The 72,089-nt window shown below is 41.6% G+C and overlaps 2 protein-coding genes, 1 long non-coding RNA gene and 1 pseudogene across 4 annotated transcripts; 3 read left to right on the top strand and 1 right to left on the bottom strand.

The window, feature by feature from the left end:
• The first annotated feature begins 24,051 nt into the window (after nt 1-24,051).
• LOC131400332 (macrophage migration inhibitory factor-like) lies at nt 24,052-25,295 on the top strand (annotated as a pseudogene).
• Nucleotides 25,296-25,590: 295 nt separating this feature from the next.
• On the top strand, nt 25,591-44,960 carry LOC131401288 (uncharacterized). Its single transcript, XR_009217629.1, has 3 exons — nt 25,591-26,340; nt 38,050-38,153; nt 43,018-44,960. It is a non-coding gene; the product is annotated as an uncharacterized LOC131401288 (long non-coding RNA).
• Nucleotides 44,961-48,407: 3,447 nt separating this feature from the next.
• On the bottom strand, nt 48,408-51,956 carry ZCCHC18 (zinc finger CCHC-type containing 18). Of its 2 annotated transcripts, XM_058536422.1 has the most exons (3): nt 51,827-51,956; nt 51,146-51,266; nt 48,408-50,724 (listed from the first exon to the last, which is right to left on the bottom strand). In XM_058536422.1, exon 3 carries the CDS (start codon nt 50,598-50,600, stop codon nt 49,392-49,394), a length of 1,209 nt encoding a protein of 402 aa, XP_058392405.1. In that variant the 5' UTR covers nt 50,601-50,724; nt 51,146-51,266; nt 51,827-51,956; the 3' UTR covers nt 48,408-49,391. The 2 variants fall into 2 exon arrangements, with proteins under 2 accessions (XP_058392405.1, XP_058392406.1); XM_058536423.1 differs by having other exon boundaries at nt 48,408-51,266.
• A 199-nt stretch (nt 51,957-52,155) lies between these two features.
• Nucleotides 52,156-61,845, top strand: SLC25A53 (solute carrier family 25 member 53). The gene is made up of 2 exons (XM_058536427.1): nt 52,156-52,292; nt 58,937-61,845. Exon 2 carries the CDS (start codon nt 58,968-58,970, stop codon nt 59,886-59,888), a length of 921 nt encoding a protein of 306 aa, XP_058392410.1. The 5' UTR covers nt 52,156-52,292; nt 58,937-58,967; the 3' UTR covers nt 59,889-61,845.
• Nucleotides 61,846-72,089: the final 10,244 nt, after the last annotated feature.

The following is a 72,089-nucleotide window of genomic DNA, read 5'->3' as shown; positions in this document are numbered from 1 at the left end:
TAGGATATATATGAGGGAGGAAAAAACTGAATGAGATGCTAGATGTTACTGAATTTGCATCTTTGCAAATTTAAATTTTAAAAATCTGGTTGTTCTCAACCTGAACATTACTCTTAAACAATACCTGTACACTTCTACAATATTATGATAGAGGTTTATAATGATGACCCCAATATGTGTCTGAATCATAGCAGGATTATTTATTTAGGATATACTTTTATTATTTGCAAGCTGGCAATCTGGTCTGTTTTTTAACACTTCTAGATTAATCAGAGCATGCTTATCAGGCATCCAACCTTGGCCTCTTTCTTTGTCCATCTTCAATAACAGTTCAGAGTTAGCAGAAATAAAATAACCAACAGCTGATAAATAAATTTAAGATTCATGCTATTATAACAAGAATATCTGTCACAAAATAATTATAATTTAACCAAATTTTTAAGAAATTCCACATAACTCTTTCTAATAATTATAAGAATTTTTCATATTCTGAAGTGAGAAGGAATTACAGTGAAGCATGAACAATGTAACTTCATTTGTAATTTGATAGAATGTTGTCTGTTGGTGTCAGCAAGATAAGAGATGTTAGGACTAGGCCAGGCCTCATTTTCGTCTGAGTTAGGTCACATGTCCAAGTTCAATTTGAGGGGCCCTGTCTAGTTGCATCTTAACTCACCCTTGGCTTCCCCATAGACGGATATGACTGTTCTGCCTACAATGGGGGGCCTACAGAGGGCCTTCTTTACGTAGTTCTCTGATAAACACGAGATAAGAATGAGTCTTAGGGAGGGTTGCATGAAGCAGAGCCTAAGAGGGGGTGGTTCTTGTGCAAGTGATTTATTGAGGGAGTGCTCTCAGGTGCAGGGGTGAGCAAAGCAGGATAGAGGAGGGGGAAAAACTAAGGCAGTTGAAGATCAGCTTTAGCTTGACCCCACAAGAAGCACTGGAGTAGGATTTGCACCACAGAATTGGTCCACGTTGAGGCAAGGTGGCTGGCATTATGTACCCTCACCATCAGTCAGTTGTTGACTGCAGGTTGCAGGGGTATGTGGGGAGTGGGGGTGTTGTAGAGTACTGAAGCTCTTATTCTGCAGAGTGCAATTCTCCAGAGAAGGATGCAGCTGTAGTTAGCAGCTAACACCCACAGTGCTGGGGGCTGGGTCCATCTGCCATGTAGAGGGGGTCTGAACTGGTCACCAGCAGTGTACGTACACTACAGTATAGAAACACCATCATATATGTGTTAGGACCCCGGACTGGCTCTTAAGAAACAAAACTGAGGGGCCGGCCCAGTCGCTTAGTGGTTAAGTTCCCATGCTCTGCTTCGGGGGCCTGGGGTTTGCAGGTTCGGAACCCCAGGTGCAGACCTGCGCACCGCTTATCAAGCCATGCTGTGGCAGGCGTCCCACATATAAAATAGAGGAGGATGGGCATGGATGCTAGCTCAGGGCCAACCTTCCTCAGCAAAAAGAGGAGGATTGGCAACAGACATTAGCCCAGGGCTAATCTTCCTCAACAAAAAAAAAAAAAAAGAAGAAGAAGAAACATAAATGAAACATACTACAAGAGCACTGTAGAACTTGAACACTTAAACTATCTATGACGCCATTTCTAAAAATATGTTATGATAACTAGGGATGCTGGGAACACATCTCCCTTTCTATCACTGGATTTAGGAATATCCTCTCTCCTCACCTACTCTCTTTGCTAAGCAGTAGCAGCTGGTGGTGGCTTCCAAGATCAGGGCAAGATGCCCAGCAGTGAAAGAACTGGGTGGATTAGGAGAATTTAAGGTAGATGAAGTCTCTGGAATGGAGATATGGCGTTTTGGGTAAAAGGAGCTGTAAGGGCAGGGTCTCTTGTTTGTGTCTGAGATCTGACCCCCAATCTCCCCCGCTTTGTTTATTTCTACAGGCCCTAGAGACACCCTTGTCTGCTTGTTTTTCCTCTGTCAACACTTTTGCTTTGCATCAGGATTTCTATCTTTCCTGGCGTCTGGAATTGAACTTCTCGCAGCTTTACCCCACACTGACATTTTCTACTATTTTGACAGCTAGAAATAATGGGGAAAATTAAGTAAAAAGCCTTCTCATGCTCTCTGTCTTTTTATTTTTAAATTTAGCCACTTTAAGTAGAAGACGAAGCCCAGACATGCATGTTATTGTTGGGTGTTGGGAAAAAAAAATAAAAGACAAGAAGTTGATTCTTCTGCAGTTCAAGCTCAGAGGCTTTCCTTGATAACGCAGGGTAATGGGTTCTGAAGCGCCAAGAGGAGTGAAAAAGAAGGTCAAGGAGCTACAAAATGGTACAGGGATGAGGACAAGGCAGTGCTTGATTTACCTTCAACAAACTTGGGGACTTTCCTTCTCTGCCTTCCCCTGGCGCTTTACCATCACCAGTCCTTCTCCTGAAAAAAACCACGTGAACTGCCTGAGGATAAGTTGGGAAGTGGGAGTGGGTGGGTGTGGACAAAGAATAACAAGACCCTGGGTACTGTAGGCTCTGAGGGAAAGTAAGGAATTCCTTTTTTGTTTTAGTCTGGAAAAGGGGAGATTTCCCTGTGTTCTTGGGCTGAGGTAGAAATATCTGATTCTACAGACTGCTAATGTGTAATTACTAGCACTTCGGCTGGAGTCAGAATAGTATATTAAAGAGTCTCTTGGTGCTGTCCTAAAACAAGCAAAATCTTTGATAATATCCAAGCTTTACAGAATGGTGGGGTGGGGTGGGGATCCTGCACCTTTATCTCCGGTGGCCTTAGGCAGTATAGGCAGTAATGGGGTCTGTGTGATGGGGCAGAGTATGTGAGCTGATTATGACAATTGCTGTTTTAGTCATCGCCTTTGCTGCCAGCCTTCAAGGGAAAGACCCTTGTTTTATTGCTTGCTGCCGTTCTGCCTCTGAAGAGAACCTAGCCTTCCTGACATGCATGGATATTGAGGCAACTATTAGAAAAAAAAGAGCACTGGAAAAGAATTTATGGCTGTTTTCTCAGTGATATTTGAGAAGGGCCAAGACATATTGGAGTTTATCTGACTTAAATCTTGGCTCTATTTGTTACTAGCTCTGTGACCATGGGCAAGTTATTGAGTTATCTGCTATCTCACTGACCTGAATTTTCTTAGCTGCTTTAGAAAAACAAAAAGGAGGAGAGAAAAGGATAATACTTTTAACTACTACCAATAATTGTGAAGATTAAACAATAACAACCAAAAACTGGGTTTAAAGCACTTAACATAGTACCAGGTCCATATATGCTCAAATGTTAACCATTACTATCACTTATTATTTATTAGCTAGAAGGTCTTAGCTGAGAAGACATCTCCATCAAAGTCAATAATTATAATTTCTATTTCAATACACTGTTTAACTCCGTGCCAGGCAATGTTCTATGTGCTGCTCACATGTGAACTTTAAAAATTCTCACAACTCTAGAGGTAGGTACCACTATTATACCCATTCTACAGATGAGGAAGGCAAGGAATAGCGTGCTTTAAATCACTTGCCCAAGATTCCACAGCTGGGTAGTGGTAGAATGGAGGAGACTCAAACCGAGAAAGTCAGGTTTACAACGTCTGTGGTCTTAACCATTGAGGTACGCAGTTTGTCAGACAAGAATCAAAAGGAGATGGGGAATGGAGGGTAGAAACGGCACGGGTTCAAGGTGAACAGTCAGAAACTGCAAATTTAGAGTTTGGGTTGGTCCGGAAGCTTAAAGGCATCATTATGAACTGTTCATGTTGTAAATTTACTTAACAAGTTCAGCTCCTACTTAAAAGTGACTGGTAAGCTTACAAGTCAACTTACGAGCAAACTGAGAAAATGTTCAATAGATGACTATGACTAAGAGGACAACACTGGTCCTTCATGTCTTTTACCAGATAATTGACCTAGATCTCCCAACCAAGCAATCTGCGTACAAGAAGGCGTTAATGGGCCAATGAACATGGACGTGAAGGGGTTAACGCCGAGGTTGGGGGGTGCGGAGAGCGGAGGCGAAAAGGATTGTGGGAACTCCGTTGTGCGTCGCCCCGTGGGCGCCTGGGAAATATCCAGTGCGCGTTTCTATTATGAGCGACGGTAAATGAGGGCCACTAGCAGCCTGCGATCTCCGAGGCTGCAAGGCAGGGGCAGTCTGCCGCTGCCGGGAGAGCGGACGAGGCGGAGGTTTGTAGCACTTCTTTTGGGCCGGAGGCGTAGGCAAGTCCTGCCTCCAGCCGCTCAGGGAGAGGGGAACGGAAATGAGGGGGACGGGGTGAGGAGTAGGGGGAACTGATAGACTGACGGACCTGGCGGCGAGAGTTGATTGCGTCAGTGACGGAAGGAGTCGTGTAACTATGTTGTGTGGGTGTTGTCGCAATGTGTGAATCTTTTGGTTAGTTGGGGATGGGGGAGGTGGCGGGCAGGTAGAATCAGGGTGAAAACATGTTGTCGGCTGGGCACCAGCACATATGAATCGTACCTATACGGGATGATTTTATTGGGCCCCTGCTTTCAGATTCTACTTTTGATGGGTTGATTGATTCTCTTTAACAAATTACCAAATACCTGCTCTATGCTGGGCACTGCGCTAGAGGCTCTGGAAGAGGAAAGGAATTAGGCAGCCTTTATCCTCGACCTTTACAGCCTGTCAGTTACTATATGCATTTGGAGACTGGCAATTACAATACAAGGAGATAGAGATAGATACATCAAGTGTTTTGAAAAACCTACTGGGGAGCACCAAGCTCACGGTTTGTGACGGTCTTTGATGTGGTGATTTGACATATATTTTGAAGATAAAATAAGCAGGGCAAAACTATGTGCAGTTTTCTCCCAGGCATGTTCCTTCCCTAAAGCTCACTGCAGCTACCTGGAGAACTGAATAGCACTTAAGAAGCCCAAAATAGTTTATTCCTGGTGAGAGCATTTGTCCATCACAATGGCACTACCAGGACCCCTGCTGGAGACTCAGTCTTACCTGGGAGCAGAGCCTCCCAATGCAAGTGGAGCCTGCAAGCTCTGGGTAGGATTACAGCGCAGGACTGAAGGGCTCTCTAGCCTAAGCATTTGAAGCAGTTCTGTGCCAGTTCTTGAGCTTTCCAGCAAACTCAGTTCACAGCAGGGAATTGTGCATCCAACTGGAATCCCTAAGCAATTCACATTGTGAAATAAAATGGATTTGTTTTTATTGTTCGTTTATATATTTTGAATGGATGAGCAAGGATGAATCTCACTGTGCTAAACGAAACAAGGTTTGCATCAGTTTTTTATTCACTCGTAGATGTCAGAGTTCCTTGTACCATAAATTGTTTTAAAAAAGTAGCTTTTTTTCTTTTCAGATCTCTTGCTGAGTTATATTCAAGTAACTAGTTATTTACAATGGGAACTCACACCTCTACTTGTGTCATCACCAAAACAAACAAACAAACAAGTGTTCCTAATTTCTGGTAGTATATTATGTTTGAAGTTAAAAAGGAAAAGACAGTTGTGACAATCTAAATGACACAGAAAGATTAGTATAAGGAGCCAGAATTGAGAAGGTGTGATGAGTAGTTTTAGTTTTTTCACCCTCAATGAAACCCCTCCCTTCTCAGGAGAAATAATCAGTTTATTCACTCTTGAGTACAGAGGGAACCAGAAATCTTACTGTCCCAGAGCTTAGCTTGAAACTTTCTTTTAGGGATTGGCCTTAACAGTCTCCTGGAGGGTGGCAGTCCACAGTTCTACCTACCCTCCTAAACCTTTCTAGGAGCCTGAAAAAGGCCAGGATACGTTTTCAGAAATATCACTATCCATTCTAGATCCTTGTCAGTGTTGGATCCTAAATCTCTCCCCAGGCCAGTTACAAAACTAAACAAATGAAAGCCTAAAACCAAACGTGCAGACACATGAAACACACAAAAAAGTCCAAACAAACTGGCCTGGGTCTATTATAAGCCTTTGCAGGGGCCAGAAAGATGCTAGGATGACCAGGACCCTGGATGTCTCAGAAATCTAAGGATCTGTTGTATCCACATTCCAAGGGAGTCAGTAGGACACTGAAGGGGAGGAAAAAGTTTTTCTGGACCCTCTTAGGGTCGCTGGCTGGGTCTGAAAGTTAAACTGGCAGAGACAGATTTACAGGAGAGAAGCATACAAATGTATTTAATGTAAGTTTTACGTGACACAGGAGCCTTCATAAGGAAATGAAGACCTACGGAAATAGACCTGAGTATTTTATGCTAGGTTTGATGAAGAGTAGACAGTCATGGAGGAATATGCAACATAAGGAGTATGAGGTAAGTGTAGTAAACTGGGGGAAACTTAGCAAGCCCTGTTTGTTAGGATCCTTCTCAGCGTCTCTTTGTCTTTGGAGATAAAGATATTTCTTTCCTCTGGATATAGATAGGGCACCTCCCTCATGAGGGTTTTATGACCTGTTTCAGGGGAGAAGTGGGGGGGCAGCAGGTCAGAGTGACCGTCTTGGTTCTGCCATTTTCTCAAACTCCTTCAGCTTAAAATATTCACTATGCCAAGGTGCCATATTTGGAGATAGCATGTCCTGAACCCCATAAGCACTCACACACATGACTCTTGAATATTAATCAAATTTTGCACATGCTTGGTGAGCCTCTCACTTATGCTTGTGAACTGATTCCTCCCCTCCGCACCAGCCCTCATCTCTACCTAATCTGCACGTAGTCTTAGAGACAGTGTAATTTTCTATGAAATGTGAGGAGATAAAAGGAAATAAAAGAAACCTATGTGAGTTTGAACTCTGCGTCACTGTGTCCTAAGTGATTCCTAAGTAGGAATGATTTACTTTTGTTGCTTGAACAGTCAATATTTCAAGGACCCTGAGAGTGGACAGATGGATGCTAAAAAGAATTTAGGGCCATGTGTATCAGAGCAACAAACACATGATTATTCCAGAATTCGAATTCAGGCAGGATTGTTTCCAATCCAGATTTCCTGCTTGCTACAGCTGATTCCCTAAACAACTTGAAAGCAGTATGTGTCTCTAACCTGAAGTGGAGTGGGGTTTCAGGTCTGGCACTTAACCACAAGGCTATGGAGATCATTGTTTTATTTATTTATTATTATTATTATTATTTTGGCAGGGAAGGATTTGCCCTGAGCTAACATCTGTTTCCAATCTTCCTCTTTTTCTTTTCTCCCCAAAGCCGCAGTACATGGTTGTATATCCTACTTGTAAGTCCTTCTATTTCTTCTATGTGAGCTGCCGCCACAGCATGGCAACTGACAGATGGGTGGTGTGGTTCCACGACCAGGAAGCAAACCCAGGCCACCGAAGCCGTGAGAGTGCCAAACTTTAACCACTAGACTGTCAGGGCTGGCTCTCATTGTTTTACTTGGAATGTTTTTTCTGAGGATGCGAGTCCTTGCATCAGGTGAGTGAGAACTATAAAGGAGAAGGAAAAAAGAGTAATTGTCATAATCAATGTCACATTGTTTTCTTTACAAAATAAGATTCGAGAAAAATGAAGAGCTCACTAGGAGGAGGAACAGGTAGAAACATATTCTAGAATCTGGTATATGCAACTGATGAGCCACTTGGGGGGGGCCATACCTATTGCTTTTCTCACAGCAGAGGCAGAGGCTTAAGCACCTGTATGCCTGCAGCCAGGTTGCCTGTAGGTCCTGTGACTGTGTTGGGGACAGGGCAGCTATTGCCGCTGTTATCACAAAAATTTTTCTGCACTTGATAAGGTGATGAGAAAACCTGGAGGACCTAATCTCATATAAATATATGTTTTTAACTATAGGGGCATTTTAATAGCTTTTGGAGCTTTAAAGAATTCATATAATTATCTTCCAAAACTGCATTGTAAAATAACCAAATCCAAAGTCTGACTGAAAGCTGGAGTTCAGATCGGAAATGACCTCGCCAGAAATGTGTTCTCTAATTTCAAGGTCCTTAGAGGAGTTGTCAGTGCCCTCTAGCCAGAGACCACCAGGAACGTACCTGTGGGTGAACAAGTCGGATTGATTACTCAGTGCGTCAAGGGAGAATACACACCATGGGGAACTTGTGGGGCATCTCAGAGGGTGTGAGAAAGGATTTATTATAGGATTTGGACTTGTGTTAGGTGATTTTGGGGAGGAGTTACAGAAGTGAGGCTTTGTTCTGGATTGGATTCTATTGAAAGTAACAGAATATACATAGGAGTAATTCTATGGTTGGGTGTCTTAATGAATCTTATCTAGGAGGATAGACTAGAAGGAGACTAGTTAGTCAAGTAGCAGCAGTCACTATTAGCCAGGATAGGAGGATGTTTGGTCAAACATGTTTTGTCTCTTTTCAGACATGATTATGCAATGGTCTTGCTCTTGTCCTGGTCACCGTGGTCACATAGTGGCCACATAGTGGTCTGATGTTGATGGTCTGTGAAATTATGTTCATCAGGAGAACACCAAGGCCTAGCTGTGAGGGCCAGGCCAGCTCCCATATGTCAGTGGCTGCTCTTCTTCTCAGAGTGATCGGTGTCGGGTCCAGCAGCCTGTAGGAGACCAAATTCCCTTTCTGCCAGGAGCCATATATAGCAGAGAAGTGGTTGGTGTGCTGAACAGGAAAGAATGGGGACTGGATGTGGATGAAAGCATCTGGTACCCTCTAATAGAACTTAGGAGCCTCAGTGAAAATAGTAGTCTCCTGACATTGTTTTCTCTTAAAAAAAATCAGACCAGAGTATACTTAAGTAAGAGAAATAGGTGGGAGAATGTAGCAGATTGTATTTTTCAAAGATGGCCACAGCAGTATCTCCCATCCCACACTGTCTTCTGTAATGTGTCCTTGTCACCCTTCCATTGAGAAGTAGGGTTGATGTCCCCTTTCTTTAAATCTGGGCAGACTTTGATTGTACTAACCAATAGAATAGGGAGAAATGAGACTCTGTGACTTCCGAGGCTAGGCAATAAGAGACAGTGCAGCTTCTACCTTATCTGCAGGAACATTGACCTTTAGAGTCCTGAGCTGCTGTGTAAGAAGCCCGACTACCCTGAGGCTGCCGTGCTTTGAGAAAGCCCAGGCCCATGGTGAGGCCACCTATAGGTCCCCTGGTCTGCAGCCCCAGCTGAGGCTCCAGCTAATAGCCAACGTCAACCAGGAGACCTGTGAATAAAGACACCTCTAGATGGTTAAAGCCCCCAGCTGTTGAGTCTTCCCAGCTGTTGAGTTGGCCCCAGACATCATGGAGCAGAAACAAGCCATCCTGTCTGAGTTCCTGAGCCACAGAATCTGAGAGCAAAATAAAATGATTATTTATGCCACTGAGTTTAGGATCAGTTTATCACAGAGAAATAGTAACCCAAACAGAGGTAGAAAGTTTGGTTAACACAAAAGGAATGGAGTAAAAGGAGCAAGGAAGGCACATAGGCGGTAGAGGGAAAACAGGCTAGTGACAAAGCATTTAGCTCTGCTGCTGCTGGACTCTTTGCTCCCAGAGACCCCAGAGTGGACGGAAGTGAACAGAAGAGGGAAGAGTGCAAAGAGAAGTTATGCAGTGTGCTAAATGGAACTTCTGCAGATAATGCCACCTCCTTTTAAAATAAGATCTTGAACTATTTAATTATTTCTTTAACTGAACATCTTGTTGAAAACTAACAGAAGTATGTGGGGTTTTTTTCCTAAGGAAAAAGTAGTAATATTAACATTAACACTGACAAACTAGTCAATGAATAACAAAATTTAATATTACAGTTGCCTATGGTGACAATCCTTTGAGGAAATCCCACTAATCATTTTCAATTATCTTGTGTTATTTATAAAAAATAATTTCTACTTTGCTGTGGTTATATGAAGGCTTGCCTCAATATACCTTATTTGAGGTGTTTACTTTGATAGCGTTAATGTTGAAACTATCTGTGAAGACTGTTAGCTCTTTAATCTTCCTTGGTAACAGTACTTAGTAACCAGAGGGTAAGGGACATCTGATATCCTCTGTCTCATTGTATGAGGTCAGAGGAAAACACAAACAATATTATTCCCAATGACATGCATAGGAGTTTCATTATTTTAATCTGGCAGAATCTGGTTCACTTTTAAAGCCTCCATATGTTCCTGTATTTTACACACATGACTAGCTGTTGCGGGGTAACTCATTCTATCTGTAAAAGTTAGAATAGAAGTCCTAGTACTTCTTTTTTTTTTTTTTTAATAATTCTTAGTTCTTTATTTTTAATGTTTCCCAAAAATCTTTAAGAAGTAGGTAAACCCCCTCCCACCACTACCACTCTACAAATACACCTCACATCCAAAATATATTTAAAAAGCATGAGGAGTGTCTATCCTGGTTTGATCACATACTCAAACACATAGGGACAGAGATTGGATTGGTGGTTACCAGAGGGGAAGGGGGGAGGGAGGAGGGTGAAAGGGATAATTCGGCACATGTGTGTGGTGATGGGTTGTAATTAGTATTTGGGTGGTGAACATGATGTAATCCATGCAGAAATAGAAGTACAGTGATGTACACCTGAAATTTTTACAATGTTATAAACCAATGTTACTGCAATAAACAAAAAATTAAAAAAAAAAAATAAATATTTACCATGTTTGTAAAAAAAAAAAAAAAAAAGTCTGCACTTAACAGCAATTTTAGGATGTTGTGCTGAGTCCTAGTACTTCTATTGGAATTGTGTGACCAGTGAGCAAAGGTACTGGTTATAAATGTTGAGTACAACCAACTGAGCTCATTGTTATGGGCCAGGTACAAAATGTCTCAGTTTGTTGTTTCATTGTAAAATTTCTTTTGACTTTGGTGTTTGACTCTTTCAGTGTGTTCCAACCAGGCTCAGCTACTCTCTGCTCCCCCACAGGAGCCTTGATCATCTCTCTCCTACTGCTGAATCTGCTTATTCCCTGTGTACGTGCTGCCGTGAAAAGTATTCCTGTCCATTCACGTATACCTGAATCTTATGCAACACTTAAGGCCCCAAATCAGCGCCACTTGTTTGGAAACCTTCTAGATCTCCCGTTCTCTTTGTCATCTTTCCCTGTTTCTCTTTTCTGTCACCTTCAATTTTGCATTATAGTTATATGGGTGCATGTCTGGCCTTCCTACTGGTCTGTGAGCCCCTGGAAAACAGAGTCTGTGTTATATTTATTTGGGGGTTCCCCACAGCTCCAAGACAATGTTTTGTTCACTGTCAGGATCTGTAGAGAGGGCACCTGAGCCTGGAGGTGCTAGCGAAGATCACACATCTAATTAGTGGCAGACCTAGGACCAGAACCTAGGTCTCCTAATTTACATCTTGATGTTCTCCACTAGATGAAGGAGGAAAAGGAAAAGAAGGGGAAGAAGGAAAAGCAGAAGGAAGTAGTATGCTTCACGAGGGCAAAACTTTGTATAGTAGTCCCCCCTTATCCACAGGGGATGCGTTCCAAGACCCCCAGTGGATGCCTGAAACCGTGGATAGTACCGAACTCTAAATATACTATGTTTTTTCCTACACATACGTTCCTATGATAAAGTTTAATTTATAAATTAGGCACAGTAAGAGATTAATGACAATAACTAATAATAAAATAGAACAGTTATAATGCTATACTGTAATAAAAGTTATGTGAATGTGGTCTCTCTCTCTCAAAATATCTTATTGTACTGTACTCACCCTTCTTGTGATGATGTGAGAAGATACAAGCCTACATGATGAGATTAAGTGAGGTGAATGACTTAGGCATTGTGATGTACTATTAAGCTGCTGTTGACCTTCTGACAATATCTCAGAAGGAGGGTCATCTGCTTCCCCACTGCGGTTGACCATAGGTAACTGAAACCATGGAAAGTGAAACCGTGAATAAGGGGAAATTACTGTATCTGTTTTGTTCACTGCTGCAACCCCAGTGCCTAGAACAGTGCCTGGCACATAGCAGGCACTCAGTAAATATTTATTGAAATAATAAGTGATGGATGTAAATAGGCATTCGTGTGCAAGGATGATGACAACCACCTTTAGGGGCATGGGTATTGTCTACTTATCACATGTTCTTATCTCGTGCATTGCCTCGCTGCATGAAAGGAGAAACACAAAGCCAGAAAACCCCAGCTTTTTCTGCGCTTGTATTTTTCCACTGTTCTCTTGTACCATGTATCTTTCCCTGGTAGCAATTCTGAGGATTATGAGGCAGCTCCCACTGAACTCATGCATTAGTGTTCTGATAAAAGAAAAATGTGATGTGCTGAGCACAAAATGTCTTCATTTTATATAAAAACCTTCTTGGGAAAGTTAGTATTTCGTTAAAATAAAAAGAAAAGAAAAAACAAAAGCAGAGCTCGTTACTGTGACTGCCTTTTATTGGCATTGCTGTCCGGTATCACAATGGGACACTGTGGCTGGGGTCTGGAGTTGCCCCAGAGGCCCTGCTGTCTTGGTGGACCTGACCCCAGGTAACTGAGGGTATGGATGTGGCTGAAAAACAAGAAATAGGATGGCTAAAACCACATACCCCTTGGCCCCTGTACTCACTGGCCTGTGGTCATCACCCTGGTAACTTCTACCTCAAGCCTCACTAAGGGAATCCCCTGTCCCCCAATCTGAATTCTTCCTCCCTTGGCGGTGGTCTTTTTTTTCTTGCCTTTGCTTATTGGGTTGTGAAGAAGATATCCTTTCCTTAGCTTTCCTCCGATTTTTCTTGTTCCTGACTCCCACCCCCAGGGCCAAAGTGATTTAAACAAATTTATATGGGAAAATTGTCCCCTCTGTTGTCTGTGGTGCCTGAAGATACAGTTTCTAAGATTTAAAATCTGGAGCGGAAGGAATGGGAGTAGGAAACCCACTTTGGCCTCAGTCTAGTCCTAAGCTGCGTGGTTTATAAGAATGCCTCCATCTGAGGAGTTAAAGGGGCTTGCCCAGATTAAGAGCACAGACTCTGGAGCAAGACTGCCTGTGTTGGAATCTGGGCTCAACACCCTATAGGCTTTTTTAGCCAGTCTCTCTCTTTTTTTTTTTTTTTTTTTAATTTTATTTATTTATTTTTTTCCCTCAAAGCCCCAGTAGATAGTTGTATGTCATAGTTGCACATCCTTCTAGTTGCTGTATGTGGGACTCGGCCTCAGCATGGCCGGAGAAGTGGTGTGCTGGTGCACGCCCGGGATCCGAACCCGGGCTGCCAGTAGCGGAGTGTGCACACTTAACCGCTAAGCCACGGGGCCAGCCCAGCCAGTCTCTTGTTTTTCCCAACTGGCATCATGGCCTAGGCAGCTGTGATGATAAACAATTGCCAGTGATTGTGTTTGGCAAATGCCCTGTGGATAGGGCTTTTCCCGCTATCTCACTTTTCCTGCTGAGTCACGTCAAGTAACCAACTACAAGCCATGCAAAGGAGGCTTTTTCACAGGGCTCGCAGACAGATCAAATAGTGACGGTGCTATGGGGATGGGAGTTTCTGAGGAGCTCCGAGCTGTTCTGACCACTTTAGTGACTACCTGGCAGCTGCTTTTCATAGTTTACCACGGGTGTGAGGCTGCTGGTGCTCAGGGCCCCAAAGATTAGTATTCTTAGCAAGAGTCAGTAGTTTTCTTGAGTAAATGCTCCTGGGACTGTTGCAAGCTTTTGGATCATTTCCAAAGTTCTGAAAAAGTTGATTTGAACACTTTTTGCCAGTGTTCTCATTGCTGTTTTGGAGGAGTGGATCTTCGGAGGTTCTTACTGTGCTATTCTGAAAGCCCCTGCTCATGGATTGTTTTTCTATTTAGGGTGCAATCAGATCTCCATATAAAATAACGATTTTGGTGTGTGGGTATTTGAGTTGGAACTTCTTAGCAATGGGCAGGATTTGGATTAACAAAATGCTGAAGGTGGCCGCCTCCTGTGTTTTCAGGACTCTAAAAGATGTCCTGGGCTGAGACTGGGCTCTGTTCATGAGCAGGCCAGTGGGTGCGAACTCTGGGCAGCCAGCAAGATCCTGTTGTTTTTTTCCCCTACTAGGCCGTTTCTTTCTGTGCTCATAGACACCTGAAAACCTGGAGATATGTTTGAGCTAAACTTCTTCTCCAGAGATGGTCCACCAATTCTTCTTTACTGTTCACTGTATTTCTACAGGAAGTTTATGAGACTTGGACCTTTCCTTTAGGAGGAATTTGAGAGAGAACAATATTAAAAAGGGGAAGCAAACATTTGTTGAATGAACCAGTGAGTTGTGGGCTGGAGAGATCATGGAAGGCTTCCTGCAGGAGGCATGGGATATGACCTTTCTGTACCTCTGTTGTTTCATCTGTAACATGTGGATGATAGTATTACCTACCTCATAGCGTTGTTGGAAGAGTTAAATGAGTTAATACATGTATATATAAAGGACTTAGACAAGTTCTTGGGATATATTAAGTGCTCAACAAATGTTAAATATTATAATGATTACTTTTATAGTGATTGGGAAGGTGGCTGTTTTAATTCTCTGTTTACTTGCTTAATTCTCTATTTATTTGCCCAACTAGTTTTGTTCACCATTGTGTCTCCCATGCCTAACTTTGTGTCTGTCCTAGACATGACACATATAAAATAAGTTTGTCAGGTGAATGAATGAATGCTCACGGGTAAACAATTCTAATACAGTGAGAGGTGTTATAACAGAGCTTGTGTACAAGGCGCTTTGCGGGACATAAAGGATATGATGTGATATGCTTACCTGTGAGCCGTTCAGGGAACATTTCGTTGAGAGGGACTGTTCCCTTCCAGAATTTTCACAGTGCAGTCAGAACTATGAGAACAAACTGCGTCTGGGAACTAGGTAAAGTGATGCTAGAGAGCCACCAGGTGGCAGTATTGCAGAGGGATTCAAGCAGCTTAGGAAAAGACCTGCCCTTTGCAGCCAAGAGTTCATGTTTATGTCTGAAGCAATTTTCCTCTCCTCCCCAGAAAAGTTCAAGCCTTGATTTCTTTCTCTTTGTCCCACTGGTCTTGAAGCACTGCTGTTCCTACCCAAGGCTACTTGGGAGGCATCTGGCGCTCTAGCGACTTGGTCTTTACCGGGCAGAGGAGAGAAATGATGCCGAGTATGTTTCCAGTTCTGGGGATGTTGGGCTTCTAATTCCCACACCACTGGCCTACTGTTTCCCCTGCTGGGCCCCCATGGATGGAGTGAAAGGGGTGAGAGGAGAAGCAAAGCTAACATTTTTTGAGACGGCAGGGACTCTATCAGAAATTTTATATGATCATTTCATTGAATTGGCACAAAACCCTGCGAGATTAATTTTGTTGTTTATTTATCTATCACCCTGCTTCAGTAATTAACATAGGCATGGCCAGTCTTGTGTCAGCTATACCCCCCACCCAACACCACTAGATTATTTTCTGGCAAATCCCAGACAATGTTTCATTGCATCATTTTATTTTTAAAAACTTTCTTACATACTTCTAAAAGATAAGGACTTTTTGATTTGATTTGATTTGATTTTGTGAGGAAGATCAGCCCTGAGACAACATCCATGCCAATCCTCCTCTTTTTGCTGAGGAAGACCGGCTCTGAGCTAACATCTATTGCCAGTCCTCCTCCTTTTTCTCCCCAAAGCCCCAGTAGATAGTTGTATGTCATAGTTGCACATCCTTCTAGTTGCTGTATGTGGGACGCCGCCTCAGCATGGCTGGAGAAGCAGTGTGTCGGTGCACGCCCGGGATTCGAACCTGGGCCACCAGTAGCAGAGCACATGCACTTAACCGCTAAGCCACGGGGCCAGCCCCGATAAGGACTTTTTAATACACCACAGTACCATTATAACACTTAAAAAAACAAGCAACAACACGTTAACATTATCCAATATCTAGCCAGTGTTTAAATTTACCTGGTTGTCTCATTTTAAAAATTGCATTTGGTTTATTTAAATCAGGATTCAAACAAGGTCCTTAGATTGCATTCATTTGATATGTAAGCTGTGAACCTTTTTACATAGGGGGAAACTGAGGATCAGAAATCATCTGTTCTGTATTCAAAAACAATTCTCTGTTGAATCAGACTTGGTCCCAGTTGTCGGGGATACAAAGATTAGGAAGACACGAGTCCCTGTCCTCAAGGAACTCGGTCTTGTGCTCCTTTAATGCTCTGTAAATATATCTATCACAGGACTCATCACATGATGTCATTAGGATGATGTTATGTATCTGTCTCCCCAGATGGATGGCAAATTCCTTAAAAGGCAGGGGCCATTTCACAGTCAACATTGTATTCCTAATACCTAACATAGTTCCTGCTACACAGTAGGTATTTAATAACTGTGGGGAAAGGAGTGATTTTGTCTGGCTGGGCAGTGGGAATCAGTGAAGAGTTTCAGGCAGGGCAGTGGCATGATAAGGTTTTCTCTGTAGGTGGATAACTCAGGTTGCCAATTGAAGTGAAGGCATGACAGCCTGGACGCAGAGAGGGGACTATTACCGAGTCCATGCTAGAGAGGATGAGTCCAGACTAGGGCAATAGCAGTGAGTATGGAGAGGAGAAGACAGATTGGAGAGTTACTGACGATGTGAATTTGGCAGGGTTTGGTAATTTCTTAGATGTGAAGAGTGAGAGAGAATGAAGTGTTCCAGGTTTCTGGCTTGGGTGATGGTGGTGCCACTAATAGATTCAGAGTGAAGAAGAGAAGCAAGTTTGGGGTGAGGAAGATGAGTTCTGTTTTGGGCATGCTGAGATTGACGTGTCTGTGTGGTCTTCAGGAGGCACCATCCATCGGGATGTGTGAGACCAGAGCTCAGGTGAGAGGTCAGGCGTGAAGATCTGGGAGTCACAGTGTGTAGGGGGAGCTTAAAAGCCCGACAGTGGATGCCATCACTCAGGGAGAGGACATGCAGTGAAATAGGGAGTGGGCTAAGGAGATTACCCTGGGGAGCCCTGACACTTACTGAGGGGTTGGAGAATGAGAAACCCATGGGAAAGATGGAAAAGGAACAGCCAGGGAGATTGGGAGAAAACCAGGAGAGTGTGGTGCCACAGAAGCCAAGGGAGGAAAGAGTTCAGGAGGGAGCGAGTGGGAGTGGTTGACACTTTTGAGGCAGGAAGGAGTTGGTGATAGAGATAGTAGATAGTTCAGTGTGGCCAGGGTGTGGTTGGTGGCAGAAGAGTGGCAGGAGGTGAGCCCACAAAGGCTGGTTGGGCCCTCTTCCAAAAGGGCCTTGGTCACCAGGCTAAGGAGTTAAGCCTTTGTTCTGTAGAAAATGGGGAGTCATTGAGGGGTTTCAAACAGGAGTGACCTGGTCAGATCGGGATGTTCTAGAAAGGTCAGGCTGAGGCAGTGTGGAGGATGCTGTGGAGGAATGGGACTGGAGGCAAGGCTCATTAGAGTGGAATAAAGTGGCGCTTGGGCTGTGGAGGAAGGGACTGTCTTCCAAGATCTTTAGTAGGTAAAACTGGCAGGCAGTGAAAACGGTAGCTAACACTCACTGAGCACTTATTATGGCCGTATTCTCAGTGCTTGTGTGAATTATCTCACGTAATTCTCACAACCAAGCTATGGGGCAGATACTATGATTAACCTCATTTTATGCACAAGGAAGCTGAGGGACAGAGAGAGACAACAATTTGCTAAGGATCATAGAGCTAGTAAGTGAGAGAGCCTAGATTCAAGCCCAGGTGGTGGCTCTAACCCACTCTAACCTGAATCATTGCCGGCCCCTTCTTAACTTCTAGATTGTTTTGCCTTGATTAGATGTGGGGGGTTGTCACTTAGGATTCAGTTCAGCTATGAGTTATCAGACATCCAAAATAACAGTGGGTTAAACAGAATAGACATTCATTTCTCTTTCATGTTAAACTCTGAAGGGCTTAATGTCCTGTCATCTTCACAGTGTGACACTTGTCCTCATGGTACAAGATATAGCTCCAGCCATCACGTTCATGTTCCAAGCAGCAAAATGCTGGGTGGAGGAAAGGGGAGAACGGATAATTGGAGACAGCTAGCAGTTTCTGCTACAAGAGAAATTCCAGGACTCTGCCATGAGTGACTGTATGGAGGATGGGGTTGCAACCAATTGAGGTAGAGAGTACAGGCAACCTCTTAGACCTTTGTTTGCCCAGCGCCTTTCCTTTCCCTTGGAAACAAAACCCTTTGTCTTTTGGAGGTGCTGCTCCTCTCCTGTCCAGCCATGCAGTTCTAGTAGGGGTCTCCAATCGTAGTACCCTGTTTCCCTAGCCACAGTTGATTTGATTGGTTGATATGTGGGCATATGATCTAGATCAGAACAATCGGAATCCTTCTTTTTAATTTTTTTTCTAACTTAGATGGGGGAAAATATTGTGTCCTACTTTTGTGGCACAGCTGGGAGATGTGTGGCCAGGAACTGTTGGTGGCCCTTTTATAGCCACAGGGAGGAAGCTTGTCTGAGAGAATGCAATCAGCATGCAGGATGAGCAGTAAATTCCTATTGGTGTTCAAGTCTCTGGTCTTATTTCTCCTTGAGGCTCACCTAGATCCTCGCCCTTCCTTTAATTATGTAAGACTTCTGATAAATTCCCTCTTTTGCTCAAGTTAAAGTTGTGTTTCTGTCACTTGCAATCAATAAAGTCCTGATTAAAGCTGTGTTCTAAAAGTTAATTCTGGAATCAATGTAGATGTGTTTAGGGTCTGTGCGAGGGCGAGGGGTCTTAGTAAATAGCAACCAGAAGCAGGGAGATGATATGAGACTGTTTTAATAGTCTACATGAGAAACAATGAGAATCTGAGCTAAGGCAATGTCAGTGGGTACTGTAGCTCCTGGCCAGGCTTGCCATGTCTCTTCTAGATCTTAAATCAGTTGCCTATATCTATAGGCTGGTCATGTTTACCTGGATGGAATGTGGAATGCAACTGGTCACTATTCATTGTGAGCATATTTTCCTCTGTGTCCTTGGACATAGTTATAATAGCTGCTTAAAAACTCCCGTCTGCTAATTCCAACGTCTAGGTCGTCTTGGGGCCAGTCTTCATTGATTGTCTTTTTTCTTTAGCCTAGGTTACATTTTTCTGTTTCCAATATGTCCAGTCATTTTGATTCGTCTCCTGGACATTATATCCCTCTGAAGAGTATTGATTTTTTTGTTTTAGGAGGCAGTTAACTTGACTTTACTCAGATTCCATACACAGTCTCCCCTGAAGTAATCAGCAGCTGAATTTCTACTCAGTTCTTTTTTTTTTCTTTGTGAGGAAGATCAGCCCTGAGCTAACATCCATGCTAATCCTCCTCTTTTTGCTGAGGAAGACCGGCTTTGAGCTAACATCTATTGCCAATCCTCCTCCTTCCCTCCCCCCAAAGCCCCACTAGATAGTTGTATGTCATAGTTGCACATCCTTCTAGTTGCTGTATGTGGGACGTGGTCTCAGCATGGCCAGAGAAGCAGTGCGTCAGTGCGTTCCCGGGATCCGAACCCGGGCCACCGGCAGCCGAGCGCATGCACTTAACTGCTAAGCCACGGGGCCGGCCCCTCTACTCAGTTCTTTTAGCTTTATCTGAGCTGTTTGGAGACTGCCCCGTGCGTGCACGGTTCAGAGGTCGGCCAAAGATTTGGATGGAATTTATACATAGAATTTAGGGCTCCACCAGTCAGGATCTCTCCATTCTAGGATTTTACCCCTACAAGTTCCAGCTGCTGGAACCCTGTACTGTGTCGTCTGGTAAAGACTCGGTTTTACCTACCCATCAGGTCACTGATTGGGGCCTGCCCTGTGACTAAAAGCCTTAAAAATGGTAATCTCATCTAGTTCTAGTCCTGTCTTTTAAGTGTAGATTCTCTTTCAGTTTCTCTCTGCTTTGGGTTGCTTGTCAATACTTTCAAGTAGTTGTTTTTTTAACATTTTGTCCCGAATGTCTTGTTATATCTGAAGGAAGGTGGGTTTGATAGAAGCTACTGGGTCATTGACTGGAAGCCAGAGCCTGTGTGGTCACTATTATATAACCTGTGGCAAGTGTAGCAAGAATGTTCTAGTAGGGTAGTTAGCACCCAGGTGTTAGCACCCGATGAGGTGGCTTGATGAAGTCAGTTTTTATAACCACATAAGCTAAATGTGATGAAGTTTCAGGATGACAGGTTTGGAGACATAAGAAGCTTGATAAGCCCCCACTTGGGCTTTCCCGTGAGCTGAAGTAACTTCACTCTGGAGAGAGAGAATCCCACTGCCACCAAACTGAGTATCTCTTCCCATGAGGAGCTTCATTCTTTAAGTAGCCCCCATCCTGATATCTCCTGATCATCTCTGTTTTTAAAAAAATATTTGAGTTTATTGCAGTAAACTATAATTTCTGTACAATTTATAGATCAGAATGACAGGCCAAAACCCCCACCTCGTCCTCTGCCAGACCTAGTATCTGGGATGGAGAAGAGTGGATAAATTGAAAAGCTTTTTAGCAAGTTGGATGGTCAGGGATTGGTGACATGGTATATGAGGGGGAATTAGAGAGAGGATAGAGTTAAGGATGTTTTCCAAGTTTCTGCCTTAAGGAATCTGGAAGGCTGGTCAATACAGGATAGAGAATATAAGAAAGAGAGCAAATTTAAGGGAGAAGATGAATTCAGCTTTGGCCATGTTTGAGATACCTGTGGGACAGCCAGTCAGATGTGTACATATGAGTCTGGAGGACTGGAGAGAGATCGGGGATGGAGATGTATATTGAGGAATCACCAGTCACAGATGAGTGACAGATAAGTGACAGTAGATAGGTGTAGATGATATAACCAGGTATCATGTGCAGAGTAAGAAGAGAACTGATAACAAAGCCTAGTAGTTAAGGGGAGAGCCTAAGAAATGAGTCACTTTAGGAGACTGAGAAGCAGCCAGAAAAGTGAAAGACAAACCAGGGAAGGTGGTATACAGAAGCCAGGGGAGGAGAGTTTCACAAAGGAGTTGGTGGTCAGTAGGGTCCACTTCAGCAGAAAAGGAAGCAAAGCAAGTACTGAAAAGCATACATTGGCTTTAACAACTAAGAGATCTTTACCTTGTAGATTGCAATTTCAGTGGAGTGGCAGGGAGTATTGCCAGTTTACAGTGGTTTGAGGAGTCCATGGGTGTGGTAGACTTTAACATGTGGTTCCTATTAACCATTCTTCCCAGTAATCATAACCCTGTGTAGTCCCCTGTTCTTGAATCTGGTGGGCCATATAAATAAGTTTAACTTCCAGAATGCAGGGAAGTGATCCTGCTTGACTTCCAAGGGTAGGTTATAAGAAGCCTTGCAACTTTTGCCACGGTCTTTTGGAACCCCGAGCAATCATGTAAGAAGTCTAATCACCCTGCTAGAGAGACCACATGGAGATATCTGGAGATGACATGGAGAGACAGAGCAGCGCAGCTGTGCCCAACATTCCAGAAATGCCCACCAAGGTGCCAGGCTTGACGGAAACCATCTCGGACCCTCTTGATCAACCTAGCCACCAGCTGGACACCACTGAATGACTCCAGTAGATGCCAAGTGGGGCAGAAGAATTGTCCAATCAGCCTTGCCCAAATTTCTCACCCACACAATCATGAGTATAATAAAATGATTATTGGTTTCAGCCCCAAGTTTTGGGGTGCTTTATTACATAGCAGTATATAACTAGAACATTGGCATTGTAGTAATGGAGACTGTAAATGCATGTTATACTTCCAATAAGTTTGGAAAGGGAAAGATCAGATTGCAGCTGGAAGGTCTCGTAAGATTGAGGGAGGATATTTTAAAAAAATGGTAGAGACTTGAGACTGTTCATATGCTGATGGGGAAAAAGCTAGGAGAAAGAGAAGATGAAGATGTAGAAGAGAGAGGACATGGCTGATACATGAGGTTTTTGAGAAGGGAAGGGATGAAATCCAAAACTCCAGTGGATCGTAGAGGGGCTGATCTTGGACAGGGTCCAAGGGTAGTGGGACACTTTAGCCTCTAAAATAGGAGATGTCTTCCCTTCTCTGGATCCTTAAAAATGTCAAGGTTTCCCATGTACTGGACCTGGGAGAATGTAGGAAAGTTAGTTGGACAGTAATGGATCTCCTAAGAATTGATTGACTGAGGCACCTCCTCTGGCTTATTCACTTAACCCAGACCAAGAAGTGACTGGAATTCACACCCTTAGTTCTATTTTTCCTCTGTTAACTAAGAGGTGATTCTGTCTACTGAGAATGTTGGGAGCAGGAATAGGTTATCAGGCTTAAGGGTAGTGATGAAGATTTGGAAGAGTTATTGTGAGAAATGAGAGCAGGAACTGACTAAATTTTTGTGGGCAGTTTTCTAGGCAGTATTATTACGTCAAAAACCACAAAAATGGTATGGCACCAGTCATCATACCTGTGATATTTCCTTTATAAGTGCTTAGAAGCTGTGGCATAAGATAGAGAAGACAATCCTTGGGTGGATTCAAAGCTATGTCTTGGGGGCAAGGTTTGATGAGAATATTGATTAAAGAGGTTGAAGAGATTGATTATAAGATGTAGACTAAACAAGGAAATGGGAAGCCATGCTAGGAGAAAAGTAGATCAAGGAGGTCTTGATAAGGCTGAAGAGTTGGTGCAGTGGGAATAAGAGTGAGAATGAGCTAGAGAGAAGGTAGTAAAGGTCATTGTTTCAAGGGTAAAGAATTCTAGGTGATCACAAAGTTCAAGGTATGACCATGGAAGGGGGTCATTGGAGATAAGATGATTAAGGGAATGAGAGGCTGGGGTGTTGGATGAGGAAAAATGTGGAACTTGAAATCACTTAAGATAATGGAAAAGCTTGAGGGTGGAAAAGAATTAATTGAGGTGCCATATCCGTCAATGAATGTGAAGGAGTGAAGAGGGTTCAGTAGCTGACACTGCAAGAAGGCTGTGACGTGCCTTACAGAGAGAATCCATGCATTAGATAAGCTTCATTCAGGCATGAGTTACAGTGCTGTTGGCTGTGAGTTCAATTTGTTGAATCAGCAATACGGTACACCCAGAGAAAGGAAGAGGAAATTTGCTGATCTATATGCGATGTCACTCCAGAAAGCACTAAAGTAACATCTATGGTGTGTGATGAAGCTATGGAAAAGCAGCTCAATTTATGGATTCATGAGTTGACAACCAAATTTTAAAAAGTGTAGTGGACAACATTGTTGTGGGGCTGAGCACCGAAGAAATTTAAGGTCATGTTACCCAGGATCAGGAAAATGTTAAACCCTACTCAGCTAGTGTTTTATTATAAAGAAATACTGCATATAATTCATTATTTTAAGAAATATAAAATAAGATGTCTTTAAACAGAAACACAAGGGAAACAAGGTTATATATTGATTGGTTGACGGGAACGTGACCAGGGGCTTGCAGAAACGTCACCCTGTATTTCCACTAGCAGCAATGGCTCAGTATTTGCTAATTCACTGCTTGTGATGACTTTATTGAGCATAACTACCACATATAATGAGAATTGACGTGTGTGTGTGTGTGTATGTTTTGTATGTATGTGTATGTTTTGGAGTATTTTAATGCAAATTGCAGACATCCTTAACATTTCCTTTATAAATATTTCACTATGTATCTCCAGCACATTAGTTTTCTGAGTGTGGTCTGAGGACCCTGGGGACACCTGACACCTGAGACCCTTTCAAAGTGTCTGGGAAATCCTCCTTTATCCAGCTACATATCTCCCTAAGGTTGGATTTTCTTCATATACTTCAGCTAAAACAGCCACACATACAACCACAGCTATCTCACTATGCAGAAACAAATATGAACATCTAGCTGTCTTGTATTAAGGCAGACATTAAAGAGATTTTCAAAAATAGAAAACATTTCTAAATTATTTTTTGTTTTGGAAAATACAGTTATTTTAATAAAATATGTTATTTATGTTAATAGGTAGTGGGTTTAGTGTTATTTTAAATGAATTAATAAATATTTTTATTCAGTTTTGATTTCCAATACAGTAAATATTGATAGATCTATAACCTACATAAGCAAACTCTCTTTTGGGTCTAAAAAATATTAATACTTTTTTACCATGTGCATGTAATTTTATTTTAAAATATATCATATAAATAACTGTCAGCATTTTGAAAAGAAACACTAGTGCACCTCCTTTGAGCACATGTTTGCAAAACTTGTCAAAAGGAGGAATTTTTTTTTTTTGGTCTTTTAAAATTTTTTTCCAGCTGTATTGAGATATTATAGACATATTAACCTATGTAACTTTAAGGTGTATGATGTGATGATTTGATGCACGGATATGCTGCAAAATGCTAAAAAGGAGGAGGAATTGTTCAACTACTCCAGGGGCCGCAGCCGGCCTGGAGGTGTCACCTGGTGGCTGTTGCGTAGCTCAGGTTTCTGGGCTGTGGCCCCTGGGCTATGCACAACCGCGCGCATACGTTGATTCCTGTGCCCCGGTACCCGCCGTTACTCCACCATCATGCCGATGTTGATGGTGGACACCAACATGCCCCATGCCTCTGTGCAGGACGAGCTCCTCTGCGACCTCACCCAGCAGCTGGCGCAGGACACAGGCAGGCCGGCACAGGCCATCGCGGTGCGTGTGGTCCGGACCAGCTCCCGGCCTTCGGAGGCTTGAACGAGCTGGGCGCGCTCAGCAGCCTGCACAGCATTGGCAAGATCTGAGGTGCTCAGACCGCTCCTTCAGCAAGGTGCTGTGTAGCCGGCTGGCCAAGTGCCTGCGCGTCGGCCCGGAAAGGATCTACATCAAATACTACAACATAAATTCGGCCAACATGAACTGAAACGGCTCTACCTTCACCAGAGGGCCGCGCCACACCGACCCAACTGCGCCAGGCCCCACCGCCTGCGGTATTCTGCTTGCCTCGCGCCCAGCAACCCCCACCTCCCTGTTGGGAGAAATGAATGGTTTAGAGACTAAAAAAAAAAAAAAAAGGAAAAAAAGAAAAAAAACACAAAAAATAAACTACTCCAGCTATGCATGGAAAGTAACTAACACAGAACAATTCTAGGCATTAAATTCACAAAGGCTACTTTTTGCAAATTTGGATCCCACACCAGCTTTATATTTTTTAACTTTTTATTTTTAAATTATTATACTCACAGGAAGTTGCAAAGGCAGTACATACAGGCCTATGTATCTGTCACCAAGCTTCCCCCAATGGTGGTATCTTATGTAATTGAAACACAATATCAAATCCTAGAAATTAATGTTGGTACAATATTGTTAACTGGACTACAGACCTTTTTCGGTTTTCATCATTTTTACATGCATTCATTTGTGTGTGTGTGTAGTTCTAGGCAATTTTATCCCATGTATGCATTCGTGTAACCATCACTAGAGTTAAGATATAAAACTGTTCAGTCATCTCAAAAGTGCTCCCTTGTGCTAGCCCTTAATATTTGCACCCCTCTGCCAGTCGTTGTACCCTGACAATGATTAATCTGTTCTCAATCTCTATAGTTTTGGCATTTTGAGAATGTTATGTAAAGGGAATCCTACACTACGTAACCTTTTGGAAACTGACTTTTTCACTTAGCGAAATGCCCTTGAGGTCCATCTTGGTTGCTGTGTGTATCAATAGTTTGTTCCTTTTTTTATTGCTGAGTAGTATGTCATTAGATGGATGTACCAGAGTTTGTTTATTCAATCACTAATTGAAAGACATATGGGTTATTTCTTGGTTTTGCTATTATGAATAAAGCTGCTATGAATATTCACAGGCAGGTTTTTGTGTGAAAATGTTTTCATTTCTCTGGGATAAATGCCCAAGAGTGTACTTGCGAGGTCATGCAGTAAGTGCATGTTTAGTTTTATAAGAAACTGCCAGAATTGTTTCCAGACCCTTACCATTTTACGTTCCCACCAACAATGTATTAAAAATCCCATTTCCCACATCTTTGACAACATTTGGCATTACTCTTCTATATTTTAGCCCTTCTAGTCGGTGTACAGTGGTAGCTTACTGTGGTTTTAATTTGTCTTTCCCTAATGGCTAATGATGTCGAACATGTGTTCATGTGCAGCTTTGCCGTCTGTATATCCTCTCTGGTGAAATTCTGTTCACGTCTTTTGCTCATTTTCTAATTGGATCATTTGTTTATTACTGTTAAATTCTGAGAGTTCTTTATATATTCTAGATACCAATTCTTTGTTGGATATGTGGATTGTAAGTATTTTCTCCCAGTCTGTAGCCTGTCTTTTCATCCTCTTAATGGGGTCTGTTATAGAACGAGGTTTTAATTTTGGTGAAGTCCAATTATAATGGTTTTTCTGGTATGAGAGAAGTCAGGATGGTGGCGTAGGCAGGCTCTGAACTCACCTCCTCCCGCAGACACAGCCAATTTACAACTACTCGTGGAAAAATTACCCCTGAGACAGAACTGAAAACTGGATAAGAGGAACTCCTGCAACAAAGGACAATCCTAATTGAGGTGGAAGAGGCAGAAACTCCCTTCTGGAGAGAAAAAACACTGCCTTCACAAGCCGCCAGCTTCATGACCACCCGGGAGCAGGCCAAAGGTATGCAGCCTCCCTGGAGTGGTGGGGCCCTGAGCCGGGGAGCACCCCCGCTGTAGGCATTTTGTGGACCCAGCACAATCGAGACCAGTGGCATAATATCTGACTTTGCCTACTACTAAAACATTGGGGAGTACCCCCAGAAAACCTGGTTCACAAAGAAATTAAAACCGGCTCTTAAAGGGCCCGTGTGCAAAGTCACCTGTTTCAGAAAGCATCCTAAAATCACCAGAAAGAAAGGTGCATAGTGCTTTGGTGAAAAGAGACTCACCTGATAGGCCCTGAGGGCATCTCGGTGAGAGGAGAGACCTCTACAGGGACTGGGACATTGGCGGCGGCCATTGTTGTGGCCTGGTGTGGGCGTGCTGGCACAGACGCCATTGGAGTTCTCCCTGGGGCCTGCTAGCCCAGGTCTGCCCCACCCACTAGAGCACCGATTTAATCCAGCTCAGCCAGGGCAGGCAGCCCACCCTAGAGACTGGCCCCACCCAACAACAAACCCTGAGGCAACTTATGGGCCTGCATAGATTGGTGACTGGATTCTCTGCAGCCTGGCAACTGAGCCGACTTCAGTGGGGCAGGGCATGCACAAGGAGTGGGTGGAGAGTGTGGGGCGGTGGTGGAGTGTGTGGGGCTCCCGCTGTGGAGAGACTGGGTGCACTTCGGGAGGTCGGGGCACACACACGGGGCAGAACTGTGTTGACTATGTGTGTGGACCTGTGGGCGGCAGGGCTTGTCAGCTGCAGAAGAACTGTGCTTCTCAAAGACCCACATGGGGGTTTGCCCCACCTTCCAAAGTCTGAAACAATTGGGTGCTCCTGTGCCTGAGGCCAGCCCCACCCAGCTGCAATCCTCAGAGAGCTGACAAGAGACCTAAAGGCTGGAGGCTTATAGCAATTGTAAGCCCCTGAGGCTAACAACCTGCCACGCTGGGGGCCTACTCACTTAAGAGAAATACTGCAAAACAAATGTGGTATTAGAACTTGCAGCCAACTGAGCTGGGGCTCCCCACACCTGATAAAGAGACTGAAGGGCCCACAACAACTACCAATAGCTGAGCATTACAACAGCTGACCAGGAGCATAACTTGGCCAACCTGGACGCATACAGGGAGAGCAAACAGGCCACAACAGAAGGACACACATAGCCCACATAGGGGTCACCCCTGGAACATTGAGAACTGAGGGAAGCACACTGCGGGACTCGTAAGGCATCACTTGTATAAGGTCACCTATCCAAGAGTAGGAGACATAGCTGACCTACCTAATATGTAGACACAAGCACAGGGAAAGAGGCAAAATGAGGAGGCAAAGGAATACATTTCAAGTAAGGGAACAGGACAAAACCCCAGAAAAGGAACTAAGTGAAACAGAAACGAGCCACCTACCTGACAGGGAGTTCAAACTAAGAGTGTTAAGGATGCTCACTGATGTGGGGAGAAGAATATATGAACTCAGTGAGAATGTCAACAAAGAAATGGAAGATATAAAAAAGAACCAATCAGAAATGAAGAATACGATACTGGAAATGAAAAATTCGCTAGAGGGACTCAAAAGCAGAGTAGAGGATACAGAAGAATGGATCTGCGAGCTGGATGAAAGACTAGAAGAAATTACCCAAGCTGAACAGGTAAAAGAGAAAAGAATTAAAAAGAGTGAGGACAGTCTAAGGGACCTCTGGGACAACATCAAGCGCACTAACATCCGTGTTATAGGTGTCCCGGAAGGAGAAGAGCGAGACAAAGGGGCAGAGAATCTATTTCAAGAAATAATAGATGAAAACTTCCCTAACCTAAGGAAGGAAACAGACATCCAGGTACAGGAAGCACAGAGAGCCCCAAACAAGATAAACCCAAAGAGGCCCACAACAAGTCCATCATAATCACAATGTCTAGAATTAAAGATAAAGAGAGAATCCTAAAAGCTGCTAGAGAAAGACAAGTTACACACAAAGGAAACCCCATAAGGCTATCAGCTGACTTCTCAGCAGAAACCTTACAGGCTAGAAGAGAGTGGCATGAAATATTTAAAGTGCTAAAAGGAAAAAACTTACAGCCAAGAATACTCTACCCAGCAAGATTATTATTGAAAATGCAAGGAGAGATCAAAAATTTCCCAGACAAGCAAAAATTAAAGGAGTTTGTCACCAAGAAACCACTGCTACAAGAAATGTTAAAGGAACTGATTTAAGGGGAAAAGAGAAGACCACAAATAGGAAAAATTATCTATTTCCATGATAAGAACATAATGGATACAAATGCACAAAAAAGAGGTTAGATATGATATCAAAAACATAAAATGAGGGAGGAGGGGAGTTAAAGAGTAGAGCTTTCAGACAGAGGTCAAACTAAAGAGACCATCAATTCTGTATAGAAGGAGAAAGGAACAGAGAAGGACTACTGAAACACTGAGAAAAAAAGTTAAAAAATGGCAGTAAGTACATACTTATCAATAGCTACTTTAAACGTCAATAGACTAAATGCCCCAATTAAAAGGCATAGGGTGGCTGATTGGATAAAACACCAAGACCCATATATATGCTGCATACAAGAGAAACACTTCAGACCTAAAGACACTCACAAACTTAAAGTGAAGGGATGGAAAAAGATACTCCACGCAAATGGCAATGAAAAGAAAGCTGGGGTAGCAGTACTCATATCAGACAAAATAGACTTTAAAACAAAAACTGTAAAAAGAGACAAGGGCATTACATAATGATCAAGGGAACAATCCAACAAGAGGATATAATACTTGTAAATATCTACACACCCAATGTAGGTGCACCTAAATATATAAAGCAATTATTAACAGACATAAAAAGAGAAATAGACAGTAACACAATAATAGTAGGGGACTTTAACACTCCACTTACACCAATGGATAGATCATCCAAACAAAAGATCAATAAGGAAACATTGGCCTTAAACGACACACTAGAACAGATGGACCTAGTAGATATATACAGAGCATTCTGTCCTAAAACCAAAGAATACACATTCTTTTCAAATGCACATGGAACATTCTCCAGGATTGATCACATATTAGGCCACAAAACGAGTCTCCATAAATTTAAGAAGATTGAAATAATACCAAGCATCTTTTCTGACCACAACAGTATGGAACTTGAAATCAACTATAGGAAGAAAATCAGAAAAGCCACAAATACGTGGAGATTAAACAAAATGCTACTGAACAACGACTAGGTCAATGAAGAAATCAAAGAAGAAATCAAAAAATACTTGGAGACAAATGAAAATGAAAATACGACATGCCAGAATTTATGGGATACAGCAAAAGTGGTTCTAAGAGGAAAGTTTATAGCAATACAGGCCTATGTCAACAAACAAGAAAAATCTCAAATAAACAATCTAACAGTGCACCTAAAGGAACTGGAAAAAGAAGAAAAAATAAAGCCCCAAATCAGTAGAAGAAGGGAAATAATAAAAATCAGAGCAGAAATAAATGAAATAGAGACTAAAAAAACAATGGAAAAAATTAATAAAACCAAGAGCTGGTTCTTTGAAAAGATCAACAAAATTGACAAACCTTTAGCTAGACTCACCAAGAAAAAAAGAGAGAAGGCACAAATAAGTGAAATCAGAAACGAAAGAGGAGAAGTTACAACAGACACCTCAGAAATACAAAAGATTATAAGAGAATACTATGAAAAGCTATATGCCAAGCAATTCGACAATCTGGAAGAAATGGATAAATTCTGAGAATCATACAACCTTCTAAAACTGGATCAAGAAGAAGTAGAGAATTTCAATAGACAAATCACCAGTAAGGAGATTGAAACAGTAATCACAAACCTCCCCAAAAATAAAAGTCCAGGACCAGACGGCTTCCCTGGTGAATTCTACCAAACATTCAAAGAAGACTTAAGACCTATCCTTCTCAAACTCTTCCAAAAAATTGAGAAGTGGGGGAAGCTCCCTAACTCATTCTACGAAGCCGATATTACCCTGATACCAAAACCAGACAAGGACAACACAAAAAAAGAAAATTACAGGCCAATATCACTGATGAACATCGATGCAAAAATCCTCAACAAAATACTAGCAAATCGAATACAACAATACGTTAAAAAGATTATACACCATGATCAAGTGGGATTTATTCCAGGTATGCAGGGATGTTTCAACATAGGCAAATCAATCACCGTAATACAGAACATTAATAAAATGAAGAATAAAAATTACATGATTATCTCAATAGATGCAGAGAAAGCATTTGACAAGATACAGCATCCATTTATGATAAAAACCCTGAATAAAATGGGGATAGAAGGAAAGTACCTAAACATAATAAAGGCCATATATGACAAACCTACAGCTAATATCATCCTCAATAGTGAAAAACTGAAAGCTGTCCCTCTAAGAACAGGAACCAGACAAGGATGCCCACTGTCACCACTCCTATTTAACATAGTACTTGAAGTCCTAGCCAGAGCAATTAGGCAAGAGAAAGAAATAAAAGGGATCTAAATTGGAAAGAAAGAAGTGAAACTGTCACTATTTGCAGATGACATGATTTTGTATATAGAAAACCCTGAAGAATCCACCAGAAAACATTTAGAAGTAATAAACGAATATGGTAAAGTTGCAGGATACAAAATCAACATACAAAAATCAGTTGCATTTCTATACACTAACAACGAAGTAGCAGAAAGAGAAATTAAGAATACCATCCCATTTACAATTGCAACAAAAAGGATAAAATACCCAGGAATAAACTTAACCAAAGAGGTGAAAGATCTGTACACCGAAAACTATAAAACATTGCTGAAAGAAATTGAAGAAGACACAAAGAAATGGAAAGATATTCCATGCTCTTGGATTGGAAGAATTAACATAGTTCAGATGTCCATACTTCCTAAAGCAATCTATAGATTCAGTGCAATCCCTATCAAAGTTCCAACAACATTTTTCACAGAAATAGATCAAAGAACCCTAAAATTTATATGGAACAACAAAAGACCCCGAATAGCTAAAGGAATCCTGAGAAAAAAGAACAAAGCCGGAGGTATCACACTCCCTGATTTCAAAATATACTAGAAAGCTATAGTAACCAAAACAGCATGGTGCTGGCACAAAAACAGACACACAGATCAATGGAATAGAATTAAAAGCCTAGAAATAAACCCACACATCTGTGGACAGCTAATCTTTGACAAAGGAGCCAAGAACATACAATGGAGAAAAGAAAGTCTCTTCAACAAATGGTGTTGGGAAAACTGGATAGCCACATGCAAAAAAATGAAAGTAGGCCCTTACCTTACACCATACACAAAAATTAACTCCAAATGGATTAAAGACTTGAATGTAAGACCTGAAACTATGAAACTTCTAGAAGAAAACATAGGCAGTACGCTCTTCCACATCGGTCTTAGCAACATATTTTCAAGCACCATGTCTGACTGGGCAAGAGAAACAATAGAAAAAATAAACATATGGGACTACATCAAACTAAAAAGCTTCTGCACAGCAAAGGAAACCATCAACAAAATGAAAAGACAACCTAACAATTGGGAGAAGATATTTGCAAATCATACATCTGATAAGGGGTTAATCTCTAAAATATATAAAGAACTCATGCATCTCAACAACTAAAAAACTACCAACCCAATTAAAAAATGGGCAAAAGACATGAACAGTCATTTCTCCAAAGAAGATATACAGATGGCCAACAGACACATGAAAGGATGTTGAAAATCATTAACTATCAGGGAAATACAAATCAAAACTACAATGAGATATCACCTCACTCCCGTCAGAATGGCTATAATTAACAAGACAGGAAATAACGTATTGGAGAGGATGTGGAGGGAAGGGAACTCTCATATACTGCTGGTGGAAGTGCAAAGTGGTGCAGCCACTATGGAAAACAGTATGGAGATTCCTCAAAAAATCAAGGATAGAACTACCATATGATCCAGCTATTCCACTGTTGGGTATTTATCCAAAGAACTTGAAAACACCAATGCATAAAGATACATGCACCCCTCTGTTCATTGCAGCGTTATTCACAATAGCCAAGACTTGGAAACAACCTAAGTGCCCATCAAGGGACGAATGAATAAAGAAGATTTGGTATATATACACAATGGAATACTACTCAGCCATAAGAAATGATGAAATCCAGCCATTTGTGACAACATGGATGGACATTGAGGGTATTACGCAAAGTGAAATAAGTCAGAGGGAGAAGGTCAAATACTGTATGATTTCCTTCATTAAGTAGTAGATAATAACAACAATAAACAAACACATAGGGACAGAGATTGGATTGGTGGTTACCAGAGGGGAAGGGGGAGGGAGGAGGGCGAAAGGGATAATTCGGCACATGTGTGTGGTGATGGGTTGTAATTAGTATTTGGGTGGTGAACATGATGTAATCTATGCAGAAATAGAAGTATAATGATGTACACCTGAAATTTATACAATGTTATAAACCAATGTTACTGCAATAAACAAAAAATTAAAAAAAATGTTTTTCTTTTATGGATGTCATGTTTTTTGGTCACTTGTCTAAGAACTTTTTGGCAAGATCTGGGTCCCAAAGTTTTTCTCTTATGTTTTCTGCTAAAAGTTTCATAGTTTTACATTTTACACTTAAGTCCATGATTCGTTTTCAGTTAATTTTTGCATCTGCTGTCAGGTTCAGGTTGAAGTTCATTTTTTTCTCTATGAATGTTCAATTTTTCAAGTACCATTTTTTGAAAAAGCTATTGAACTATTGAATTTTTCTTTCACACTTTTGTCAAAAATCAGTGTTTGTTTCTGGGTTCTCTATTTGTCTCCTCTGATCGTGTCTATTATTCAATTTACTGTAACTACATAATAAGTCTTATCATTGGATAGAGTGATTCTCCCCAGTTTATCCTTCTTTTTCAAAATTGTTTTAGCTGTCATAGTTACTTTGCTTTTCCTCATAAATTTTAGAATAAGCTTTTATGTATCTATGAAAAATCTTGCTGAGATTTTGATAGTAATTGTGTTAAACCTATAGATCACTTTGGGGAGAATTGACATCTTTACTATACTGAGTCTTCCAATCAATGAACACTGCATGTCTCTCCATTCATCTAGATCTTTGCTTGCTCGTTTTCATCACTGTTTTACAAAAAGGGATATACCTATGAAATGAGAGGGCAGGTAGATTCCCAGTGGCTTCATCTTGCTCTGTGAACTCTGCAGCCTCAGTCCCCTCATTTGTGGTGACAGCTCCATTATAAGGTCATTGTGAAGATTTAGAGATGCTACAGGTCTGAGTCCTGCCTCTGCCATGTTTACTTTCCTCCTTAATGTTCCTCTCTTTAGCTTTTGGGCCTCTCGAGTCCTCATCTGTGAACCCACATGCAATAATAGTGGGATTGACTTCCTAGGGGTTGTTGTGAGGAGATGCTGTGAGAATTCGAGTAAAGCACTGCGGAGACTGCCCGACACCTTAGGGTCACCATAAGCAGTAGCTGTATGAATATTATTATATGAATGTAGTGAGGCAAAACTGTAATTTCTTCCTTTCACTGAGAGTGACTGTTGATAGAAATCAAGGAGCTAGTCCAAAGACCTGCCAGCACAAGGCAGGTAGCAGGATCTTGCTGAAGGTTTGGGACAGTGGAGGAAGTTCATCCCAACATAGAAGACAACATGAAAGAGGATTTCAGAACCAAGTGCCTGCTATGACCCAACTTTTATAGAAAAAGAACAAAAACATGTATGTTGGTGTTTGTGTAAAAGCAGATCTGAAAGAACACACACCAGACTGGACTGTGGGGAGATGGGGGGACTTTCACTTTTACTTTGTCCTCTTCTGTGTTTGAAAGCTGTTTCATTATTAACATGAGCATAGGCTACACTAAACAATGTAAAATAATTTTTTGAAAAGGCCAACCAATAAAAAATTAACCAATCAGCAAATTACACAAAAGAGTCTCAGGCCAGTTTCACTCAAACTTTTCCATTCAGCCTCCTGTCTGGCCCTTGGGCTTTCTCACCTTCTTGGCTTAGCAGCTCCCATCCTCCAGAGTTCCTTCTGCAGTTATCCTTCTGCAGAGGTTTCCCTGCTATCTTCCTCTAGGCCCGGGGCCATCCCAGCTGGGTCCACAGAACCTCACTCGCCTCCCCAGCTAGGCAAGCATCCCTGCAGGTGTGTTCCTAACCCAAAGACAGTTCCTGTTTGGAGAGGGATTACTGGGTTAGCTCTTAAAAGATTTTATTCTCTCCCCCCTTCACATGCGTAAAGTAAGCTAAGGCTACTGAGTTTAATGAAATTGCCATGAAGAGGCTAAGAGGGAGGGCTTAGGTAATCCATCTTCAAGGCTGTTCAGAGTTTGGAGAGAAGCATTTGGTGCAATTATGATGGTATTCTATGGCACAGCACTTACAATGCACCAGGCACTCTTTAAAGACTTTGCAAATGTTCACTCACTTAATTCTCACCACAACTATATGAGGGACTGCCTGTTATTATTCCATTTTACCAAGGAAGAAGCTGAAGCACAGAGAGGTTAACTACCTTGCCCAATTGCACACACCTTCTAAGGGAAGGAGGCAGAGTTTCAGGAATGCCCAAATCATGTTCCTCATCTCCTTATCCAACTGCCCAACCCCTCCACAGGCAACCTGACTGGCCACTTATACACAAAATACAGTATTCAGATTGGAATCACAGTATCACTTCTTGAAGAGCTCAGCTAGTGCCCAAAGAGCTCAACCAGTGCCCGACTCCCAAAAGCTGGATTGAGGAACAGGGCTTAGTTGGCACAGTGTAGTAAAATGTCCTGTTTGAAACTAATTAATTTGTGATTACCTTCTTTTTCATCAATATGTTATTGAGGGTAATTGTATCCTCATAAAAGAAGGATTTAGGGTAGCCAAACAAAGAAGGGAGTGATGTAGTCTTACTCCAGAAAAAGTGACTGAGATTAGCCTTTTTTTATTTGAGTACCTCAAGATGTGGTATTCAGCTAGGGTGAAGGTAAAGTGGTTGGGGCTGTGGATCTGGAAGTTTAAAGAAGCCTGTGTTCATCTTGAGATTAAATTCTGCCATTGGTCTTCAGCCAGAGAAGTGCCTACATCTGCTGGAAATGGATAATAAAACATGTAGAACTGGATGATAATGAAAAATCTGCTTTTCAGCCAATCTTGTAGAATGCACCTCAGACAGTACTTAAAAGCAAATTTAAAACCAAAGTGCATATATTTAAAATGAAGAAAGACTGAAAATATATGCAGCAGATGTCCAATATAATAATTTAGGTAAGGTAGAAGGGAGGATGTAATAAAGATAAGAGTAGAAATCAAATGAAGTGGAAAAAAAAAAAAACAATAGAAAAGTCAGCTAAACCAAAAGTAAATTTGTCCAAAAGACTAGTAAACAAACCTCTGGAAAAATTGATCCAGAATAAAGAGAAATGCACAAATTAAAAAAAAATGAATGTGTTCTAAATGCCACTGAATTGTACACTTTAAAATGGTTAAAATGGTGAATTTTATGTTATATGAATTTTACTCCAATAAAAAATATTTGGAATGAAAAGGGAGATATAACTATGTTTAGAGTACAGAAGAATCATACCATTTTATATGTCTAGTAATTGCTTTAAAATACTCCATTAAAAACGTGTGGGGATTACAGATGAAACAAGATATGCAGAATGTTGATAATTCTTGAAGCTGGGTGATGGGAACATGGGGGTTCAGTATACTGTTCTCTGTACTTTTGTGTGGGTGAAAATTTCCATTAAAAAAGTTAAAAAACAAACTCTCAAATCATTTGAAAATTTAAGTAACTTGGTGATTTCTTGGAGCTGAACTGACCTTTAAATATTACATATTAAAGTCTCTAGTAATGCAGAGTTAAAGAGTATTACAGGCACATTAAGAAATGAGGAAAGGCCCTGAATGTGAGCCACTGCTACCAAAGTAGATCATGCCGTGGGCCACTTTCCCCTCTGGTTCCTGTGGAACATAGTCCTTCATTCAGCAACTCTACTTCTAGGAATGTATCCTCCGGAAATATTTGGTCACATGTACAAACGTGTATGTGAATGAGGATGCTCTTTCAGCAGGTTTATAACAGTGAAACATTGGAAACAAGAATATATGAGACTGGTTCAATAAATAATGGTTATAAGCAAATAATTGGATATAATGCAGGTATGAAAAATAATCTGTTTTAACACCTGGGACATCAGTTTCCTCGTTTGTACATGGAGAAAGCTGAAGGACGATAGAAAAAAGAGGTTGCACTCCTCAACTAGTTTTATGAGGCCACCAAATCTGTGATACCATAAGTTGACAAATACATTATGAGAAAGGAAAATTACAGCCTAATATCTCTTACAGACAGAGATACGAAAATCCTAAACAAAATATCAGCAAATTGAATCCAGCAATGTATAACGATTATAATAAATCAGGACCAAACTGGGTTTATTCCAGAAATGCTTGATTGGTTTATTGTTAGAAAACCAAACAATGCAATTTCATATATTAAGAGACAAAAAGAAAAAAATATATGATTGTCTTAATAGATACAAAGCGTTCCATAAAATTAAATATCCATTGAAGATTTTTAAAACTTTTAGTAAATTAGGGATGGAAGGAAACATCTTTAATCTGATAAATGATGTGCCAAAAACCTGTAGCCATACTTAATGCTGAATTGTTAAAAGTGGTCCTATTGAGTTCAGGAATAAGACAAGGATGTCCTCCCTCACCACTTCTTGTACTCTAGGTCCTAGACAGTGCAGTAAGGCAAGAAAAAGAAATGAGATGCACATAGATTGGAAAAGAGAAAATAAAACTGTTACTATTTGCAGATGATATGCATGTGTATGCAGAAAATCCTAAAGAAGCTACAGATAAAAATTTACAGTTGAGAGATTAGCAAAATCAATATATAAAATCAATATCAAAAGATCAATTATATTTCTATATACCATCAGCAAGCACTTAGAAAATGAAATTGAAACAAATATTACATTTGCAATAGCATACAAAATCAAGTACCTTGAACTAAATTTAAATAAAAGATATGTAAAACCTTAAGCGAAACTTATAAAGCTTTATTGACAATACCAAGTGTTTGTGAGGATGTGGAGCAACAGGAACTCTTAAACACTGAGGGAGGAAGTGGTACCTGGTATGACTTTGGTAGATAGTTTGGTACTATCTAGTATTTTGGCCACCCTAAAATGTGTCTCTTTGGCTTTATTATTTTTAAGAACAAAAGACTCTGAAAGGAACTTTGACCTTCCTCCTATCTGCCTAAAAGAATTCAAGATAGAAGGCCTGTCCTGGGACTGGCCATCACCATAGATAACTCCGGGTATGGTAGGCTGGGAGGATCTTTGCCAAGCCCATTTTTATCAAAGTTCTCAGTCAGGTCACATTGTCTATAGATGGCCCCGCAAACATTTGTTTATCAAACATTTGCTTTTCTATCTCCATGTAAATTGCCTTCCTCCCCTTTGAAGTCCCAAACCACTACCCCCAACATCCTCCTTTGTCTTTAGCTGAAGATGGTATTTAAGGTGGTGGCTTCAGCCGTTCTGGCTGAGTTACTCAGTTTTCCTGGGTTTCTCCCATGTATATGTGTTATTAAACTTTGTTTGATTTTCTCCTGTTATTCTGTCTCATGTCAATTTGATTCTTAGAGCAGCCACAAGGACCTAGAGGGTAGAGTAATTGTTTTCCTCCCCTAGAGTTTGGTGACTTGGATGGGATAAAACTTTACTGGCTGGACGCTACTCACTCCTGGGCTATTGCAGATGAGAGATCCTGGACCCCTGACAAGAGCTGCCAGGAGGTAAGAGTTCTTACCATGTCAGTCTCCCAGATATCTACCTGCAGAGTCCAGTGGAAGTGTGAGTGGTGAGTTTTTTTTCCTTGTTTAAATTTAGATTACCAAGAGAAAATATTGGTGAAGCTAGTTTCTTGGACTCAGCAACTCTGGGAAATTTGGTTTGAATACTCTTGGTTTATTGATCCTTGTCCTCCCAGAGACGGTCACTATTTTTCCTTGTCTGTGTCTTGAGAGCTTGGCTTTTTTGACCTTTTTGGTCTCCACCATCTGGAGGATGCATGTACCGGCGTGCATCTTGGCACCCAGTTGAATAGACTGAGGTTCTAAGACTCACTCTCTTTGTCCAGTTGTATCAGCTCTCAGGGGAGTTTGTCATAGGAGGTCTCAATTGCTTTCATAAGGGGACTTGATCGTCTCAAACTTCATTGCTTGTTGCCCATGCAACGAAGGCCTTTGCTTTCTTAGACTATTTTTGGGAGTGAACTTTCTGGATCTTGTGAAGGCTGCTGCTTTTGCACTCTCTTTTGGGGGTGCCTCTTGCATCCATGGTAAGCCATAAAAGGCTTATTGGTTTGAGTCCCTGTTAAGATCCTACTCATCAATGGCTAGATGATGGATCATTTAAATTGGAAAAATGTCTAAATTGGAAACATTTTTAGAGAGCTCTCATCATAATTTTTTTATTGGTACCTATGAAAAGACCAAATTAAAAAGGAAATGCAAAGAAACAATGACTAGCCTTAAGAACTTAAATTTGGGGTCTACTGAAATCCAGTTGGTGGGACCCTGACTCAGGCTACAATTAGATTGAAAAAAAACCCATAAAGGTGTAAAGATTGATAGGATTATAAAGGTTGGAATGTTTGAGATAATATTACATAAAGAGGTTATATCAACTTTGCCTAAGTGTTTTGTTGAAAATGGTTGTTATGTTTGGCTGGGAATGCTTCCCCTACCCAATATTATAAGACTGAGACTTGTTGATGAAGTCCTAATAGAAGCTATGATTAGAGGTATAAGAGTTGATGGAATTCAGATGAAATTTTGTAGAAAAATTGATATATTTATGGGCCTTATGTGAAGTGATTGCATCTCTTTTGCATGATTGTATTATAAATTGTATTGTGGGGATAGACATTGTGTCTCACTGGGGGAAATGTTCCCCTAGTATTGATATTGTAAGACAGCACATGAATCTGCCCTTCAGACAATGTTAATTAAACATACTAAAGGAAGTCAATAGGGTTGCCTGAGCCCACAGAATATGAGATAAAAACTAGAGGCTAATATCGGGTGCTAATAAAAATGATAATAAAGCCCTTCTGCCAAGGTAAATTGGTCTATGGTTAAATTGTACACTTAGAAAGCGGGCCTTTGTTAAATGCTTTGTGCACACTTTTAAAGGTGTGGTACATTGTTCTAAAGTTTTAAAACAATAGCTGTGGAATCTTTGTGTATGTGTGTCTATATATATGTCATATATGTGTGATATTTTACCTCCAGATGGTATAATTTCAAAGAGAGCTCTGTTTAACTGGCTTACAGTAAGCAGTTATATAAATTATTTCTAAAGGTAATAGAAACTAACCCAAATGTTTTTGAAGTTAACATGATATAAAATAATCTTTGGTAAATGAAAGCTTGTTTAAGTTTGTTGGTTTGATTAAAATAGGCATGTCCTCAGACTTATCAGCATTGGATATGATGCAGATGTGCAGCCTGGGTTTACTAGTCAATTAAGCTCGTGTTATCCCTGTTACAAATTTGTCAGCAAAATAACTTAAAATGATAAGCTAGTCTTGTCTAATGTCTTATGAATTTTCATGAGTGGTAATCAAAACATAATTGTGGAGAGCAAATGATTTAGATACAAGTGAGATAAGAGTTTATAAACTTTTAACAATAATTATAGTTTATGGCATGTGTACTTAAAATAGATTCCAAAATCTCTTTGGCAACTGGAAACCTTGAAGTGTTGCTAGGTTAAAGTAAGTAATAGAAAATTCATTGAATATTTAGATCATTTCCAAATAAGATAAAATATTAGATGTTAATTACTAAATATAGGTTTATCTACTTTTGGCTTCTTAATGAAGAGAAACTAAAAGATGTTTAGGTCTATTAGTAAACGTCTTGTATTTTATTAAAATATTGTACTATGAAGTAGCATGTTTCTAGAAATTACAAAAAATATATATAAACTTGCCAAGCTACAGAATGCTAATGTAAAAGACAGTTCATGTTTGTTTACTTCTTAGTTTTTACTTAAAAATTAAGGTTTCTAAGGGTTAAAAATCAATATATGTGATTAAAGGTATGAAAAATTAATAAGGAAAACATGTTAGTATTCAAGAAACACAAGATGTATGTTTTCAGTAAAAAAAAGGTATAAAAATAGAGATATTTTTGTTTGTTAAAAAGGTTATAAAAGGGTTGTAAAAGAAAAACTCTTAAGAGTTTTTTACATGGTCAAATTGGCTAAGATTGAAATGAATTTAACTAAGCAAATGAGTTTTAATATCAAAAGTAAGCTGGTTCAAAATTAGAATTTGTTTTTTTTCCCTCTCAAAAGGATAATTTTCTTAAACTTTTATTCTGCTCTTGATAAAGAGATTATGAAAAGTTTTTCTTTGAGTAGTCTACCAGAAAAGTAGGGATTTTATGTTTTATGAGAATAAATTTCCTGTATGGTTTTTTATCAGGTCTTTGATCACAGGCGCTAAGGTTTTTCTTACAGCTATTTAATTTTCTGCATTTGCCTGAAAATCTTTGTCACCATGGTTAAATGGATAACTAAACATTGTTTCATGGGGACCTATGATATTATGTGGGTAAATGTTATTGATATAAGTGTTTTAAAAATTATATAACATTCCTAAAATTCTGATCTGTCCTGGTTATCAATCATAATTCTAGGTATTATCTTAAAGTGTTATATGTCACATAAATAACCGCATTTCTTTGTCAATTGCCATTTTAAAGTCTTTTGTCCTTTACAGACAGTTACTGTTTTACTCTGATGCTTTTGCAAATATGTTTCATCTTCAGAGGGATTCATGGAAAGGACTCTGACACTTACTCTAGAATACAGATTTCTTTTTTATTTTATTTTTTTAATTGAGGTAACATTGGTTTATAACATTATATAACTTTCAGGTATACATCATTATATTTCAATTTCTGTGTAGATTACATTATGTTCACCACCCAAAGACTAATTACAGTCCATCACCATACACATGTGCTGAATCACCCTTTTGTCCTCCTTCCTCCCCCCTTCCCCTCTAGTAACCACCAATCCAATCTCTGTCTCTGTGTTTGCTTGTTGTTGTTTTTATCTTCCATTTATGAGTGAGACCAAATGGTATTTGACTTTCTCCTTCTGAATTGTTTCACATAGCATAATACCTCAAGGTCCATCTATGTTGTCGCAAATGGCCAGATGTCATCCTTTTTATGGCTGAGTAGTATTCCATTGTATATATATACCACATCTTCCTTATCCATTCATCCCTTGATAGGTACCTAGGTTGCTTCCAAGTCTTGGCTATTGTGAATGATGCTGCAATGAACATGGGGTGCGTATATCTTTACATATTTGTGTTTTCATGTTCTTTGGATAAATACCCAGCAGTGGAACAGCTGGATCGTATGGTAGCTCTATTCTTAATTTTTGGAGGAATCTCCATACTGTCTTCCACAGTGGCTGCATCAGTTTGCACTCCCACCAGCAGTGTATGAGAGTTCCCTTCTCTCCACATCCTCTCCAACACTTGTTATTTCTTGTCTTCTTAATTGTAGCCATAGAATACAGATTTCTGAAAAACTTTCAGATCATAAAACTGAACTGGGTAAGAAATTACAGAACTCTCACGGAGAAACTGATAACTTCATGAAACTGCTGATAGGAGATTGAGATCAAGTTTAATGTTTTTTTTTTTCAAATTTAAGGCAACCTTTTTCTCTTTTCTCTTAAGCTATGATTTGTAACAATTTGGTAAATTATACTTTTGTAAGCAGAATTGAAACATTTATCTTTTTTTCCCTACCTGATCCCTCCAGAATTGGGAAACTCTTAATGAGTGAATATTCTTATTTTCAAGGCAATGTAGTTATTTGCATAAGTTCAATAAGAATCTGTTCTCCTTATGACAGGACACAATTGGAAACATTGGTTATATTACCAAGGCTTTGACTGGAATGTCACATTTGAGAAAAACATACATAGATTTGGATATTACCAAAATAGCTTTAAGGGACAAAGATTGACTTTATGAAACAAATAAAGCCACTTGGAAATATTGGCCTGGTACTTTGATTGCAGTGTTCCCAGCAACCTTACCAGGTGAGTAAAGAAGCTCACTTTCCTGGCAGGTGCAAGAACCTCAGGATATTTTGGGGACCTTGAGGAGAGAGGAATTCACCCAAATCTATAGGTATTGCAGGCGAGTCTGATGACAAGTCCTTGGCTTAACTTTCCTGGCCTCAAGAGGCCTATAAAGTTCAATCTGAGATTCCTTATGAAAAGTTCCAGCAAAGTGGATTTAAAATAGCCTATATGATCAATTGCTATCTTATGTAAATAATTGGGCCAATTTTAATGAACATAGACTTATTTTGCAAACCAATTAGTCTTAATTTGGCTATCTTTGGTAAAAATGAGGGTGATTTTAAAGAGAAAAATTATGTTTCAGTAGAAACTATAATACACAATTATAGATATTAGATTCTAGTTCTGCTAATTGTCGTTAAGGTTTTTGTTTTCTACCTGTAAACTGGACTGGATCCTGAATTCTAGTCTCCTGAAATATCTGGCTATGAGTCTCCAAACTAATGTTTTCCATTTTTTTCCATCGTTTTCATTTAGAATAATTGAGAAATGAAACCACCCTTGTTCCTGAAGCCCTGCAAACTGAAGCTGGAGAACTTGATATAAACTTAAGAGAGATCAGCATGATAGCATGCCTGTTGCTATGTAAGCCACTCAAAAGATACCTGAATCCCCGATGACATCATCAGAGACATTTCAAACTGCCAAAGATGCTTCGACCCTGACATCTAGAAATCTTCTTGACTGACTGTCCCCAGGACTCAGAAACTGGTTTATAATTTGCTCCAACCATTAATGTTGTTTTTCTTTTTGTTTCCATAGAAATGCTTCTTATTAAATACCTGATTGCTTGCTTACACAGCATAGGTCTAACTTTGGGAGCCTACCTGCATCACCATCTGAAATGAATTTAACTGGACTGATCTATTATCAAGACTAAGAGACGTGTTCAGTGAGATGGAACAATCTACCAACTCAGCTTCTGGACTGTAAAACTTCTTAAAGTTTCAAAAGCGGGACTGTGGGGGATCAGAATTAGCCACCCCAAAATGTGCCTCTTTGGCTTTATTATTTTTAAGAACAAAAGACATTGAAAGAAACTTTGACTTTCCCCCTAATTGCCTAAAACAATTCAAGATAGAAGGCCTGTCTGGAACTGGCCATCACCATAGATAATTCTGAGTATGGTGGGCTGGGAGGATCCTTGCCAAGCCCATTTTTATCAAAGTTCTCTCCCAGTTCACATTGTCTATAGATGGCCCAGCAAACATTTGTTTATCAAACATTTGCTTTTCCATCTCCATGTGAATTGCCTTCCTCCCCTTTGAAGTCCCAAACCACTACCCACAACATCCTCCTTTGTCTTTAGCTGAAGATGGTATTTAAAGTGGTGGCTTCAGCCATTTTGGCGAGTTACTCAGTTTTCCTGGGTTTCTCTCATGTATATGTGTTATTAAAGTTTGTTTGATTTTCTCCTGTTATTCTGTCTCATGGCAATTTAATTCTTAGACCAGCTAGAAGGACCTAGAAGGTAGAGGAATAGTTCTTCCTCCCCTTCAGTTGAAAATACACATACTTTTTGAGCCAGCAGTTCCACTTCTATTTATTTACCCTGTGTGTGCACATGTGCACCAGGAGACCAGAAAAAAGATGTTCATAGCAACATTTTTCATAATTGCCACAAACTGGAAACAACCCAAATGTCCATCAACAGTAGAATGGATAAATAATTTCTCATAATTTCATAGACTAGAATGCTGTAGCGCAACACTGAAAATGATGAACTAATGCTACTACATCAAGGATGAATCTCAGAAACATAATTGTAAGGGAAATGAGCCTGATACAGAAGGATACATGCATTATAGTTCTGTTTAGGGCCGGCCCCGTGGCTTAGCAGTTAAGTGCGCACGCTCTGCTGCTGGTGGCCCGGGTTCGGATCCCAGGCGCACACCGACGCACCTCTTCTCCAGCCATGCTGAGGCCGCGTCCCACGTACAGCAACTAGAAGGATGTGCAGCTATGACATACAACTATCTACTGGGGCTTTGGGGGAAAAAATAAATAAAAATTATAGTTCTGTTTAAAGTTTGAAAACAATAGTGTTTGGAGATTCATATTTGAGTGGTAAATCTCTAATGAAAAGCAAGAAAGTAATAGCCATATAGTCATGACAGTGGTTTCCTTTAGGGGAGAGGAAAGAAGTTGTGATTGGGCAGGGGCTCACAGGGATTTTGGAAGTTCTGGCAGTGTTCTATTTCTTGATCTTTGTGGTGGTTTCCTTTATTATAACTTGTTAATTTGTATATTTACATTTTATGCATTTTCTGTTTTTTTTCCCTTACATAAGAATGTTTTAGAACCTTGAGATAATATTAGGATCTCTCTCACAGTTTATTGTGACAATGAAATGAAACCATGTAGAGCTCTTAGAATATGCCTGGCACTTTGTAAGAACTTAATAAATGTTAACTATCCAAACACAATAAAAGTTTGCTGTTATTATTGTTCTTCTTATCTGTTGCCAGTATTTCTCAGCTTGCTGTTTGTCTTTTATTTCTGTTAGTGCTATCTTCTGAGTTATTGGTCTTTCCTTTATAATTTATTTCATCACTCTTAACCATAGAAAGTTTTCTCCAATCCAGAGAGTTAATAAATATTTATTTTCTTGCAGTTTTAAAAGGGGTTGATTTGAACCTTTGATTCTTTTTATTTCTTTCATAACAACAAAATATATTATTAAATAATTAGTACACACTTGTGTAAAATCTACATTTATTTCTCAAATTGATCTGGAATTCATATTTGGTGTCATGAGAGAAAGTAAATTGATCTTTTTTCCAATCGGATGAAGTCCCCCTAGCAGTGCTTAATTGAACAATTACTCCATTCTCCACTGACTTCTGCTGCTGTCTCCTCTTACATATGTTGAATTCACAACTATTTGCACCTAAAGCATAGACAGGAAACAAGTGTTAAATGGAATGTGATAATAGGACTGAATGGGGGGTGGTGGTTTCTAGGCAGCAGGATGGGTAGCTGCAACCCAGAGGGAAAGAAAAAGAAAGGTAGAAAGGCCTCTTTTCTGTCAAAGAAGTTTTCCTTAAAGATTCCATCCTTGTGTGTGACACACAAGCCACTTGCTCTCATGACTTTCGGCTGATCACTTCATGAGTGTAGACCTCAGTCTCCTCCTGTGTCTAGTGCAGATACGATAGCACCTACATCACAGGATGCTGTGCACAGGAGAGCTAACCCGAGTAAGGAGCACCGGCTTTGGAGTCAGTCAGCCAGGTGTCTCATCCCTGGCTCCACCACTAAAGAGCTGCGTGACCCAAGGTAATTTCCCAACTTTCTAGCCTATTTCCTCATCTGAAATATGTGGCAATTAATAGTAATTAAATTAATATTAATAGAAAATTAGAAAGAGAAAGTAATAGCGATTTTATGGGGTTGCTATGAGCATTAAAGAGCTACTGCATTTAAAGGGCTTAGCATAAGGGTGCCTGACACATACTAAGCTTTTGGTAAACCCCAGTTGTGGAGATTTTAATTTTGATCGCTGTTATTGAAGGATCAGGAAGAGAAAGAAGATTCAGCAAAGGAGACTGAACAGTAGGCACCAAAAGGTCTGGAAGAGGGAAACTATGAGACAGGGGGGTCATGGAAACCAAGGGAAAATAGTATCTAGGAGGGAGATGGTGCAAAAGAAGGTCATTCAAATGCTGCTTTCTCCTGACAAAAGACTCATTTAATCTCTTGGCGACTAATGAGAATGAAGGGTGAAAGGAAGGGAAAAACTCATAATCTTAAATGAAAGCTGTCAGACAAAATTCTCTAAAAGCCTTCTTTCAGCTAACTCCCTTATTCTGATCTGAATGCCCAGGTCTCCCATGTCTTCCCAATAGGGAAAATACCTATTTCCTGAATAAAGGAAAAGCCAGTGTTACACAAAGTGAAATAAAGTATCAGGTTTGCATCATTTTGCTGAAATAAAAATTTAGACAATTTCAAGTTTACACAACAGAGAAGAGGATGGGAGAGGGCAGAAAAGGGGATGAATCACAGAACAGGTTTTCAAAACAGGGACTTGTACTGAATCCCCAAGCAAACTCCAGTTAAAAGGAGGGTGGTGGTAGGTGTAGCGTTTACTTATTTTTTTTTTTTTGCTCTACCTGGTCCCAGAAAGAAATTATGACAGCATAAACTGTTTACCTGGGTAAATCATTCAACAAGCATGTATAGAGTAAAATTGAGAAAAGGTGAGCAAAAAGAGGAATGATATTGTAATCTAGGAGAGATGAGAGGGCAGATCACCTCCAAGGGTAGATTTAGAGAGGTGTAGGGAGGAATAAAGGGCTCTAAACCTACAAGAGTCAGGGAATGTTGGGGGCCCCTGTGGCTTTGGGGTCCTGAGTGGAGCTTCCTCCTGCCTGGGGTGGGGGAGAGATGGAGGTGGCTGCCAGGGGCCCAGAAGTGCCCCAGAGGGGTGCAAGGAGTGGGCGTCTTGAGCCTTTGCTCCTAGCCAGTTCCCAGCTAAAGTGTCGGAGGCAGAGAGGCCCTCCCGGTCTCCTTCTGGCCATGAGGGTTAAGGCGGTGAGGCTTAAGGCAAACCTGGAATGTGGGGGTGGAGGAGGGGTGATGGCAGAGCACAGGAGCCTGAGCCTCCACCCCCTCCATGAAGAGAGAGTGTAGCTCTCTCTCTTCCCCCTCCCTCTTCAAGGGAGGGGAGGGTTGTAAGGTCAGACTGTGGGGTCAAGGATGGAGCAGGAGCAAGAAAGCAAGGAGGAGCTGATGGGGGTGATTCTGGGAGGAGAAGCACTTCAAGGCAGGTCCTGGGTGTGGCAGCCCAGGGAAGGCTGCAGTGGGCTTCTTATAGTGCCTGGCTTCAACCTCTCCCTCGGGGCCTTAGCCTCGGGCCCCTTTGACTCTATTGTCCCTCTCGAGCAGGCCATCAACTGCTAGTATAGCTAGAGCCCCAACACCCTCCTTCCCTCAGGACCACACAGCCCAGGGTTCCATGTGAAACCTCTGGGTCTGCAATTCCTGCTAGGCTACCTGTCAATCTAGATGTGAGTCCCCTGCCTGGTCATGGGTCATGGTGCCCTCTCCCCTCTCCTCCTCCCCCCTAGCCATACAGCTCTATGCGTCCTCTCCTCCACACACCATCTCCCACTGCAGCGCATTCTGTCCGCTCATCCCTGTTTCCTTCCTGACAAACTTCCTCACGTCTGCATTCATTTCACTTCACTCCCTGCCTTAAATGAAATCATCCCCCTACCAACCTTGTCCTGCTCACAAGGATAGGAAGTGATATACCTACAAGGAACATGGAACCCTCAAGGACTGAAGTCACACGTCATTTTTATTCACCCTCCCATATGAGACCATGAGGTGGGGCAGGAGCTGGTGTCCAGGAAGGTCCTTCTGTGCTCTCTCTCCCCTATTAATGCTCTCAGTTCTAAAAGGGTATGAGGGCTAATTCCCACGTTTTTTCACATGCCCTGGCATCCGGATTGCTTTTCATCCTTCCCTGGCTATTCCCATTTTTGGGGTCAGGGAGAGGTTAGCCTGGAGTCCTTGGGCTGCTGGTGTCCTCTAGCTTGTAGCTAGGGTGAGGCTTTGGGGGTGCTGAGGCTCCTGGTACTGAACTCTCATGAGTAGCTGCTTTCTCTGTAATTTGGGAGGAGGCAGAAGGCAGTGTCAGCCCAAAGGACAGTCTTGTTGCCACCAGGCGTTGTCCAGAAGCAGCAGTAGCAGCAATCTAATGAATCTACCCAGGGAAGGGCAAGCGGCCTCTACCTAAAGTGAACAGGAATGGAGCCCCTGAAATACCCATTTCCCATTTTTTGACCCCACTCCCATCCCATCATCAGATTTCTCAGGATGCATTAGAGAAGAAAGCATTGGGACATTATTAGTGGGTACAGACTTTTCAAAAAATTTTCAACAGCTTTATTGTGATATAATTGACAAAACAAACAGCGCATATTTAAAGTGTATTCAAAAAATGTATAACTTTTGACACATGCATACCCCTGTGAAACCATCACCACAAGCAAAAAAAAAAAAAATATCTATTGCCTTCAAAAGTTTTCTTGTGCCTTATCTTTTGTCTTGTGCCCCACACCAGCCCATGCAACAGTGGGTGCAGATTTGACTCTGATCGAGGAGACAGGTCAGGTTTGATAAAGGGCTCTTTGGGAGATATTCAGCCCATTTCAGCTTCCCTTTTCCTCATCTGTAAATGAGGTGCATAAAAAGTCCACTTTGCAGTATGATCTCCCTCCATTATAGCTTCCATATTTAGTTTTCTTGTTTATTTTTCTTTTATATTCCTAAAAGTAATATCACACACAGAGACATTAAACTTGATGCTTATATATATTCATTGACATAGAAGTCCGCAGCATATATTGTCTGGTGAAAAAATACACAGTATAGAACAGCAGCTATATTTGATCACTTTTATCTATACATATATCTATCTGGATTCACAGGTATAGGGAAATATCCAGAAGGACATTCATCAAAAGGCTGATAATGGTTGTATACGGGTAGAGAGTTTCAGGTAATTTGTACTTTCGTTTTTGTATTTTCCTTCATTTTTGAAGGTTTAACAAAGAGTTATACTCCTTTCATAAAAAGAATAAAGTCATCAAGGAAATAGACACATACAGAAAATAGACCCTTATGCAGATGGAGGAGGGAGCAGGGACAGGTCAGGTGATCACCTCCACTTTGCTGGTATCCAGGACCTCTCCTTCCCCAAAGAAAGCCACTTTGTGGATTAATTCATGCAGATAGAAAGAAGCCTTCTGTCACCGCACCCCCCCAACACATACCGCCGTTGTTCCCATCGCTAGTCTCTGAATACAGTTAAGGGTTCACTTAGGCCTGGGTCTAGCACCTTACTGTGGTTCAGAGGGGTCACTGTGTTCGCCAGGGACCTCTCTTGATCCCTCCTCCTCTGTACGTGTCAGCTCCTGCAGGGTGATGATCAGATTCTCAAATACCTGGGCCTTGTTGCTCTCATTGTCACAGGTTTCCTTTGAGTGGCCCTCCTCACCACAATATGAACAACGGATTGTGTATTTTTGCTTCCTGGCCCTACGTATATCCTCAGGACCATCATTCTTATACCCAGAAGCACCACTGGTGGAAGGAGCTTGAGCCTGGGAACTGTTGGGAGAATCAATGACCAGAATTTGATCCTGAGGTCTGGCCCTGCCTCTGAGGTGAGGGGCATCCATGGAGGTAAGTAGAGGGTCCTGAGACTCCACCAGGATCACATCCTCATCTGAGTCATCGAGGGTATCATCTATCTCTATCACGTTGCAGTCAGCACTGCTGATCACTATTAGCTGAAGGCCCTGAAATGCCACAGGGCTTGCTGTCCTCTCCATGATTAGCTCAGATCTTTTGGGCCGCTTCAGTTTCATATAAGTGTCATCCCAATCCTCTTCCTCCCTTATCATCTTGATTAACTCCAGGAAATTAGGAAGATGCTCCTGATCACTTGCATACATCCTGAGAAGATGCTTCAGCCTGAAGCGCAGGTCCCCATTCAGCTCAGCCCCTAAAAGGAGTTGCTGCAGGCGAGTCTGGTTTGCATCTTTCTGAGCTATGACCCCTGCCTGAATAGCATTCTGGAGCTGCACCTCTAAACGGATCACATAAAGGGAGGCTTTCTCCCCTTGTGCCTGCAGAGTGTTAAAAAATTTACCATGGGCAGTGACACTGCTTTCAGACTCCCCAAATACCAATTTCATCGCGCGCAAGAAATCTGCCACGCTTAGGTTGGGGTTGGCCGCCTGGAGTAAACGCATGACCTCCCTGGCGGGGCCCCTAAGGGTTTTCATCAAGCGCTTGAGCTTTTCCTCCTCGGACATATTCCAATCTGGCAGGACCCCATTGATCTGGATCAGCCAGTTTTCAAAGGTTTCTTCCCCCTGGGCTGGCACCACCCTCCCGGAGAACAACTTCATGTTTCTTTCTGCCATGTTGACCCTTAAAGGACGAAGACTCCTCCCCAGGGACCTCAACATGGAATGGGCCCAAGGCGGCAAGGCTGTGTTCTGCCGCCAGCTATTACCCACATGTGAAATGATGCTAGCCATGACAGACGATGACGGTCTATCTGAATTTAACAAGATGCTCAAGCTTTTTAGAAAAGCCTAATGAGCAGGAGGAATCCCAAAAGCAATGTTCCCGGGTTCTGCCTTCCTTGTATCCCGGTAGGGACTGTAAAGAAAAGGAAAAAAAAGGTCTATAAGGTAGTGGACTGCAGGGAAGCAATCTGCAGTCGCTCTCGCTACCTTCCTGAACACCCTGGAATACATTGTACATTTGCCCACTGCCCCAAAAATACCCTGCAGGAGTCTGGCAATTACGACCTTCAGGAGCTAGCAGGTGTTCTCCTGCTAGCAGGGTGCTCTTCGGAGCCACATCCATCCCCTCCCGCCAGTCCTCCAGGAGCGAGGGCAACTGTTGTTTCAAATTCTTGGTGAAATAGTGTATGGAGCCAATATTGGGCTCTCAAAATAGAGTGCGATGGTCTAAGTCTCACAGATTTGTGTTAATAAATAAGATCTCCATCAAACTCATGGCCTCAGGTCTCAACCACACCCCCTTCTCCAAGTTTCCCCCGTTATTAGATTCTTACACAGCTGGGAAACCAGTGAGCGCCTTTATTTCACTCGTAGTCTCTGCAACAGGTGCCCTCCGTGAAAAAGCTCGCCTCTGTCCAGCGGGGGTTGCAGATCCCAGTCCTCAGGGTGTCAAGACTGCGGGGTCGCGGAAGGCAGGGAAGGGAAGGGTCAGAAACACGTCTCATCCCTCATCCTGCTCCCCCACCCTCAGCTTTAGCCAGACGGAAAATTCCCTCTCCCACCTTCTGAATACAAGCCAAAGCGAACCCTCCATTACATTTTCTCGGGGAAACCGTCGGCCTACCAGCTCTGCAATCAGCCACACACAATTCAAGTTTGGATTCGGCTTTGATGGCCTGCCATGGCGAAAAGGAATAGGAGTTGGACACGCACACCCACGTATTCCTCCCCGGGAAGAAATGAGGAGATGCAGAGGGAATCAAGGCGGGCAGCTTGCAATTCTCCTCGCCTCGCCCCTTCCTACCCCCTGAAAGCGCCCCCCTCAATCCAGGCAAATCCTACCCATTCAGCAACATCCATTTGAACCCCCACCTCCACCCTCAGCGCAGCTGGGCCACGAGAGTGCTCCCTACCCTGCCTCAGAGTTATCGATTCCCCAAGCCGGGAGCCGCCCAGTACTGCTGGGGCTTCCCCCTCCTCTCTCTGCGCCCAGCAATAGCGCCCCCTTTCTTTACCTGTGCTCAGCTGGAGGGCAGCAGACGCTCTGATGTGGACAGCCGCGAATGCCGCTTTCTGGTCTCTGCAGCCCTGCAGGGGAAAAGGATGACGCCTCCTCGGCCGCTAAGCGACCCAGAGCTGCTGGATGGAGCTGCCTCGCACGGCTGCCCAGCGAGGGATAGCCCAGTAGAGGCAACACGGTTCCCATGGCAGCCGCGGCCGCCCCCGCCCACCCGCTGGGCCCTCCCAGCAGCCGCTGCTTCTTTTAGCCTCTGCCCATTGAGACAAAAAAGCGTGATGAGCGGGACGGCGCGGCCAATCCGCGGGGCGCGGGGGCGGCCTCCCCGCTCAGCCTCCAGCCCCAGGCCATTGCTAGCAAAAAGGGGGAGCCGGCTGGTGGGGGCTGCGGCACACAGGCGCGGGAGCCGGCGCGGTGTCAAGTGCAGCTGGGACGCACGGACCGGGCCGATTTGCATTTTACCCGTGAGTTTGCTGCTTCCCTCTCGCTTCCCTTCTCCCTCTCCCCTTCCGCCTCGACTCTCCTCCGCGCTTTGAGACCGGATGCCTTAAACACGAGGTGGGACAGAAATCAAGTGAACAATGAGTTCCTCACCTTTGTATACGGGGAGGCGGGGAAAAAGCACTTACTGAGCGCTTTCTGCGTGCAAATGCGCTTGCACGGACGTCTCATTTATTCTTCTCAGCGGCGTTATGAGGAAGGTAGCAGCATGCCCATTTAACAGAGAGGGAACTTAAGCACCCAGGCAGTACGGTTAGGAGGTGCAGAGCTAACAGCTCACACCAAAGTCGACATGTCTGATTTCAAAGGCTGCCCCTTGTAAACAATCCTCTCTACTCTCAGATTGAGGGTTAGTGGAGAAAAGCCCAAGTGGAGACGGGAGGCCCCATTTGGAACTATGTAGAATTACTGAGCAAGGACTATTATCTCCCTTTTACAGATGAGGAAACAAAAGTTAGGCGTCTTGCCCTGCATCATACAGCAGATAAGTATCAGCATCTGATTTTGCACTCAAGTCTATTCTCTAGATTCCAACTATTTGCCCAGCTGAGCTGCCAGAGAGCATTTTTACATCAGTGGTCTCAAACCGTCTCAGTAGCAGTCTTGATGTGATGGTAGTGCTGAGGGAGGGGGTGGGAAGGCAACGGGGAGAGGTGTGGGGAAGAGGTAGGCAATTTTTATGGTACCCACTGTACAGAAGAGGAAACTGAGGCACTTTCTCTTTTTTACACTATGTTTTACACTACAACAAGCTGCCTGTTTATTAAAAAAAAAAAAAGTAAAACATGATTTCTACAGCTTATGACCCCAAAGGAGACAAAGCTCAGAGGGGTGAAATGACTTGCCTGAAATTACAAGGTGAAGCCAAAATTTGGACCAAGTCTCTCTGGTGCCAGAACCCATGCTGTTAACCGAAGTATAGGTACAAGGCTGGCTGCCTCAGAATCATTTTGGAGATCTTGTTAGAAATACAGATTCCTGAGTTCCACCTCTGGGCGATTAGGATTTACTAGGACTAGGGGTGGGGAGTGTGTTTTATATTTTTAACCAGTGTTGTAGTTAATTCTGAGGTGTAGGAAGGTTTGTGAACCACTGTGATGACACCATATCATGCTGAGGGTAATAAGTAAATGCGCCTGCTGCCAGTGTATCTGTTCACAGCGTATCTGTCATGAAGTGTAACTGCAGAGCAGAGGTTACTACCTAGGCTCCTTCCTAAAACTATTTACAAAGAATTTGGACTCTATATTTTTCTAAGTCCATAGCTTTGTAGATTTTCAGATGAGTCTGTGGCCCAGAAATGGTTAATAATCACTCCCCTACAAGCATTCTTTGTAACATCTTCATCTTTCAACTTGTACTTGAGGAAGAAGTGTGAGAAATGAAACACAATTTGACCTAACCCCCGAACCACAGCTCTCTGCCGCTGATACAGCTCTTTCATTTCCTGGCTTGAGGATAGGTTGCTAGGTTGCCCTTCTGTGAGCTCTTGAGGGGACCTCTCCTTTGCTGGATTTGGCATCACTGGCCCCAGAGAAGGAGCAACTCCATGGAAACGGCATGCAGGGCTGTCTAGAGTGAATGGGCCATGAAGCCCAGTAACTGAGAAACCTCCATTTTCCATGACTTCTGGTTCTTGGAGAGCAAGTCTTAGTTCCCTTCTGTAGATTGTGGCTAAGAGGCCCCTTGTGGGACTTGTTCTTGACTCCTGATGCTTAGAAGCAAATGAACAATCTGATGCCCCTCGACTGCTGTTGGGTTTGTCTTCAGCCCACCAAGGTACCTTACCTGCACCTTTCTGCCTTCTTATTCACAACCCCAAGACCTAGAGTTCCTTGGAGTAAACAATTCAAATTTGGAGGTGAAGCACCTTCTATATGAGTACTGTGGCTTTTCTCTTGCAGATGGATCAGTGAGGGGTGGTAGAGGGTAGAGGGTGTGAGAGGTAGAGAGAAAGCTCACCTCACACAATCAGGGGCTATGCTGGCAGTAGCTCTTGGGCTTCCTTCAGACTCTTGCTTCTGCTCTCCCCAGTACCATGACATATGATCCTGGGTCTCAGCAGACTCTTGTTCTGTGTTTAAATTGGCTTTATCACCGAATTAGGTGATCTGCAGTTGGGCCTGGTGGGGTGAGATCAAATATGACAAAGAATAGGTTTTAGAGCTCTAACAAAAAAAAAGTGAAAGGAAATGGATTGTGTAAAGGTGCCTGGATTGGGCCATTAGAACAAAGCGAGGGGCTCTTCATGCAAGGCTGGGAGGAGGATTTGCTAAGCTGGCTCCAACTGGATACAGAGCATCCCTTATCTCTGGCCTCATGTGTGAGAGTGTGTTCCAATTCATGGCTCTAATGAGACCACATTTTCCAATTTCAACAAAGAAACCTTAAAAGCTTGAAGGTTAGGAGATAAAGCTTTCAGTTGAAACAATAATAGCTGCCCTTGGCTGCCTGCCTGCTCTGTGCCAGGAACTTTCCATCTGTTGTCTGATTTAAGCTTCTCAGCAACCCTGTTGAGACAGGCATTTTTATCCCATTTTGCAGACGGGGAAACTGAGTTTAAGGGAAGTTAAGCAACTTCTATAAGGCCACATAACTCGTAAGTGGAGGCGCTGGGACTCCAGCCCAGGGCTGTCAAACTCCAAAGCCCATGAACAGCTCTTATCTGCTGTCTTCCAAACAAGCAATTTAAAGTGCACTCTGCAGACAACCCAGTGCATTAGACTGATTTCAGCCTTTAAAACAATGTAGTTGTAATCTTACCTTTATTCTTGGATTTCATTTTCTTTTTAATGAAACTACTAATATATCTTATGGAGTAACTAATATCCCGGGTACTATGCTAAGCATTTTATATACTTCATCTCATGCAACCTTCATGACAATCATTATACAGATAAGGATACTGAGGCTCAGAGAGGTGAAGAGACTTGGCCAAGGTCATAAAACTAAGAAGTCGCACAGCGAAATTCAAACACAACGCTGTCTGACTCCAGAGCCCGTGTCTTTATGCTATAATGGGCTGCAGTGGGGAAAACAAATATGGCCCTCATTCTAAATCCGTCAGCCACAGCTCTGTCTCCTCCCCACGGCCTGTGTCCCAGTGCCATGCACTGCTCATGCTTGTAAGCCTCTGTGCCTTAAGCCTCTTCGTCAGCTTAGAATGCCTGCCCTCACTCCTCAACCTAATGAGAGCCTACTTGTCAGTTAAGGATCAAGTCAGATGCTCCTCCTCAGAGAAATTTTTTAGACACTCCCTCTCTCAGGTGGACTACATTGCTCTTGCCTTTCCACTCTGACCTTGATTAGTGTACACTTTATTTTGCCTTCTAGTATAGTTTAGCTCATTGTTTACCAGTCTCCCCCACTAGATTCCCAAGCCCTTGAGGGAAGGCACCAAGTACTATTCACCTCTAGCTCTACGGTGCTTTACCCATGGTGATTTAGTGGATGATCACTACGTGTCTGTGAGCTAACCAAAGGACCAGCTGAGGGATGCCCTGAATGAACCGATGAATGGGAGGCTGGATCCTGGGGCAGTCACAGAGGCTGTCTGTCTGGACTAGACTGGCCAGGGGAGTCTGGAATCCCTGGGCTCACTTTACTAGGCTCTAAACACAGGAGGCGCATCATAGGATACAAGGGATAACTGCTCAAGGCCGACTCCAGGCCCATTCTGTGGTCCCTACTTTGGAATTCATATGAAGGAGCCAGGCTGACCAGGATTGTTTCTATGACACCTTTACACTCACAGAAGAAAGATCTTTCCTGCCTCCCATGTGAACACAGAATTTGTTCCACCATACCACTGCCTCTGGTTCCGGCTGGCTTGAGAGTGACCTGTAGGAGCACGTGCTCTGTGGAGACAGATGGTGAGGTTGGGAAGCATCTTTTTCTTTTTTTCTTTAAATACTTTTTATCAAGGCCACCATGCCATGGATGCTCAACCACTTATCTCATTTTATTCTATTAATTTTTGCAACAACCTTTGGAGGTAGGTCTATTGTCCTATTTTGTAGCTGAGAAATGGAGACTGAGTGAAGTGTCTTGCCTAAGGTCACACAGCTAAGTGGTGGAGGCAGAATTCAGTTTCGAGTCTGTCTGCCCCCAAAGCCTGGCATCTTAACAGAAAAATACATGGGAGAAAAGTGGACTCCTTCTTCCCCTGTTAAATGGAAAGAATTAGATTTATAAAATGTTGAATTAGATTTTTAAGGTAAGGTATTTCTAAATTATTGTTCACCTTTAATCCCTAAAAATGCTTGACAAAAATGGCAGAAGGAATCGGGGATATAAAAGCATAATTCCTCTATCAAATATTGGCCCAAATTCCCCTGTGTCAACCCCCTGTGATATGCACAGTATGAGGATACCTAGAGAGCGGTTCACTCTGTCTGCTCATTTTATAACTGAGGTGGATGAGGCTCCAAGATGTCAATGAATTTCTAAAGGTCATACAGGAGGTTGATAACAGATCTGGCATTTGGAATGCTGGCCTGCCAAATCCTAGCCCAGTTGTCTTTCTGCGAAGTCAGCTTGCCTTGTGCAGTTAGTCAACACATGTTTAGAGGTTACTCAGGAAAAGGTGGGAAGGAAGTGGAACATTATTGCACTCTGAGATAGAAGAGGGGACAGACATTTCCCTCACCACACATCCTTCTTTAGGTGTTGGTAAAACCTGGGGAAGAAGTCCCTTGGTAGGAGAGCTGGGGAATGTTGGGGGCCCCTGTGGCTTTGGGGTCCTGAGTGGAGCTTCCTCCTGCCTGGGGTGGGGGAGAGATGGAGGTGGCTGCCAGGGGCCCAGAAGTGCCCCAGAGGGGTGCAAGGAGTGGGCGTCTTGAGCCTTTGCTCCTAGCCAGTTCCCAGCTAAAGTGTCGGAGGCAGAGAGGCCCTCCCGGTCTCCTTCTGGCCATGAGGGTTAAGGCGGTGAGGCTTAAGGCAAACCTGGAATGTGGGGGTGGAGGAGGGGTGATGGCAGAGCACAGGAGCCTGAGCCTCCACCCCCTCCATGAAGAGAGAGTGTAGCTCTCTCTCTTCCCCCTCCCTCTTCAAGGGAGGGGAGGGTTGTAAGGTCAGACTGTGGGGTCAAGGATGGAGCAGGAGCAAGAAAGCAAGGAGGAGCTGATGGGGGTGATTCTGGGAGGAGAAGCACTTCAAGGCAGGTCCTGGGTGTGGCAGCCCAGGGAAGGCTGCAGTGGGCTTCTTATAGTGCCTGGCTTCAACCTCTCCCTCGGGGCCTTAGCCTCGGGCCCCTTTGACTCTATTGTCCCTCTCGAGCAGGCCATCAACTGCTAGTATAGCTAGAGCCCCAACACCCTCCTTCCCTCAGGACCACACAGCCCAGGGTTCCATGTGAAACCTCTGGGTCTGCAATTCCTGCTAGGCTACCTGTCAATCTAGATGTGAGTCCCCTGCCTGGTCATGGGTCATGGTGCCCTCTCCCCTCTCCTCCCCCCTAGCCATACAGCTCTATGCGTCCTCTCCTCCACACACCATCTCCCACTGCAGCGCATTCTGTCCTCCGCCCAGTGGGGACCCTATTTATTTCACAACAAAATCCCTCAGCTTCTCAGATCTGCACTGAGCATTCATTTTCCCTTGATTCCAAATTTCCTTCTTGTTCCCTGACTCCCCGTTTACCTCTCAAACCGTTTACCTGCTCCTGGACCATTCTGGGATGGGAGCAATAGTTTAGAGTCCTCGCACTGCCTCTTCCCTCTGTATAGTGGTTCTGAACGAGGGGCAATTTTGCCCCCACTCTCCAGGGGAAATATGGCAGTGTCTGGAGATATTTTTCTTTGTCATAGCTGAGTGGGTCACAAATGGTGCTATTGGCATCCAACGAGAAGAGGCCAGGATGCTGCTAAACATCCTACGGTGCACAAAATGGGCACCTACAGCAAAGAATTATCGGGCCCAAAATGTCAATAGTGTCAAGGTTCAGAACCCCTGCTCTATTATACAGCTACAGGTCTACAAGGTTAGGCTTGGAAATTGCCAGGTGTGAAGTCTTTTGGTGCCGAACTACCAGGAACAGCTACTTTTTTTCTTCCTCAACTGGTGGGTGGGGGAGGGCAGGGCGTTGCCATGAAACAGCCACAACATGGTCAGGAATCTACAGAAAGAGAGGCAAGGGAGACTCCCTGCTCCCCAAATTTACTACCAACTTTTAGAGAAAGTATCACACTGTAACTTTTGAATGTCTTTCTGCCTCTACGAGATAGTGCCACTTTTTGGAAAGAAAACAAGTTATTATTTTAGCGGTTTATTAAATGCAGAATTTCATGGGGTGAAAGTTGAATGAAATAGGTTTTGGAGCCCTCCTTCCACAATTTCACTTTCTTCAATCTTAAACCTTCTTTGAATATTAGAATATTTGCTGTGTCAGCAAAACACTAGAGAGGCGACTGTTCAGAAAAACTAACTGCCTTTGTTTTAATTTAAGGTTGATTTCTTTCTTAAGAGTGTGCCTATTTCTCAGAAATTGGCCCGAAGAGTTGCTTGTTTCCTTAGAGCTGAGTTTCTTGGGGCTCTGTTTCTAAGCAGTGAAAATGATCACCAACAGATTTAATGGTCCATCTAACTTCTTGTTTTCCACTCTTGCCAGTTTCTTGCATCTGCACCCAGTTGTATTCAGCATGGGGGAACAGGACCACTTTCCCGGGAAGGAGCTTCAGCACCGGACACGAGCAGAGGCTCCAGCAAAGAAAAGCTGGCATTCCCAGGCCTACGCCCTCGGGGCTGTTTCCAACTTTATGTCTACTTTTCTGACCTTTCCTATTTATAAGGTTGTGTTCCGGCAACAGATCCATGCTATGGCAGTGTCAGAGGCTGTGCGACAGCTTTGGCATGAAGGCCCTCAGTACTTCTACCGGGGAATCTACCCACCTCTTCTCTCCAAGACACTGCAAGGGACTTTACTGTTTGGGACTTATGACAGCCTGCTGTGCTCTCTCTCCCCTGTTGGGCCACACTCCCTGGCACACCGCTGGGCTGCAGGGCTCATGTCTGGTGTGGTGGAGGCTGTGGCACTCAGCCCCTTTGAAAGGGTGCAAAATGTGCTCCAGGATGGTCGCAAGCAAGCTCGCTTCCCCAGCACCTTCAGTATTCTCAAGGAATTCAACTCTTATGGGCTTTGGGGGCGGCTGTCCCTGGGCTACTATCGTGGTTTCTGGCCTGTCCTTCTCAGGAACAGCCTGGGGAGTGCTCTGTATTTCTCCTTCAAGGACCCCATCCAGGATGGCTTGGCAGAGCAAGGCCTGCCCCACTGGGTTCCTGCCTTGGTGTCTGGGAGTGTCAATGGAACAATCACCTGCCTGGTTCTGTATCCTCTGATTGTGCTAGTTGCCAATATGCAGTCCCAAATTGGCTGGCAGAGCATGCCAAGCCTGTGGGCCTCTGCCCAGGACGTGTGGGACACTCGGGGCCGAAAGGTGTTCCTGATCTACCGTGGAGGCTCCCTGGTCATCCTAAGGTCCAGTGTGACATGGGGCCTCACTACAGCTATCCATGACTTCCTACAGAGGAAGTCTCATTTCAGGAAAGAGCTGAAAGACTGACTAGCTGCAGGAAGTGTGGCCATGGCAACTTTGTTATTCTAAGCTTTTCCAGGTTGGTCTAAGTAGCTTACTTCTTTGGCTTGGTTACCTAATACAACCACTCTATAGCATCTTTGAACTGTCAGTGCCCTAGAGAAGTTCCCAACTACCAGCCTGTTGGGCACAGACAAAGCCCAACAGGATTCCTTGGTCAGAAAAAGAAAGTCACCTCAGTCTATCCACAGCTTCAACAGCCTCAGACTCAGGAGGACTTTGAATAACTTGTAACCCAGATGAAATGCCATTCCTTTAAGGAATCCCTTGACAATAAGAGGAAACTTTAAAAGATGATTTTAATTAGGCACTATGAGTTCTAGGACCCCTCCATTTGTCCTCCAGACCAAACTGAGCGGAAGACCAGGAACTCTAGTTTCAAAGAACTAAGCTTGACTCTTATGATGGGAATTCCATAGAACTTCTCAGATGGCTACATTTTCATGACATTGTTCACTACCCCCACCACCACTACTCTCACTTCTCAAGGTTGTAAGTCCTAGTTTCAAGGTGGCAGTTGTGGCTGGAAATCCTAAATTAGACTTGCCTCAAGGGATCAAATGTCACAGGAACTGGTGGGGCTGGAGCTGGGAGTGAGAAGAGATGTGGTCCCTGGATGGATGGAAAGAATAGACTTTGAGGAAAGAGATTTAGTTGTATGCAAAATAGGAAAATTTACTATAGATTGCTTGGTGTTATCTGCTGGGACATTTTTGATAGCAAGGCAATAACATTTCCTAGAAACCACTTGAGTTTCCCTAAGAAATCTGGAAGTGAAATGACCATATCTCTTCACAAATAACTGCATATTTTATTGCTGTGAATAAATATAGTTTCTGTGACATGAATTAAAGATCAGAAATCTTAGTCTGTCATTCAGAGCCATTCAAAATATGGTCCCCATATAACTTGCAGCATTTTATACACCATTGCCACTTAAATAGATCTCATACACCAGCCAAAGTGGACTATTATTATCTCCCCAAACATGCCACAAACTTTCCCCTAGCCATGCTTTGGCCCACACTGTTCTCTCCATCTGTAGTGTGCCTTCTCCACATGCCAGTCTGCCAAAATCCTTTTAGTTCCTCAAAGCCCAGCTCATATGCCACCTTCTCTATGGAGCCTCTTTTGATTGCCCACTGAATATGATGTTAATCTCTTGTGATGCCCCTCTCCAATAACACTTCATACATGGCACTGATTCCATTATGTCACTGATCTCATGTGGCCCCATGTTCTTTTTGGTGTTCTTCTATACCTCCTACTAGACTGTAAATCTCCTTGAAAGCAGGGATTCTTGTACACATTTTAAAATCTCCCATTGTGCCTAGGTGCTGAGTAATGTTGGCTGAATTCTTGAATTGATTGTCAAGCTGTGATACGGTCTTTCTCCTCAGGGTGCTGTCCCTTGTACATGAAGATAATGTTGACTCACTGTCAGCAAGGCACATGCCTTTGAGGTGTGATTTTCTTTTCTTTTATTACTGTATTTAGTTTTGTGCTAATGATAATGATGCTGCTGCTGATGATAATAATAACAGTAATAAAAATGACTTTCAACTGGAACATTTGATGAGTTTGTGTTATTGATGGCATGTGTGCTATTAGCAATACTATAGGAACTGAAATTTCACAAGCAGAAACATATTGCATAACTGTCTCATTCATTTCAACTCTGGAATTTTGAGGATTTACAAGATGACATATGTTGCAGATTTCCCCTTATAGATGATATCGTGATGATGACTTCCGCTTACCCCTCCTTATCGAACTGAATATGTCATTTATAATGACCTGATTATAGATCCTAGTAGTGATAATTCCTCACCGAGTAGCACAGAAATTAAAGACACAGCTGTAGGCGATATGAGATCAGAGAGCATTTACCAGCGAGGTTAACAGAAAACGGCTGGTCCAGAATAGCTGCAGACAAGTTCCCATGTCTGATCCCTGTGCAGACTTGGACAGGGTGGGACAGAACTTTGCTTGTGGATTCAAGGATGGGGAACACAAGGTCTGCAGAAGGGAAGGAAAAATAGAACAGCAGCTAGTTATATTTCAAGACTAGCTCTCAGAAGGAAGAAAACGTTATTTACAAAAATTCATAACTTAGCTATGGCTTTGGTTTTTAAGCTGAAAAGAAGGGCATAAACTACCATACTCCCCCACTCTTATCCAAGAGACGCATTTATTTCCAAGTACGCCATCGATTTCCACTTATGTCACTGTGTCAGTTCATGTCTCTTTCTTCATTTTAACTTCTTATTTAGAAATAATTTCAAACTTGTAGAGAAGTTGCCAGCATAAGTAAAGTATAGAGAACACCCATATACCCTTTACCCAAATTCACCTCATTCTCTATCTACACACACGATATTTTTTTCTTGAACTATCCAAGAGTTGCAATTTTAATATTTCTACATTCAATATTTGTAGATTCAAATTCATTTTAAAAGAGTATGTGTTTTATCTCTATGACAATGTCACAGTTAGTTATTGTAGAATATTAGAAAATGAAAACTCATGGCATATTTTAAAGCTACATTGGTGGTAATTGTTTAAATTTACTATGTTTGCCTTTATAAAAACTTTAAATTTACATTATGTATGTTACTACTTGAAGTATGCAATTATAATATAAACACGGATTTACAACTAAGGCATGTTATAATTTAAATAATTGATTTTTACAAATTGGTTCATGTAACAACAGGCAAAATTATAAAATTATATAGATCTATCAACTTTTTTCCATTTCAATCTTCTGAGTAAAGTTTAAGAATGTAATAGTTTTTTATCTAGTAATTTGAAATATCAATATTTAGTTTTGTGATATTAATGTGGTTATATTTTCTGACATTTAAAAAACAACTTTTGGACTTGAGATCAATAAAATAAGGAGGTAATAAATACATATGTCTATTTAAAACTTATAAAATGTAGAATTTAACACTAAAGCTACTTGGTATAAAAAGTTGAAAGAAAAAGAATAAAAATCCCTGTATAAGCCCTGTGTATTTTTGTCTAACTATAAACTACATCAGTTTTTCTAATGCTCAAGGTAAAATAATAACTAATATATAACAACTATTATCACAATTATATGGTTCATTAAGACTTAATTTTGCTTTCAAAATTTATTTGTAAATATTAAATAGCCTTATAATTTATATGTTTGGGATAACTGCATATAGCATAGTATATTAAAGTTAATAAAACAATGTTATATATGAGAGAAAAAACGAATCAGGAGAAAAATGAAGTTTTCATAAAAGAATAAGATTTAAAAAATACTATATTTCCCTATTCTGTTCACTCTCCAACTTATCTGTTTCTTTCATACCATCTTTTCCTCAAATCTTCAACACCTCCTCCCCCATCTTCAATCCCAGTTGATGTGTTTGCTTTCCATTTTATTAAGAAAAGAGAAGCATTCAGAAGAGAACTGCCAATTAAAAGAACATTTATAAAGCTATCACTCATGTAATGATCACCTTGGATAAGAAATTGAACACTTTGATAACCCACCTCCTTACTCCCCCTGCCGCCAGCCCCCTCACTGGTGACATTCCTCCACCCATCCTAGAGGTAACCCCTATCCTGACTATTGTGATATGATTTATTTGCTTTTCTTTATAGGTTTATCTTCCGTACTAACATTCTTAAACAACACAGTTTTGTTTTACAGATATTTGAACTTCATATACTTTATATACTTGGAATTGTGACTATCTTCTTTCACTTCACACTATTTGTGAGAGTCATCCATGTTGTTTCAGGTAGTTGTAGTTATTTCATTTTTAAAATTGTGATAAATTTAATTTTAAAAAAAGTCTGTTTTTTAGAGCAGCTTTAGGTTCACAGCAAATTTGAGAGGGAGATACAGAGAGTTTCCACATACCCCCTGCTTCCATACATACATAGCTGTAACCACGGGCCTACTAGGACCAGTTCAACTGACCCCATCTTATCAATAGAGTAATTAAGAGTTGTTTTTCAGGATCTGAGAGTTCCCCCTTGTCCAGGTCAGGCTGGTTGAGACCACCAACCAATCAACTGGGCCTGCGCAAATGCTCCATAAGTGACCCTTTTGACATCAAGGGGCTGAAAACTCCACCCCCAGATCATACCAACACCACCATTTTGTGAACATGCGTCCTATGAAGAGGTATGAAGCTTGACTACGCTTGCGCAGATCATCAATTACCTCACTTCTCCCTACCTCCAATCATCTATCTCTGCATTTCAGACCGCCCTGCCCTTCATCCCATAAATTTTGCCCCAAGCCCTGGATCAGGGAGATAGATCTGATAGCACGTCCCTCCTGTCTCCTTGCAGATCAATCTCACAATAAAGCTATTTATTTTTTCCGAAAAGCTGATGCCATAATAATTGGCTCTTTATGTGCATTGGGCAAGAGAACCCCAATTTTGTGTGGTAACATAGCCGCCCCCATTATCAACATCCAACACCAGAATAGTACATTTGTTACAATTGCTGAACCTATATCATTATCACTCAAAGTCCATAGTTTACCTTAGGGTTCATTCTTGGTGTTGTACATTCTATGAGTTTGGACAAATGTATAGTGACATGTATCCACCATTATAGTAGCATACAGAGTAGTTTCACTTCCCCCAAAATCCACTGTGCTCCACCTATTCATCCCCTTCCCCCAACTTCTGGCAACCACTGATCTTTTTACTGTCTTCATAGGTTAATCTTTTCCAGAATTTCATATAACTGGAATTATACAGTATGTAGCCTTTTCAGATTGACTTCTTTCGCTTAACAATACGTGTGTAAGGTTCCTCCATTTCTTCGTGGCTTGATAGCTCATTTCTCTTTAGCACTGAATAATATTCCATTGTCTGGATGTATGACAGTTTTATTTATCCATTCGTCTACTGAAGGACATCTTGGTTGCTTCCAAGTTTTGGCAGTTATGAATAAAGCTGTTATAAACATCCGTGTGCAAGTTTTTGTGTGGACATAAGTTTGGATAGATACCAAGGAGCACAGTTACTAGATTGTGTAGTAAGCATATGTTTAGTTTTGTAAGAAACTGACGAACTTCAAAGTGGCTGTACCACCAGCAATGAATGAGAATTCCTGCTACTCCACGTTCTCCTCAGCATTTGCTATTGTCAGTGTTCCGAATTTCAGCCATTATAATTGGTGTGTAGTGGTATCTCATTGTTATTTGGTTATTTCACTTTTATTGCTGTGTATACCATCATATGAGTATACCATAATTTATCCATGATAACTTTGAGAGACATTCTGGTTGTTTCCAGTTTTATTTATTTTTTTTTTGAGGAAGATTGGCCCTGCGCTAACCTCTGTTGCCAATCTTCCTCTTTCTTTTTTTTCTCCCCAAAGCCCCAGTATATAGTTGTGTATCATAGTTGTAGAGTTGTAGCTTTTCTATATGGGACACCTCCTCGCATGGCTTGACGAGCAGTCCGTGCCTAGGATCCAAACCAGTGAACCTCGGGCCATAGAAGCAGAACGCGCAAACTTAACCACTATGCCACCAGGCCAGCCCCTGTTTTTGACTGTTACAAAACAGAAACACAGGTATCCCTAGGATATTTACCTAAGAGTGGAATTGCTGGCTTATAGGGTATGGGCACCTTCAACATTACTAGATGATGCCTAACTTTTCCTAGTGACTAACTTTTCCTAACTGGCACGGACCAATTTACATCCTTACTAGTAGTGTTTAACAGTTCCCATTGCTCCACCTGCTGGCCCACAGTATTATCAGACTTTAATTTTTGCCAATCTAGTGGGCGTAAAATGGCCTCTCATAATTTAATTTTCCTGATTACTAATGATGTTGAGCATCTTTTCATATGCCTATTGGACATTAAGATTTCTTATTTTGTGAAGTATTTATTCAAGACATTTTCCAATTTTTTTCTATTGAGTAGTGTGCCTTTTTGAAATTAGTTTGTAGGAGTTATTTAAATATTCTAACTTTAGTCCTTTGTTCTATACATGGGTTTCATATGTCTTTTCCCACTTTGTCTTTTATTTTTTGATCATTTTCTTGATGGTTTCTTTCAATAAACAGAAGTTCTTAATTATAATATAGTCAGTTATCAATCTTTTTTCTTTATGAATAGTGCGTTTTGTGACTTTTCAAAGAAATCCTTCTCTATCCCCAACGTCAGAAGATATTCTGATATGAATATGAATATGAAGATATTTCTCTGTATTGACATTTAATATTTCTACAGTTTTGCCTTTTACACATAGGTTTTTTTTTTTAAAGATTTTATTTATTTATTTTTTTCCCCCCAAAGCCCCAGTATATAGTTGTATGTCATAGCTGCACATCCTTCTAGTTGATGTATGTGGGATGCGGCCTCAGCATGGCCAGAGAAGCGGTGCGTCGGTGCGCGCCCGGGATCCGAACCCGGGCCGCCAGCAGCAGAGTGCGCGCACTTAACCGCTAAGCCACGGGGCCGGCCCTACACTTAGGTTTTTTTTTTTTTTTTTTTTTTTTTTTTTTTTTTGTGAGGAGATCAGCCCTGAGCTAACATCCGCCAATCCTCCTCTTTTTTTGCTGAGGAAGACGGCCCTGGGCTAACATCTGTGCCTATCTTCCTCCACTTTATATGGGACGCCGCCACAGCATGGCTTACCAAGCAGTGCGTCGGTGCGCGCCCGGGATCCGAACCAGCGAACCCCGGGCCGCCGCAGCGGAGCGCGCGCACTTAACCGCTTGCGCCACCGGGCCGGCCCCTACACTTAGGTTTTTAATATACTTTTGTGTAGTGTGTGAGAACAGAGATGCAATTTCATTTTTTTCTTTATAAATACCCAATTGCCCCAATATCTTTTGTTGAAAAATCTCTCCTTCCTTCACTCATTCACAATGCCAATTCTGTCAAATACCAAGTGTTCATAAATTTTTGGGACTGTTTGTGGCCTTTCTCTTCTATTCCATTGGTCTATTTGTGTAATCTTGTGCCAATATCGTATTGCCTTCATTACTGGAGATTTGTAATAAGTCTTGATATCTGGTAGGGAAAGTCTTCCGACCTCATTTTTGTTCTTCAAGAGTTTCTTAACTGTTCTTATCAATATCTACAATAATAGATGCTGAGATTTTATTTTCTACAAAAATTATTGTTGAAAATTTAATTTTTGCAAAAATAACTGTTGAGTTTGTTTCTTTTGTTTTTGTTTTGTTTTTTTGGTGAGGAAGATTGTCCCTGAGCTGACATCTGTTGCCAATCTTCTTCTTTTTGCTTGAGGAAGATTGTCCCTGAACTAACATCCGTGCCAATCCTCCTCTATTTTGTATGTATGTGGACAAAAATAATGGTGTAGATTCTAATTTTAATTTTTCTCAAAGTTTCATAATATTTTTCATTGTGTCTAACATTTTTTGCTGGATTTTTATTAGTTGTAGAATTTTCTAAAAAATTGCTAACAGTAAAAAGGATTCTCAGGAATGGGATTATAAAGAGTTTCTTATAGGTAATGCTCTTCTGTTTTATTTTAAGGGAGAAAATATATCTTGTGTTAATAAATCAGTTTATATGTCTTGATCCCTCGTATTGACATGTTCAATATAATATATTATATATTGATTAATATAATATAGTATTATCTATAAAGATGCCAATAATTCATTAAGTTTTCAAAAAATAAACAGTACACCTTAAACAAATTACTATGTTAATGAAGAGGAACTGCGGGATGGAGCACTAAAAGCTCAGGATGTCTATATCTAACTGCCTACTTGACATTTTCATTGAGATGTCTTATAGGCAGCCCAAAGTTAATATGTCAAAGATCAAACTCTCAATTTCCCCTACCAATCTGTCCCTATTCTTCCCACTTTTAGACCTGCAGCCCTTGTTCAGCACCTTGTTATTTTATACCTGAACAACTGCCACAACTCTTTTTAATGGGTCTCCTTACCACCTTCCAATGTGAACATTGGACAAAATCCAAACTGCTTTACATGGTATGCAAGGTTCTGCATGATCTGACACCAGTTTACTGTTTCCACTTTATTTTTCTGTACTTAAACATTATGAATCCTGATGTTCCAACCATACAAGACTACTAGGTATTCCCTGAGTGTGCCCTACGCTTATCTTTGTTCTTATTTTCCCCTCTACATGGAATTCCATTGCTCCCGTTTCTTCCCTCACCAAATGATAGCCATCTATTATGACACAATTGAAATGTCATTTCCTTTATGCAGGTGTCCCCAACATTCCCAGGTAAAATTAGGTTTAACCTCTTTTCCACTTTCCCCTGGCACTTAGCAATCTTGATGTAGCACTTACAATCACAGAAGTCATAGAATCATAATGGTAGACTTGGAAATAGTCTTGGTGATCATGTGGTCGAACCTCCTCATGCTATATAGGGCCAGAGCAAGAATCCAGGTCTTTTAATCTGCCTTGCCTCTTACTTATTTGTGGACATATTTTACGTCCTTCCCTTGACAGGTCACTGGGGGCAGAGATAGGGTCTTCATTTTTGTGTTCTCCATGATACCTAACACAATCTGTTACACATAATGGATATACAATAAGTGTGTTTTAATTGACTTGAGAATTAATACCAGAGGGATGGATAAAGTAGAGGTACCATTCATAATAGTTAATGTTTATTGAGTGCATGCTTTGTGCCAGGTACTATACCAAAGCTTTACAAAAATTATCTAAATTATCACACAATCTTATGAGATAATCACCATTACTAGTTTTCATTTGTCCAGAAAATCATAGCCAGTAAATTGTAGAGCCTCGGCAAGAATCTGAATTTGTCTAATTTAGATCTTCTGCTTTTCATTATTGTGCTATAATGCAAAGCAACATGGTGGGAACTCAAACATGATGAGTCTGGAATATGGTTAACGGATGAGAGGCTAATTTTTATTTCCTGGAGGACTTAACAGCTGGATTTGGAAAGGTACCTTGGGACTAAATTGTGGAAGGCCTTGAATGTCAGACATGGTATGAGAAGTCATCTCCTTTCCCCCACTTTCCATCTGCACCAGTCTAGATCCTGATTACCTTTTGAGGCCCAACTCAGACACTACTTATTGTCTGAAAACTTCCAGAATCCTCCAAGTCACAATGAATTGCCCCTACTTCCATAGCTTTGTTTATATCTCTGCTATGTCACATAGTGTTACTTTCTTTTTTTTTTTGAATTATTTTATTGAGGTCATATTGGTTTATAACATTGTGTAATTTCAGGTGTACATTATTATATATCAGTTTCTATGTAGACTGCATCATGCTCACCACTAATAGTCTAGTTTTTATCTGTCACCATACATATGTGCCCCTTTACCCCTTTCACCCACTCCCCACCCGTTTCCCCTCTGGTAACCATTAATCTGTTCTCTTTATCCATGAGTGTTTATCTTCCACATATGAGTGAAATCATACAGTATTTGTCTTTCTCTGTCTGGCTTATTTCGCTTAACATTACACACTCAAGGTCTATCCGTGTTGTTGCAAATGGGACAATTTCCTCTTTTTTTATGGCTGAGTAGTGTTCCATTGTACATATGTATATACCACATCTTCTTTATCCATTCGTCAGTTGACGGGCGCTTTCGTTGCTTCCATGTGTTGGCTATTGTGAATAATACTGCAATGAACAAAGGGTACATAGATCTCTTTGTATTGTTGATTTCAAGTTCTTTGGATAAATATCCAGCAGTGGGATAGCTGGATCGTATGGTACTTCTATTTTTGATTTTTTAAATTTATTTTAAATTATTTTATTTTTTTATTGATGTTTTAACAGTTTTTAACATTGTGAAATTTTGGGTTGTACATTTTTGTTTGTCCATCACCATATATATGTTTCCCTTCACCCCTTGTGCCCACGCCCCACCCCCATCCCCATAGCCCCTGGTAACCACAATACAGTTTTCTCTGTCCATGTGTTGGTTTATATTCCACATATGAGTGAGATCATACAGTGTTTGTCTTTCTCCTTCTGGCTTACTTCACTTAACATAATACCCTCCAGGCCCATCCATGTTGTTGCAAATGGGACGATTTTGTCTTTTTTTATGGATGAGTAGTATTCCATTGTATATATACACCACATCTTCTTGATCCAATCGTCAGTTGAGGGACACTTAGGTTGCTTCCACTTCTTGGCTGTGGTGAATAATGCTGCAATGAACATAGGGGTGCATAAGCCTCTTTGAATTGTTGATTTCAGGTTCGTTGGATAGATTTCCAGTAGTGGGATGGCTGGATCATAGGGCATCTCTATTTTTAATTCTTTGAGGAATCTCCATACCATTTTCCATAGAGGCTGCACCAGTTTGCATTCCCACCAGCTGTGTATGAGGGTTCCTGTTTCTCCACAACTTCTCCAATGTTTGTTGTTTTTTGTCTTGGTGATTATAGCCATTCTAACGGGCGTGAGGTGATATCTTAGTTTTGTTTTTATTTGCATTTCCTTGATGATTAATGATGTTGAGCATCTTTTCATGTGCCTATTGGCCATCTGTATATCTTCTTTGGAGAAGTGTCTGTTCATTTCCTCTGCCCATTTTTCGATCTGGTTGTTTGTTTTTTTTTTTTTGTTCAGTTGTGTGAGTTCTTAATGTATTATGGAGATCAACCCCTTGTCAGATGTATGTTTTGCAAATATTCTCTCCCAGCTGGTGGGTTGTCTGTTCATCTTGATTCTGGTTTCGTTTGTCTTGTAGAAGCTCTTTAGTCTGATAAAGTCCCACTTGTTTATTTTTTCTTTAGTTTCCCTAGTCGGGGTAGGCATGTCATCTGAAAAGATTCCTTTATGACCAATGTCAAATAGTGTGTTGCCTATATTTTCTTCTATGAGTTTTATATTTTCAGGTCTCACCTTCAGGTCTTTGATCCATTTTGAGTTAATTTTTGTGAATGGCGATAGCAGATGGTCCACTTTCATTCTTTTGCATGTGGCTGTCCAGTTTTCCCAACACCATTTATTGAAGAGACTTTCCTTTCTCCATTGTATGTTCTTAGCTCCTTTGTCAAAAATTAGCTGTCCAAATACGTGTGGTTTTATTTCTGGGCTTTCAATTCTGTTCCATTGATCTGTGTGTCTGTTTTTGTACCAGTACCATGCTGTTTTGATTATTATTGCTTTGTAGTATGTTTTGAAGTCAGGGATTGTGATGCCTCCTGCTTTGTTCTTTTCTCTTAGGATGGCTTTAGCTATTCGGGGTCTTTTGTTGTTCCATATAAATTTTAGTATTCTTTTTTCTATTTCCGTGAAGAATGTCATTGGGATTCTGATTGGGATTCCATTGAATCTGTAGATTGCTTTAGGTAATATAGACATTTTAACTATGTTTATTCTTCCAATCCATGTGCATGGGATATCTTTCCATTTCTTTATGTCATCATTGATTTCTTTCAATAATGTCTTGTAAGCTGGTTCTTTGAAAAGATAAACAAAATTGACAAACCTTTAGCTAGACTCACCAAGAAATAAAGAGAGAAGGCACAAATAAGTTAAATCAGAAACGAAAGAGGAGAAATTACAACAGACACCTCAGAAATACAAAAGATTATAAGAGAATACTATGAAAAGCTATATGCCAACCAATTCGACAATCTGAAAGAAATGGATAAATTCTGAGAATCATACAACCTTCCAAAACAGGATCAAGAAGAAGTAGAGAATTGGAATAGATCAATCACCAGTAAGGAGATAGAAATAGTAATCAAAAACCTCCCTAAAAATAAAAGCCCAGGACCAGACAGCTTCCCTGGTGTATTCTACCAAACATTCAAAGAAGACTTAACACCTATCCTTCTCAAACTCTTCCAAAAAATTGAGGCGAGGGGAAGCTCCCTAACACATTCTACGAAGCCAACATTACCCTGACACCAAAACCAGACAAGGACAACACAAAAAAAGAAAATTACAGGCCAATATCACTGATGAACATCGATGCAAAAATCCTCAACAAAATACTGGCAAATCGAATACAACAATACGTTAAAAAGATTATACACCATGATCAAGTGGGATTTATTCCAGGTATGCAGGGATGGTTCAACATTCGCCAATCAATCAACGTAATACACCACATTAATAAAATGAAGAATAAAAATCACATGATCCTCTCAATAGATGCAGAGAAAGCATTTGACAAGATACAGCATC

Source organism: Diceros bicornis, chromosome X (assembly GCF_020826845.1).
Source record: "Diceros bicornis minor isolate mBicDic1 chromosome X, mDicBic1.mat.cur, whole genome shotgun sequence".
Taxonomy (NCBI): domain Eukaryota; kingdom Metazoa; phylum Chordata; class Mammalia; order Perissodactyla; family Rhinocerotidae; genus Diceros; species Diceros bicornis.
Note: the sequence above shows the minus strand (reverse complement) of the source record. Positions and strands in the feature narration are given on the sequence as shown.

Bases quoted from the DNA above. Each gene is read 5' to 3' on its own strand.
- ZCCHC18 (XM_058536423.1), bottom strand. From the start codon at position 50,600: ATGGCTAGCATCATTTCACATGTGGGTAATAGCTGGCGGCAGAACACA.
- SLC25A53 (XM_058536427.1), top strand. From the start codon at position 58,968: ATGGGGGAACAGGACCACTTTCCCGGGAAGGAGCTTCAGCACCGGACA.